This window comes from Phyllobates terribilis, unplaced genomic scaffold, assembly GCF_046119375.1.
Source record: "Phyllobates terribilis strain yellow unplaced genomic scaffold, ASM4611937v1 Scaffold_2__4_contigs__length_985480577, whole genome shotgun sequence".
NCBI lineage: Eukaryota > Metazoa > Chordata > Amphibia > Anura > Dendrobatidae > Phyllobates > Phyllobates terribilis.
The window spans coordinates 561,062,444-561,134,532 of record NW_027362762.1 but is presented as its reverse complement, the minus strand read 5'-3'; positions in this window follow the sequence as shown (position 1 = coordinate 561,134,532).

Sequence of the window (72,089 nt, the reverse complement as noted above, 5' to 3'; positions counted from 1 at the left end):
CACATATTATTCCCTCATTTAGTGGATATTTTCACAAAAAAGTGAAATTTTCAAAAATCCAGAAAATTGGCTGAAAACGACTAAATATCAAGGTCTCATTGGGCGAATCGCTCTGGAACTGAAATCGGAACGCTCACTGACATTTCCCCTATCTGAAAGTCTGATAAACGTTGGAAAAATGACTAAGTCCAAAAAAAAATTTTTTTCAACTTTTTTCAATTTTACCCCCGTGGGATATATATTCTACCCACACACATTTGGAACTCTCCTGGGTTACCCTCACACATATTATTCCCTCATTTAGTGGATATTTTCACAAAAAAGTGAAATTTTCAAAAATCAAGAAAATTGGCTGAAAACGACTAAATATCAAGGTCTCATTGGGCGAATCGCTCTGGAACTGAAATCGGAACAATCACTGACATTTGACCTATCTGAAAGTCTGATAAACGACGGAAAAATGACTATGTCCAAAAAAACAAATTTTTCAACTTTTTTCAATTTTACCCCCGTGGGATATATAATCTACCCACACACATTTGGAACTCTCCTGGGGTACCCTCACACATATTATTCCCTGATTTAGTGGATATTTTCACAAAAAAGTGAAATTTTCAAAAATCCAGAAAATTGGCTGAAAACGACTAAATATCAAGGTCTCATTGGGCGAATCGCTCTGGAACTGAAATCGGAACGCACACTGACATTTCCCCTATCTGAAAGTCTGATAAACGTTGGAAAAATGACTAAGTCCAAAAAAAAAATTTTTTTAAACTTTTTTCAATTTTACCACCGTGGGATATATATTCTACCCACACACATTTGGAACTCTCGTGGGTTACCCTCACACATATTATTCCCTCATTTAGTGGATATTTTCACAAAAAAGTGAAATTTTCAAAATTCAAGAAAATTGGCTGAAAACGACTAAATATCAAGGTCTCATTGGGTGAATCGCTCTGGAACTGAAATCGGAACGCTCACTGACATTTCCCCTATCTGAAAGTCTGATAAACGTTGGAAAAATGACTAAGTCCAAAAAAAATTTTTTTTCAACTTTTTTCAATTTTACAGCTGTGGGATATATATTCTACCCACACACATTTGGAACTCTCCTGGGGTACCCTCACACATATTATTCCCTCATTTAGTGGATATTTTCACAAAAAAGAGAAATTTTCAAATATCCAGAAAATTGGCTGAAAACGACTAAATATCAAGGTCTCATTGGGCGAATCGCTCTGGAACTGAAATCGGAACGCTCACTGACATTTCCCCTATCTGAAAGTCTGATAAACGACGGAAAAATGACTATGTCCAAAAAAACAAATTTTTCAACTTTTTTCAATTTTACCCCCGTGGGATATATATTCTACCCACACACATTTGGAACTCTCTTGGGTTACCCTCACACATATTATTCCCTCAATAAGTGGATATTTTCACAAAAAAGTAAAATTTTCAAAATTCCAGAAAATTGGCTGAAAACGACTAAATATCAAGGTCTCATTGGGCAAATCGCTCGGGAACTGAAATCGGAACGCTCACTGACATTTCCCCTATCTGAAAGTCTGATAAACGTTGGAAAAATGACTAAGTCCAAAAAAAATTTTTTTAAAATTTTTTCAATTTTACCCCCGTGGGATATATATTCTACCCACACACATTTGGAACTCTCCTGGGGTACCCTCACACATATTATTCCCTCATTTAGTGGATATTTTCACAAAAAAGTGAAATTTTCAAAAATCCAGAAAATTGGCTGAAAACGACTAAATATCAAGGTCTCATTGGGCGAATCGCTCTGGAACTGAAATCGGAACGCTCACTGACATTTCCCCTATCTGAAAGTCTGATAAACGTTGGAAAAATGACTAAGTCCAAAAAAAAATTTTTTTCAACTTTTTTCAATTTTACCCCCGTGGGATATATATTCTACCCACACACATTTGGAACTCTCCTGGGGTACCCTCACACATATTATTCCCTCATTTAGTGGATATTTTCACAAAAAAGTGAAATTTTCAAAAATCCAGAAAATTGGCTGAAAACGACTAAATATCAAGGTCTCATTGGGCGAATCGCTCTGGAACTGAAATCGGAATGCTCACTGACATTTGACCTATCTGAAAGTCTGATAAACGGTGGAAAAATGATTAAGTTCCAAAAAAAATTTTTTTCAACTTTTTTCAATTTTACCCCCGTGGGATATATATTCTACCCACACACATTTGGAACTCTCCTGGGGTACCCTCACACATATCATTCCCTCATTCAGTGGATATTTTCACAAAAAAGTAAAATTTTCAAAAATCCCGAAAATTGGCTGAAAACGACTAAATATCAAGGACTCATTGGGCAAATCGCTCTGGAACTGAAATCGGAACGCTCACTGACATTTCCCCTATCTGAAAGTCTGATAAACGCCGGAAAAATGACTAAGTCCAAAAAAAAATTTTTTTCAACTTTTTTCAATTTTACCCCCGTGGGATATATATTCTACCCACACACATTTGGAACTCTCCTGGGTTACCCTCACACATATTATTCCCTCATTTAGTGGATATTTTCACAAAAAAGTGAAATTTTCAAAAATCAAGAAAATTGGCTGAAAACGACTAAATATCAAGGTCTCATTGGGCGAATCGCTCTGGAACTGAAATCGGAACAATCACTGACATTTGACCTATCTGAAAGTCTGATAAACGACGGAAAAATGACTATGTCCAAAAAAACAAATTTTTCAACTTTTTTCAATTTTACCCCCGTGGGATATATAATCTACCCACACACATTTGGAACTCTCCTGGGGTACCCTCACACATATTATTCCCTGATTTAGTGGATATTTTCACAAAAAAGTGAAATTTTCAAAAATCCAGAAAATTGGCTGAAAACGACTAAATATCAAGGTCTCATTGGGCGAATCGCTCTGGAACTGAAATCGGAACGCACACTGACATTTCCCCTATCTGAAAGTCTGATAAACGTTGGAAAAATGACTAAGTCCAAAAAAAAAATTTTTTTAAACTTTTTTCAATTTTACCACCGTGGGATATATATTCTACCCACACACATTTGGAACTCTCGTGGGTTACCCTCACACATATTATTCCCTCATTTAGTGGATATTTTCACAAAAAAGTGAAATTTTCAAAATTCAAGAAAATTGGCTGAAAACGACTAAATATCAAGGTCTCATTGGGTGAATCGCTCTGGAACTGAAATCGGAACGCTCACTGACATTTCCCCTATCTGAAAGTCTGATAAACGTTGGAAAAATGACTAAGTCCAAAAAAAATTTTTTTTCAACTTTTTTCAATTTTACAGCTGTGGGATATATATTCTACCCACACACATTTGGAACTCTCCTGGGGTACCCTCACACATATTATTCCCTCATTTAGTGGATATTTTCACAAAAAAGAGAAATTTTCAAATATCCAGAAAATTGGCTGAAAACGACTAAATATCAAGGTCTCATTGGGCGAATCGCTCTGGAACTGAAATCGGAACGCTCACTGACATTTCCCCTATCTGAAAGTCTGATAAACGACGGAAAAATGACTATGTCCAAAAAAACAAATTTTTCAACTTTTTTCAATTTTACCCCCGTGGGATATATATTCTACCCACACACATTTGGAACTCTCTTGGGTTACCCTCACACATATTATTCCCTCAATAAGTGGATATTTTCACAAAAAAGTAAAATTTTCAAAATTCCAGAAAATTGGCTGAAAACGACTAAATATCAAGGTCTCATTGGGCAAATCGCTCGGGAACTGAAATCGGAACGCTCACTGACATTTCCCCTATCTGAAAGTCTGATAAACGTTGGAAAAATGACTAAGTCCAAAAAAAATTTTTTTAAAATTTTTTCAATTTTACCCCCGTGGGATATATATTCTACCCACACACATTTGGAACTCTCCTGGGGTACCCTCACACATATTATTCCCTCATTTAGTGGATATTTTCACAAAAAAGTGAAATTTTCAAAAATCCAGAAAATTGGCTGAAAACGACTAAATATCAAGGTCTCATTGGGCGAATCGCTCTGGAACTGAAATCGGAACGCACACTGACATTTCCCCTATCTGAAAGTCTGATAAACGCCGGAAAAATGACTAAGTCCAAAAAAAAATTTTTTTCAACTTTTTTCAATTTTACCCCCGTGGGATATATATTCTACCCACACACATTTGGAACTCTCCTGGGTTACCCTCACACATATTATTCCCTCATTTAGTGGATATTTTCACAAAAAAGTGAAATTTTCAAAAATCCAGAAAATTGGCTGAAAACGACTAAATATCAAGGTCTCATTGGGCGAATCGCTCTGGAACTGAAATCGGAACGCTCACTGACATTTCCCCTATCTGAAAGTCTGATAAACGTTGGAAAAATGACTAAGTCCAAAAAAAAATTTTTTTCAACTTTTTTCAATTTTACCCCCGTGGGATATATATTCTACCCACACACATTTGGAACTCTCCTGGGGTACCCTCACACATATTATTCCCTCATTTAGTGGATATTTTCACAAAAAAGTGAAATTTTCAAAAATCCAGAAAATTGGCTGAAAACGACTAAATATCAAGGTCTCATTGGGCGAATCGCTCTGGAACTGAAATCGGAATGCTCACTGACATTTGACCTATCTGAAAGTCTGATAAACGGCGGAAAAATGATTAAGTTCCAAAAAAAATTTTTTTCAACTTTTTTCAATTTTACCCCCGTGGGATATATATTCTACCCACACACATTTGGAACTCTCCTGGGGTACCCTCACACATATCATTCCCTCATTCAGTGGATATTTTCACAAAAAAGTAAAATTTTCAAAAATCCAGAAAATTGGCTGAAAACGACTAAATATCAAGGACTCATTGGGCAAATCGCTCTGGAACTGAAATCGGAACGCTCACTGACATTTCCCCTATCTGAAAGTCTGATAAACGCCGGAAAAATGACTAAGTCCAAAAAAAAATTTTTTTCAACTTTTTTCAATTTTACCCCCGTGGGATATATATTCTACCCACACACATTTGGAACTCTCCTGGGTTACCCTCACACATATTATTCCCTCATTTAGTGGATATTTTCACAAAAAAGTGAAATTTTCAAAAATCAAGAAAATTGGCTGAAAACGACTAAATATCAAGGTCTCATTGGGCGAATCGCTCTGGAACTGAAATCGGAACATTCACTGACATTTGACCTATCTGAAAGTCTGATAAACGACGGAAAAATGACTATGTCCAAAAAAACAAATTTTTCAACTTTTTTCAATTTTACCCCCGTGGGATATATAATCTACCCACACACATTTGGAACTCTCCTGGGGTACCCTCACACATATTATTCCCTGATTTAGTGGATATTTTCACAAAAAAGTGAAATTTTCAAAAATCCAGAAAATTGGCTGAAAACGACTAAATATCAAGGTCTCATTGGGCGAATCGCTCTGGAACTGAAATCGGAACGCACACTGACATTTCCCCTATCTGAAAGTCTGATAAACGTTGGAAAAATGACTAAGTCCAAAAAAAAATTTTTTTAAACTTTTTTCAATTTTACCCCCGTGGGATATATATTCTACCCACACACATTTGGAACTCTCGTGGGTTACCCTCACACATATTATTCCCTCATTTAGTGGATATTTTCACAAAAAAGTGAAATTTTCAAAATTCAAGAAAATTGGCTGAAAACGACTAAATATCAAGGTCTCATTGGGTGAATCGCTCTGGAACTGAAATCGGAACGCTCACTGACATTTCCCCTATCTGAAAGTCTGATAAACGTTGGAAAAATGACTAAGCCAAAAAAAAATTTTTTTTCAACTTTTTTCAATTTTACAGCTGTGGGATATATATTCTACCCACACACATTTGGAACTCTCCTGGGGTACCCTCACACATATTATTCCCTCATTTAGTGGATATTTTCACAAAAAAGTGAAATTTTCAAATATCCAGAAAATTGGCTGAAAACGACTAAATATCAAGGTCTCATTGGGCGAATCGCTCTGGAACTGAAATCGGAACGCTCACTGACATTTCCCCTATCTGAAAGTCTGATAAACGACGGAAAAATGACTATGTCCAAAAAAACAAATTTTTCAACTTTTTTCAATTTTACCCCCGTGGGATATATATTCTACCCACACACATTTGGAACTCTCTTGGGTTACCCTCACACATATTATTCCCTCAATAAGTGGATATTTTCACAAAAAAGTACAATTTTCAAAATTCCAGAAAATTGGCTGAAAACGACTAAATATCAAGGTCTCATTGGGCAAATCGCTCGGGAACTGAAATCGGAACGCTCACTGACATTTCCCCTATCTGAAAGTCTGATAAACGTTGGAAAAATGACTAAGTCCAAAAAAAATTTTTTTAAAATTTTTTCAATTTTACCCCCGTGGGATATATATTCTACCCACACACATTTGGAACTCTCCTGGGGTACCCTCACACATATTATTCCCTCATTTAGTGGATATTTTCACAAAAAAGTGAAATTTTCAAAAATCCAGAAAATTGGCTGAAAACGACTAAATATCAAGGTCTCATTGGGCGAATCGCTCTGGAACTGAAATCGGAACGCACACTGACATTTCCCCTATCTGAAAGTCTGATAAACGCCGGAAAAATGACTAAGTCCAAAAAAAAATTTTTTTCAACTTTTTTCAATTTTACCCCCGTGGGATATATATTCTACCCACACACATTTGGAACTCTCCTGGGTTACCCTCACACATATTATTCCCTCATTTAGTGGATATTTTCACAAAAAAGTGAAATTTTCAAAAATCAAGAAAATTGGCTGAAAACGACTAAATATCAAGGTCTCATTGGGCGAATCGCTCTGGAACTGAAATCGGAACATTCACTGACATTTGACCTATCTGAAAGTCTGATAAACGACGGAAAAATGACTATGTCCAAAAAAACAAATTTTTCAACTTTTTTCAATTTTACCCCCGTGGGATATATAATCTACCCACACACATTTGGAACTCTCCTGGGGTACCCTCACACATATTATTCCCTGATTTAGTGGATATTTTCACAAAAAAGTGAAATTTTCAAAAATCCAGAAAATTGGCTGAAAACGACTAAATATCAAGGTCTCATTGGGCGAATCGCTCTGGAACTGAAATCGGAACGCACACTGACATTTCCCCTATCTGAAAGTCTGATAAACGTTGGAAAAATGACTAAGTCCAAAAAAAAATTTTTTTAAACATTTTTCAATTTTACCCCCGTGGGATATATATTCTACCCACACACATTTGGAACTCTCGTGGGTTACCCTCACACATATTATTCCCTCATTTAGTGGATATTTTCACAAAAAAGTGAAATTTTCAAAATTCAAGAAAATTGGCAGAAAACGACTAAATATCAAGGTCTCATTGGGTGAATCGCTCTGGAACTGAAATCGGAACGCTCACTGACATTTCCCCTATCTGAAAGTCTGATAAACGTTGGAAAAATGACTAAGTCCAAAAAAAATTTTTTTTCAACTTTTTTCAATTTTACAGCTGTGGGATATATATTCTACCCACACACATTTGGAACTCTCCTGGGGTACCCTCACACATATTATTCCCTCATTTAGTGGATATTTTCACAAAAAAGTGAAATTTTCAAATATCCAGAAAATTGGCTGAAAACGACTAAATATCAAGGTCTCATTGGGCGAATCGCTCTGGAACTGAAATCGGAACGCTCACTGACATTTCCCCTATCTGAAAGTCTGATAAACGACGGAAAAATGACTATGTCCAAAAAAACAAATTTTTCAACTTTTTTCAATTTTACCCCCGTGGGATATATATTCTACCCACACACATTTGGAACTCTCTTGGGTTACCCTCACACATATTATTCCCTCAATAAGTGGATATTTTCACAAAAAAGTGAAAATTTCAAAATTCCAGAAAATTGGCTGAAAACGACTAAATATCAAGGTCTCATTGGGCAAATCGCTCGGGAACTGAAATCGGAACGCTCACTGACATTTCCCCTATCTGAAAGTCTGATAAACGTTGGAAAAATGACTAAGTCCAAAAAAAATTTTTTTTAAATTTTTTCAATTTTACCCCCGTGGGATATATATTCTACCCACACATTTGGAACTCTCCTGGGGTACCCTCACACATATTATTCCCTCATTTAGTGGATATTTTCACAAAAAACTGAAATTTTCAAAAATCCAGAAAATTGGCTGAAAACGACTAAATATCAAGGTCTCATTGGGCGAATCGCTCTGGAACTGAAATCGGAACGCTCACTGACATTTCCCCTATCTGAAAGTCTGATAAACGTTGGAAAAATGATTAAGTTCCAAAAAAAATTTTTTTCAACTTTTTTCAATTTTACCCCCGTGGGATATATATTCTACCCACACACATTTGGAACTCTCCTGGGGTACCCTCACACATATCATTCCCTCATTCAGTGGATATTTTCACAAAAAAGTAAAATTTTCAAAAATCCAGAAAATTGGCTGAAAACGACTAAATATCAAGGACTCATTGGGCAAATCGCTCTGGAACTGAAATCGGAACGCTCACTGACATTTCCCCTATCTGAAAGTCTGATAAACGCCGGAAAAATGACTAAGTCCAAAAAAAAATTTTTTTCAACTTTTTTCAATTTTACCCCCGTGGGATATATATTCTACCCACACACATTTGGAACTCTCCTGGGGTACCCTCACACATATTATTCCCTCATTTAGTGGATATTTTCACAAAAAAGTGAAATTTTCAAATATCCAGAAAATTGGCTGAAAACGACTAAATATCAAGGTCTCATTGGGCGAATCGCTCTGGAACTGAAATCGGAACGCTCACTGACATTTCCCCTATCTGAAAGTCTGATAAACGACGGAAAAATGACTATGTCCAAAAAAACAAATTTTTCAACTTTTTTCAATTTTACCCCCGTGGGATATATATTCTACCCACACACATTTGGAACTCTCGTGGGTTACCCTCACACATATTATTCTCTCATTTAGTGGATTTTTTCACAAAAAAGTGAAATTTTCAAAATTCAAGAAAATTGGCTGAAAACGACTAAATATCAAGGTCTCATTGGGCGAATCGCTCTGGAACTGAAATCGGAATGCTCACTGACATTTGACCTATCTGAAAGTCTGATAAACGGCGGAAAAATGATTAAATTCCAAAAAAAATTTTTTTCAACTTTTTTCAATTTTACCCCCGTGGGATATATATTCTACCCACACACATTTGGAACTCTCCTGGGGTACCCTCACACATATCATTCCCTCATTCAGTGGATATTTTCACAAAAAAGTAAAATTTTCAAAAATCCAGAAAATTGGCTGAAAACGACTAAATATCAAGGACTCATTGGGCAAATCGCTCTGGAGCTGAAATCGGAACGCTCACTGACATTTCCCCCATCTGAAAGTCTGATAAACGCCGGAAAAATGACTAAGTCCAAAAAAAAATTTTTTTCAACTTTTTTCAATTTTACCCCCGTGGGATATATATTCTACCCACACACATTTGGAACTCTCCTGGGGTACCCTCACACATATTATTCCCTCATTTAGTAGATATTTTCACAAAAAAGTGAAATTTTCAAAAATACAGAAAATTGGCTGAAAACGACTAAATATCAAGGTCTCATAGGGCGAATCGCTCTGGAACTGAAATCGGAACGCTCACTGACATTTCCCCTATCTGAAAGTCTGATAAACGTTGGAAAAATGATTAAGTTCCAAAAAAAATTTTTTTCAACTTTTTTCAATTTTACCCCCGTGGGATATATATTCTACCCACACACATTTGGAACTCTCCTGGGGTACCCTCACACATATCATTCCCTCATTCAGTGGATATTTTCACAAAAAAGTAAAATTTTCAAAAATCCAGAAAATTGGCTGAAAACGACTAAATATCAAGGACTCATTGGGCAAATCGCTCTGGAACTGAAATCGGAACGCTCACTGACATTTCCCCTATCTGAAAGTCTGATAAACGCCGGAAAAATGACTAAGTCCAAAAAAAAATTTTTTTCAACTTTTTTCAATTTTACCCCCGTGGGATATATATTCTACCCACACACATTTGGAACTCTCCTGGGGTACCCTCACACATATTATTCCCTCATTTAGTGGATATTTTCACAAAAAAGTGAAATTTTCAAATATCCAGAAAATTGGCTGAAAACGACTAAATATCAAGGTCTCATTGGGCGAATCGCTCTGGAACTGAAATCGGAACGCTCACTGACATTTCCCCTATCTGAAAGTCTGATAAACGACGGAAAAATGACTATGTCCAAAAAAACAAATTTTTCAACTTTTTTCAATTTTACCCCCGTGGGATATATATTCTACCCACACACATTTGGAACTCTCGTGGGTTACCCTCACACATATTATTCTCTCATTTAGTGGATTTTTTCACAAAAAAGTGAAATTTTCAAAATTCAAGAAAATTGGCTGAAAACGACTAAATATCAAGGTCTCATTGGGCGAATCGCTCTGGAACTGAAATCGGAATGCTCACTGACATTTGACCTATCTGAAAGTCTGATAAACGGCGGAAAAATGATTAAGTTCCAAAAAAAATTTTTTTCAACTTTTTTCAATTTTACCCCCGTGGGATATATATTCTACCCACACACATTTGGAACTCTCCTGGGGTACCCTCACACATATCATTCCCTCATTCAGTGGATATTTTCACAAAAAAGTAAAATTTTCAAAAATCCAGAAAATTGGCTGAAAACGACTAAATATCAAGGACTCATTGGGCAAATCGCTCTGGAGCTGAAATCGGAACGCTCACTGACATTTCCCCCATCTGAAAGTCTGATAAACGCCGGAAAAATGACTAAGTCCAAAAAAAAATTTTTTTCAACTTTTTTCAATTTTACCCCCGTGGGATATATATTCTACCCACACACATTTGGAACTCTCCTGGGGTACCCTCACACATATTATTCCCTCATTTAGTGGATATTTTCACAAAAAAAGTGAAATTTTCAAAAATCCAGAAAATTGGCTGAAAACGACTAAATATCAAGGTCTCATTGGGCGAATCGCTCTGGAACTGAAATCGGAACGCTCACTGACATTTCCCCTATCTGAAAGTCTGATAAACGTTGGAAAAATGACTCAGTCCAAAAAAAAATTTTTTTCAACTTTTTTCAATTTTACCCCCGTGGGATATATATTCTACCCACACACATTTGGAACTCTCCTGGGGTACCCTCACACATATTATTCCCTCATTTAGTGGATTTTTTCACAAAAAAGTGAAATTTTCAAAAATCCAGAAAATTGGCTGAAAACGACTAAATATCAAGGTCTCATTGGGCGAATCGCTGTGGAACTGAAATTGGAACGCTCACTGACATTTCCCCTATCTGAAAGTCTGATAAACGTTGGAAAAATGACTCAGTCCAAAAAAAAATTTTTTTCAACTTTTTTCAATTTTACCCCCGTGGGATATATATTCTACCCACACACATTTGGAACTCTCCTGGGGTACCCTCACACATATTATTCCCTCATTTAGTGGATATTTTCACAAAAAAGTGAAATTTTCAAAAATCCAGAAAATTGGCTGAAAACGACTAAATATCAAGGTCTCATTGGGCGAATCTCTCTGGAACTGAAATCGGAATGCTCACTGACATTTCCCCTATCTGAAAGTCTGATAAACGCCGGAAAATTGACTAAGTTCAAAAAAAAATTTTTTTCAACTTTTTTCAATTTTACCCCCGTGGGATATATATTCTACCCACACACATTTGGAACTCTCCTGGGGTACCCTCACACATATTATTCCCTCATTTAGTGGATATTTTCACAAAAAAAGTGAAATTTTCAAAAATCCAGAAAATTGGCTGAAAACGACTAAATATCAAGGTCTCATTGGGCGAATCGCTCTGGAACTGAAATCGGAACGCTCACTGACATTTCCCCTATCTGAAAGTCTGATAAACGTTGGAAAAATGACTCAGTCCAAAAAAAAATTTTTTTCAACTTTTTTCAATTTTACCCTCGTGGGATATATATTCTACCCACACACATTTGGAACTCTCCTGGGGTACCCTCACACATATTATTCCCTCATTTAGTGGATATTTTCACAAAAAAGTGAAATTTTCAAAAATCCAGAAAATTGGCTGAAAACGACTAAATATCAAGGTCTCATTGGGCGAATCGCTGTGGAACTGAAATTGGAACGCTCACTGACATTTCCCCTATCTGAAAGTCTGATAAACGTTGGAAAAATGACTCAGTCCAAAAAAAAATTTTTTTCAACTTTTTTCAATTTTACCCCCGTGGGATATATATTCTACCCACACACATTTGGAACTCTCCTGGGGTACCCTCACACATATTATTCCCTCATTTAGTGGATATTTTCACAAAAAAGTGAAATTTTCAAAAATCCAGAAAATTGGCTGAAAACGACTAAATATCAAGGTCTCATTGGGCGAATCTCTCTGGAACTGAAATCGGAATGCTCACTGACATTTCCCCTATCTGAAAGTCTGATAAACGCCGGAAAATTGACTAAGTTCAAAAAAAAATTTTTTTCAACTTTTTTCAATTTTACCCCCGTGGGATATATATTCTACCCACACACATTTGGAACTCTCCTGGGGTACCCTCACACATATTATTCCCTCATTTAGTGGATATTTTCACAAAAAAGTGAAATTTTCAAAAATCCAGAAAATTGGCTGAAAACGACTAAATATCAAGGTCTCATTGGGCGAATCGCTCTGGAACTGAAATCGGAACGCTCACTGACATTTCCCCTATCTGAAAGTCTGATAAACGGTGGAAAAATGACTAAGTCCAAAAAAAATTTTTTTTCAACTTTTTTCAATTTTACAGCCGTGGGATATATATTCTACCCACACACATTTGGAACTCTCCTGGGTTACCCTCACACATATTATTCCCTCATTTAGTGGATATTTTCACAAAAAAGTGAAATTTTCAAAAATCAAGAAAATTGGCTGAAAACGACTAAATATCAAGGTCTCATTGGGCGAATCGCTCTGGAACTGAAATCGGAACATTCACTGACATTTGACCTATCTGAAAGTCTGATAAACGACGCAAAAATGACTATGTCCAAAAAAACAAATTTTTCAACTTTTTTCAATTTTACCCCCGTGGGATATATAATCTACCCACACACATTTGGAACTCTCCTGGGGTACCCTCACACATATTATTCCCTCATTTAGTGGATATTTTCACAAAAAAGTGAAATTTTCAAAAATCCAGAAAATTTGCTGAAAACGACTAAATATCAAGGTCTCATTGGGCGAATCGCTCTGGAACTGAAATCGGAATGCTCACTGACATTTCCCCTATCTGAAAGTCTGATACACATTGGAAAAATGACTAAGTCCAAAAAAAAATTTTTTTCAACTTTTTTCAATTTTACCCCCGTGGGATATATATTCTACCCACACACATTTGGAACTCTCGTGGGTTACCCTCACACATATTATTCCCTCATTTAGTGGATATTTTCACAAAAAAGTGAAATTTTCAAAATTCAAGAAAATTGGCTGAAAACGACTAAATATCAAGGTCTCATTGGGTGAATCGCTCTGGTACTGAAATCGGAACGCTCACTGACATTTCCCCTATCTGAAAGTCTGATAAACGTTGGAAAAATGACTAAGTCCAAAAAAAATTATTTAAAATTTTTTCAATTTTACCCCCGTGGGATATATATTCTACCCTCACACATTTGGAACTCTCCTGGGTTACCCTCACACATATTATTCCCTCATTTAGTGGATATTTTCACAAAAAAGTGAAATTTTCAAAAATCCAGAAAATTTGCTGAAAACGACTAAATATCAAGGTCTCATTGGGCGAATCGCTCTGGAACTGAAATCGGAACGCTCACTGACATTTCCCCTATCTGAAAGTCTGATAAACGACGGAAAAATGACTATGTCCAAAAAAACAAATTTTTCAACTTTTTTCAATTTTACCCCCGTGGGATATATATTCTACCCACACACATTTGGAACTCTCTTGGGTTACCCTCACACATATTATTCCCTCAATAAGTGGATATTTTCACAAAAAAGTAAAATTTTCAAAATTCCAGAAAATTGGCTGAAAACGACTAAATATCAAGGTCTCATTGGGCAAATCGCTCGGGAACTGAAATCGGAACGCTCACTGACATTTCCCCTACCTGAAAGTCTGATAAACGTTGGAAAAATGACTAAGTCCAAAAAAAATTTTTTTTAAATTTTTTCAATTTTACCCCCGTGGGATATATATTCTACCCACACACATTTGGAACTCTCCTGGGGTACCCTCACACATATTATTCCCTCATTTAGTGGATATTTTCACAAAAAAGTGAAATTTTCAAAAATCCAGAAAATTTGCTGAAAACGACTAAATATCAAGGTCTCATTGGGCGAATCGCTCTGGAACTGAAATCGGAACGCTCACTGACATTTCCCCTATCTGAAAGTCTGATAAACGTTGGAAAAATGACTAAGTCCAAAAAAAAATTTTTTTCAACTTTTTTCAATTTTACCCCCGTGGGATATATATTCTACTCACACACATTTGGAACTCTCCTGGGGTACCCTCACACATATTATTCCCTCATTTAGTAGATATTTTCACAAAAAAGTGAAATTTTCAAAAATACAGAAAATTGGCTGAAAACGACTAAATATCAAGGTCTCATTGGGCGAATCGCTCTGGAACTGAAATCGGAACATTCACTGACATTTGACCTATCTGAAAGTCTGATAAACGACGGAAAAATGACTATGTCCAAAAAAACAAATTTTTCAACTTTTTTCAATTTTACCCCCGTAGGATATATAATCTACCCACACACATTTGGAACTCTCCTGGGGTACCCTCACACATATTATTCCCTCATTTAGTGGATATTTTCACAAAAAAGTGAAATTTTCAAAAATCCAGAAAATTTGCTGAAAACGACTAAATATCAAGGTCTCATTGGGCGAATCGCTCTGGAACTGAAATCGGAACGCTCACTGACATTTCCCCTATCTGAAAGTCTGATAAACAATGGAAAAATGACTAAGTCCAAAAAAAAATTTTTTTCAACTTTTTTCAATTTTACCCCCGTGGGATATATATTCTACCCACACACATTTGGAACTCTCGTGGGTTACCCTCACACATATTATTCTCTCATTTAGTGGATATTTTCACAAAAAAGTGAAATTTTCAAAATTCAAGAAAATTGGCTGAAAACGACTAAATATCAAGGTCTCATTGGGCGAATCGCTCTGGAACTGAAATCGGAATGCTCACTGACATTTGACCTATCTGAAAGTCTGATAAACGGCGGAAAAATGATTAAGTTCCAAAAAAAATTTTTTTCAACTTTTTTCAATTTTACCCCCGTGGGATATATATTCTACCCACACACATTTGGAACTCTCCTGGGGTACCCTCACACATATCATTCCCTCATTCAGTGGATATTTTCACAAAAAAGTAAAATTTTCAAAAATCCAGAAAATTGGCTGAAAACGACTAAATATCAAGGACTCATTGGGCAAATCGCTCAGGAGCTGAAATCGGAACGCTCACTGACATTTCCCCTATCTGAAAGTCTGATAAACGTCGGAAAAATGACTAAGTCCAAAAAAAAATTTTTTTCAACTTTTTTCAATTTTACCCCCGTGGGATATATATTCTACCCACACACATTTGGAACTCTCCTGGGGTACCCTCACACATATTATTCCCTCATTTAGTAGATATTTTCACAAAAAAGTGAAATTTTCAAAAATACAGAAAATTGGCTGAAAACGACTAAATATCAAGGTCTCATAGGGCGAATCGCTCTGGAACTGAAATCGGAACGCTCACTGACATTTCTCCTATCTGAAAGTCTGATAAACGTTGGAAAAATGACTCAGTCCAAAAAAAAATTTTTTTCAACTTTTTTCAATTTTACCCCCGTGGGATATATATTCTACCCACACACATTTGGAACTCTCCTGGGGTACCCTCACACATATTATTCCCTCATTTAGTGGATATTTTCACAAAAAAGTGAAATTTTCAAAAATCCAGAAAATTGGCTGAAAACGACTAAATATCAAGGTCTCATTGGGCGAATCTCTCTGGAACTGAAATCGGAATGCTCACTGACATTTCCCCTATCTGAAAGTCTGATAAACGCCGGAAAATTGACTAAGTTGAAAAAAACATTTTTTTCAACTTTTTTCAATTTTACCCCCGTGGGATATATATTCTACCCACACACATTTGGAACTCTCCTGGGGTACCCTCACACATATTATTCCCTCATTTAGTGGATATTTTCACAGAAAAGTGAAATTTTCAAAAATCCAGAAAATTGGCTGAAAACGACTAAATATCAAGGTCTCATTGGGCGAATTGCTCTGGAACTGAAATCGGAACGCTCACTGACATTTCCCCTATCTGAAAGTCTGATAAACAATGGAAAAATGACTAAGTCCAAAAAAAAATTTTTTTCAACTTTTTTCAATTTTACCCCCGTGGGATATATATTCTACCCACACACATTTGGAACTCTCGTGGGTTACCCTCACACATATTATTCTCTCATTTAGTGGATATTTTCACAAAAAAGTGAAATTTTCAAAATTCAAGAAAATTGGCTGAAAACGACTAAATATCAAGGTCTCATTGGGCGAATCACTCTGGAACTGAAATCGGAATGCTCACTGACATTTGACCTATCTGAAAGTCTGATAAACGGCTGAAAAATGATTAAGTTCCAAAAAAAATTTTTTTCAACTTTTTTCAATTTTACCCCCGTGGGATATATATTCTACCCCCACACATTTGGAACTCTCCTGGGGTACCCTCACACATATCATTCCCTCATTCAGTGGATATTTTCACAAAAAAGTAAAATTTTCAAAAATCCAGAAAATTGGCTGAAAACGACTAAATATCAAGGACTCATTGGGCAAATCGCTCTGGAACTGAAATCGGAACGCTCACTGACATTTCCCCTATCTGAAAGTCTGATAAACGTTGGAAAAATGACTAAGTCCAAAAAAAATTATTTAAAATTTTTTCAATTTTACCCCCGTGGGATATATATTCTACCCTCACACATTTGGAACTCTCCTGGGTTACCCTCACACATATTATTCCCTCATTTAGTGGATATTTTCACAAAAAAGTGAAATTTTCAAAAATCCAGAAAATTTGCTGAAAACGACTAAATATCAAGGTCTCATTGGGCGAATCGCTCTGGAACTGAAATCGGAACGCTCACTGACATTTCCCCTATCTGAAAGTCTGATAAACGCCGGAAAAATGACTAAGTCCAAAAAAAAATTTTTTTCAACTTTTTTCAATTTTACCCCCGTGGGATATATATTCTACCCACACACATTTGGAACTCTCCTGGGGTACCCTCACACATATTATTCCCTCATTTAGTGGATATTTTCACAAAAAAAGTGAAATTTTCAAAAATCCAGAAAATTGGCTGAAAACGACTAAATATCAAGGTCTCATTGGGCGAATCGCTCTGGAACTGAAATCGGAACGCTCACTGACATTTCTCCTATCTGAAAGTCTGATAAACGTTGGAAAAATGACTCAGTCCAAAAAAAAATTTTTTTCAACTTTTTTCAATTTTACCCCCGTGGGATATATATTCTACCCACACACATTTGGAACTCTCCTGGGGTACCCTCACACATATTATTCCCTCATTTAGTGGATATTTTCACAAAAAAGTGAAATTTTCAAAAATCCAGAAAATTGGCTGAAAACGACTAAATATCAAGGTCTCATTGGGCGAATCTCTCTGGAACTGAAATCGGAATGCTCACTGACATTTCCCCTATCTGAAAGTCTGATAAACGCCGGAAAATTGACTAAGTTCAAAAAAAAATTTTTTTCAACTTTTTTCAATTTTACCCCCGTGGGATATATATTCTACCCACACACATTTGGAACTCTCCTGGGGTACCCTCACACATATTATTCCCTCATTTAGTGGATATTTTCACAAAAAAGTGAAATTTTCAAAAATCCAGAAAATTGGCTGAAAACGACTAAATATCAAGGTCTCATTGGGCGAATCGCTCTGGAACTGAAATCGGAACGCTCACTGACATTTCCCCTATCTGAAAGTCTGATAAACGTTGGAAAAATGACTAAGTCCAAAAAAAAATTTTTTTCAACTTTTTTCAATTTTACCCCCGTGGGATATATATTCTACTCACACACATTTGGAACTCTCCTGGGGTACCCTCACACATATTATTCCCTCATTTAGTAGATATTTTCACAAAAAAGTGAAATTTTCAAAAATACAGAAAATTGGCTGAAAACGACTAAATATCAAGGTCTCATTGGGCGAATCGCTCTGGAACTGAAATCGGAACATTCACTGACATTTGACCTATCTGAAAGTCTGATAAACGACGGAAAAATGACTATGTCCAAAAAAACAAATTTTTCAACTTTTTTCAATTTTACCCCCGTAGGATATATAATCTACCCACACACATTTGGAACTCTCCTGGGGTACCCTCACACATATTATTCCCTCATTTAGTGGATATTTTCACAAAAAAGTGAAATTTTCAAAAATCCAGAAAATTTGCTGAAAACGACTAAATATCAAGGTCTCATTGGGCGAATCGCTCTGGAACTGAAATCGGAACGCTCACTGACATTTCCCCTATCTGAAAGTCTGATAAACAATGGAAAAATGACTAAGTCCAAAAAAAAATTTTTTTCAACTTTTTTCAATTTTACCCCCGTGGGATATATATTCTACCCACACACATTTGGAACTCTCGTGGGTTACCCTCACACATATTATTCTCTCATTTAGTGGATATTTTCACAAAAAAGTGAAATTTTCAAAATTCAAGAAAATTGGCTGAAAACGACTAAATATCAAGGTCTCATTGGGCGAATCGCTCTGGAACTGAAATCGGAATGCTCACTGACATTTGACCTATCTGAAAGTCTGATAAACGGCGGAAAAATGATTAAGTTCCAAAAAAAATTTTTTTCAACTTTTTTCAATTTTACCCCCGTGGGATATATATTCTACCCACACACATTTGGAACTCTCCTGGGGTACCCTCACACATATCATTCCCTCATTCAGTGGATATTTTCACAAAAAAGTAAAATTTTCAAAAATCCAGAAAATTGGCTGAAAACGACTAAATATCAAGGACTCATTGGGCAAATCGCTCAGGAGCTGAAATCGGAACGCTCACTGACATTTCCCCTATCTGAAAGTCTGATAAACGTCGGAAAAATGACTAAGTCCAAAAAAAAATTTTTTTCAACTTTTTTCAATTTTACCCCCGTGGGATATATATTCTACCCACACACATTTGGAACTCTCCTGGGGTACCCTCACACATATTATTCCCTCATTTAGTAGATATTTTCACAAAAAAGTGAAATTTTCAAAAATACAGAAAATTGGCTGAAAACGACTAAATATCAAGGTCTCATAGGGCGAATCGCTCTGGAACTGAAATCGGAACGCTCACTGACATTTCTCCTATCTGAAAGTCTGATAAACGTTGGAAAAATGACTCAGTCCAAAAAAAAATTTTTTTCAACTTTTTTCAATTTTACCCCCGTGGGATATATATTCTACCCACACACATTTGGAACTCTCCTGGGGTACCCTCACACATATTATTCCCTCATTTAGTGGATATTTTCACAAAAAAGTGAAATTTTCAAAAATCCAGAAAATTGGCTGAAAACGACTAAATATCAAGGTCTCATTGGGCGAATCTCTCTGGAACTGAAATCGGAATGCTCACTGACATTTCCCCTATCTGAAAGTCTGATAAACGCCGGAAAATTGACTAAGTTGAAAAAAACATTTTTTTCAACTTTTTTCAATTTTACCCCCGTGGGATATATATTCTACCCACACACATTTGGAACTCTCCTGGGGTACCCTCACACATATTATTCCCTCATTTAGTGGATATTTTCACAGAAAAGTGAAATTTTCAAAAATCCAGAAAATTGGCTGAAAACGACTAAATATCAAGGTCTCATTGGGCGAATTGCTCTGGAACTGAAATCGGAACGCTCACTGACATTTCCCCTATCTGAAAGTCTGATAAACAATGGAAAAATGACTAAGTCCAAAAAAAAATTTTTTTCAACTTTTTTCAATTTTACCCCCGTGGGATATATATTCTACCCACACACATTTGGAACTCTCGTGGGTTACCCTCACACATATTATTCTCTCATTTAGTGGATATTTTCACAAAAAAGTGAAATTTTCAAAATTCAAGAAAATTGGCTGAAAACGACTAAATATCAAGGTCTCATTGGGCGAATCACTCTGGAACTGAAATCGGAATGCTCACTGACATTTGACCTATCTGAAAGTCTGATAAACGGCTGAAAAATGATTAAGTTCCAAAAAAAATTTTTTTCAACTTTTTTCAATTTTACCCCCGTGGGATATATATTCTACCCCCACACATTTGGAACTCTCCTGGGGTACCCTCACACATATCATTCCCTCATTCAGTGGATATTTTCACAAAAAAGTAAAATTTTCAAAAATCCAGAAAATTGGCTGAAAACGACTAAATATCAAGGACTCATTGGGCAAATCGCTCTGGAACTGAAATCGGAACGCTCACTGACATTTCCCCTATCTGAAAGTCTGATAAACGTTGGAAAAATGACTAAGTCCAAAAAAAATTATTTAAAATTTTTTCAATTTTACCCCCGTGGGATATATATTCTACCCTCACACATTTGGAACTCTCCTGGGTTACCCTCACACATATTATTCCCTCATTTAGTGGATATTTTCACAAAAAAGTGAAATTTTCAAAAATCCAGAAAATTTGCTGAAAACGACTAAATATCAAGGTCTCATTGGGCGAATCGCTCTGGAACTGAAATCGGAACGCTCACTGACATTTCCCCTATCTGAAAGTCTGATAAACGCCGGAAAAATGACTAAGTCCAAAAAAAAATTTTTTTCAACTTTTTTCAATTTTACCCCCGTGGGATATATATTCTACCCACACACATTTGGAACTCTCCTGGGGTACCCTCACACATATTATTCCCTCATTTAGTGGATATTTTCACAAAAAAAGTGAAATTTTCAAAAATCCAGAAAATTGGCTGAAAACGACTAAATATCAAGGTCTCATTGGGCGAATCGCTCTGGAACTGAAATCGGAACGCTCACTGACATTTCTCCTATCTGAAAGTCTGATAAACGTTGGAAAAATGACTCAGTCCAAAAAAAAATTTTTTTCAACTTTTTTCAATTTTACCCCCGTGGGATATATATTCTACCCACACACATTTGGAACTCTCCTGGGGTACCCTCACACATATTATTCCCTCATTTAGTGGATATTTTCACAAAAAAGTGAAATTTTCAAAAATCCAGAAAATTGGCTGAAAACGACTAAATATCAAGGTCTCATTGGGCGAATCTCTCTGGAACTGAAATCGGAATGCTCACTGACATTTCCCCTATCTGAAAGTCTGATAAACGCCGGAAAATTGACTAAGTTCAAAAAAAAATTTTTTTCAACTTTTTTCAATTTTACCCCCGTGGGATATATATTCTACCCACACACATTTGGAACTCTCCTGGGGTACCCTCACACATATTATTCCCTCATTTAGTGGATATTTTCACAAAAAAGTGAAATTTTCAAAAATCCAGAAAATTGGCTGAAAACGACTAAATATCAAGGTCTCATTGGGCGAATCGCTCTGGAACTGAAATCGGAACGCTCACTGACATTTCCCCTATCTGAAAGTCTGATAAACGTTGGAAAAATGACTAAGTCCAAAAAAAATTATTTAAAATTTTTTCAATTTTACCCCCGTGGGATATATATTCTACCCTCACACATTTGGAACTCTCCTGGGTTACCCTCACACATATTATTCCCTCATTTAGTGGATATTTTCACAAAAAAGTGAAATTTTCAAAAATCCAGAAAATTTGCTGAAAACGACTAAATATCAAGGTCTCATTGGGCGAATCGCTCTGGAACTGAAATCGGAACGCTCACTGACATTTCCCCTATCTGAAAGTCTGATAAACAATGGAAAAATGACTAAGTCCAAAAAAAAATTTTTTTCAACTTTTTTCAATTTTACCCCCGTGGGATATATATTCTACCCACACACATTTGGAACTCTCGTGGGTTACCCTCACACATATTATTCTCTCATTTAGTGGATATTTTCACAAAAAAGTGAAATTTTCAAAATTCAAGAAAATTGGCTGCAAACGACTAAATATCAAGGTCTCATTGGGCGAATCACTCTGGAACTGAAATCGGAATGCTCACTGACATTTGACCTATCTGAAAGTCTGATCAACGGCTGAAAAATGATTAAGTTCCAAAAAAAATTTTTTTCAACTTTTTTCAATTTTACCCCCGTGGGATATATATTCTACCCACACACATTTGGAACTCTCCTGGGGTACCCTCACACATATCATTCCCTCATTCAGTGGATATTTTCACAAAAAAGTAAAATTTTCAAAAATCCAGAAAATTGGCTGAAAACGACTAAATATCAAGGACTCATTGGGCAAATCGCTCTGGAACTGAAATCGGAACGCTCACTGACATTTCCACTATCTGAAAGTCTGATAAACGCCGGAAAAATGACTAAGTCCAAAAAAAAATTTTTTTCAACTTTTTTCAATTTTACCCCCGTGGGATATATATTCTACCCACACACATTTGGAACTCTCCTGGGGTACCCTCACACATATTATTCCCTCATTTAGTAGATATTTTCACAAAAAAGTGAAATTTTCAAAAATACAGAAAATTGGCTGAAAACGACTAAATATCAAGGTCTCATTGGGCGAATCGCTCTGGAACTGAAATCGGAACGCTCACTGACATTTCCCCTATCTGAAAGTCTGATAAACGCCGGAAAAATGACTAAGTCCAAAAAAAAATTTTTTTCAACTTTTTTCAATTTTACCCTCGTGGGATATATATTCTACCCACACACATTTGGAACTCTCCTGGGGAACCCTCACACATATTATTCCCTCATTTAGTGGATATTTTCACAAAAAAGTGAAATTTTCAAAAATCCAGAAAATTGGCTGAAAACGACTAAATATCAAGGTCTCATTGGGCGAATCGCTCTGGAACTGAAATCGGAACGCTCACTGACATTTCCCCTATCTGAAAGTCTGATAAACGTTGGAAAAATGACTAAGTCCAAAAAAAAATTTTTTTCAACTTTTTTCAATTTTACCCCCGTGGGATATATATTCTACCCACACACATTTGGAACTCTCCTGGGGCACCCTCACACATATTATTTCCTCATTTAGTGGATATTTTCACAAAAAAGTGAAATTTTCAAAAATCCAGAAAATTGGCTGAAAACGACTAAATATCAAGGTCTCATTGGGCGAATCGCTCTGGAACTGAAATCGGAATGCTCACTGACATTTGACCTATCTGAAAGTCTGATAAACGGCGGAAAAATGATTAAGTTCCAAAAAAAATTTTTTTCAACTTTTTTCAATTTTACCCCCGTGGGATATATATTCTACCCACACACATTTGGAACTCTCCTGGGGTACCCTCACACATATCATTCCCTCATTCAGTGGATATTTTCACAAAAAAGTAAAATTTTCAAAAATCCAGAAAATTGGCTGAAAACGACTAAATATCAAGGTCTCATTGGGCGAATCGCTCTGGAACTGAAATCGGAACATTCACTGACATTTGACCTATCTGAAAGTCTGATAAACGCCGGAAAAATGACTATGTCCAAAAAAACAAATTTTTCAACTTTTTTCAATTTTACCCCCGTGGGATATATAATCTACCCACACACATTTGGAACTCTCCTGGGGTACCCTCACACATATTATTCCCTCATTTAGTGGATATTTTCACAAAAAAGTGAAATTTTCAAAATTCAAGAAAATTGGCTGAAAACGACTAAATATCAAGGTCTCATTGGGTGAATCGCTCTGGAACTGAAATCGGAACGCTCACTGACATTTCCCCTATCTGAAAGTCTGATAAACGTTGGAAAAATGACTAAATCCAAAAAAAATTATTTAAAATTTTTTCAATTTTACCCCCCGTGGGATATATATTCTACCCTCACACATTTGGAACTCTCCTGGGTTACCCTCACACATATTATTCCCTCATTTAGTGGATATTTTCACAAAAAAGTGAAATTTTCAAAAATCCAGAAAATTTGCTGAAAACGACTAAATATCAAGGTCTCATTGGGCGAATCGCTCTGGAACTGAAATCGGAACGCTCACTGACATTTCCCCTATCTGAAAGTCTGATAAACAATGGAAAAATGACTAAGTCCAAAAAAAAATTTTTTTCAACTTTTTTCAATTTTACCCCCGTGGGATATATATTCTACCCACACACATTTGGAACTCTCGTGGGTTACCCTCTCACATATTATTCTCTCATTTAGTGGATATTTTCACAAAAAAGTGAAATTTTCAAAATTCAAGAAAATTGGCTGAAAACGACTAAATATCAAGGTCTCATTGGGCGAATCGCTCTGGAACTGAAATCGGAATGCTCACTGACATTTGACCTATCTGAAAGTCTGATAAACGGCGGAAAAATGATTAAGTTCCAAAAAAAATTTTTTTCAACTTTTTTCAATTTTACCCCCGTGGGATATATATTCTACCCACACACATTTGGAACTCTCCTGGGGTACCCTCACACATATCATTCCCTCATTCAGTGGATATTTTCACAAAAAAGTAAAATTTTCAAAAATCCAGAAAATTGGCTGAAAACGACTAAATATCAAGGACTCATTGGGCAAATCGCTCTGGAGCTGAAATCGGAACGCTCACTGACATTTCCCCTATCTGAAAGTCTGATAAACGCCGGAAAAATGACTAAGTCCAAAAAAAAAATTTTTTCAACTTTTTTCAATTTTACCCCCGTGGGATATATATTCTACCCACACACATTTGGAACTCTCCTGGGGTACCCTCACACATATTATTCCCTCATTTGGTAGATATTTTCACAAAAAAGTGAAACTTTCAAAAATACAGAAAATTGGCTGAAAACGACTAAATATCAAGGTCTCATAGGGCGAATCGCTCTGGAACTGAAATCGGAACACTCACTGACATTTCCCCTATCTGAAAGTCGGATAAACGCCGGAAAAATGACTAAGTCCAAAAAAAAATTTTTTTCAACTTTTTTCAATTTTACCCCCGTGGGATATATATTCTACCCACACACATTTGGAACTCTCCTGGGGTACCCTCACACATATTATTCCCTCATTTAGTGGATATTTTCACAAAAAAAGTGAAATTTTCAAAAATCCAGAAAATTGGCTGAAAACGACTAAATATCAAGGTCTCATTGGGCGAATCGCTCTGGAACTGAAATCGGAACGCTCACTGACATTTCCCCTATCTGAAAGTCTGATAAACGTTGGAAAAATGACTCAGTCCAAAAAAAAATTTTTTTCAACTTTTTTCAATTTTACCCCCGTGGGATATATATTCTACCCACACACATTTGGAACTCTCCTGGGGTACCCTCACACATATTATTCCCTCATTTAGTGGATATTTTCACAAAAAAGTGAAATTTTCAAAAATCCAGAAAATTGGCTGAAAACGACTAAATATCAAGGTCTCATTGGGCGAATCTCTCTGGAACTGAAATCGGAATGCTCACTGACATTTCCCCTATCTGAAAGTCTGATAAACGCCGGAAAATTGACTAAGTCCAAAAAAAAATTTTTTTCAACTTTTTTCAATTTTACCCCCGTGGGATATATATTCTACCCACACACATTTGGAACTCTCCTGGGGTACCCTCACACATATTATTCCCTCATTTGGTAGATATTTTCACAAAAAAGTGAAATTTTCAAAAATACAGAAAATTGGCTGAAAACGACTAAATATCAAGGTCTCATAGGGCGAATCGCTCTGGAACTGAAATCGGAACGCTCACTGACATTTCCCCTATCTGAAAGTCTGATAAACGCCGGAAAAATGACTAAGTCCAAAAAAAAATTTTTTTCAACTTTTTTCAATTTTACAGCCGTGGGATATATATTCTACCCACACACATTTGGAACTCTCCTGGGTTACCCTCACACATATTATTCCCTCATTTAGTGGATATTTTCACAAAAAAGTGAAATTTTCAAAAATCCAGAAAATTTGCTGAAAACGACTAAATATCAAGGTCTCATTGGGCGAATCGCTCTGGAACTGAAATCGGAACGCTCACTGACATTTCCCCTATCTGAAAGTCTGATAAACAATGGAAAAATGACTAAGTCCAAAAAAAAATTTTTTTCAACTTTTTTCAATTTTACCCCCGTGGGATATATATTCTACCCACACACATTTGGAACTCTCGTGGGTTACCCTCTCACATATTATTCTCTCATTTAGTGGATATTTTCACAAAAAAGTGAAATTTTCAAAATTCAAGAAAATTGGCTGAAAACGACTAAATATCAAGGTCTCATTGGGCGAATCGCTCTGGAACTGAAATCGGAATGCTCACTGACATTTGACCTATCTGAAAGTCTGATAAACGGCGGAAAAATGATTAAGTTCCAAAAAAAATTTTTTTCAACTTTTTTCAATTTTACCCCCGTGGGATATATATTCTACCCACACACATTTGGAACTCTCCTGGGGTACCCTCACACATATCATTCCCTCATTCAGTGGATATTTTCACAAAAAAGTAAAATTTTCAAAAATCCAGAAAATTGGCTGAAAACGACTAAATATCAAGGACTCATTGGGCAAATCGCTCTGGAGCTGAAATCGGAACGCTCACTGACATTTCCCCTATCTGAAAGTCTGATAAACGCCGGAAAAATGAGTAAGTCCAAAAAAAAAATTTTTTCAACTTTTTTCAATTTTACCCCCGTGGGATATATATTCTATCCACACACATTTGGAACTCTCCTGGGGTACCCTCACACATATTATTCCCTCATTTAGTAGATATTTTCACAAAAAAGTGAAATTTTCAAAAATACAGAAAATTGGCTGAAAACGACTAAATATCAAGGTCTCATAGGGCGAATCGCTCTGGAACTGAAATCGGAACGCTCACTGACATTTCCCCTATCTGAAAGTCTGATAAACGCCGGAAAAATGACTAAGTCCAAAAAAAAATTTTTTTCAACTTTTTTCAATTTTACCCCCGTGGGATATATATTCTACCCACACACATTTGGAACTCTCCTGGGGTACCCTCACACATATTATTCCCTCATTTGGTAGATATTTTCACAAAAAAGTGAAACTTTCAAAAATACAGAAAATTGGCTGAAAACGACTAAATATCAAGGTCTCATAGGGCGAATCGCTCTGGAACTGAAATCGGAACGCTCACTGACATTTCCCCTATCTGAAAGTCGGATAAACGCCGGAAAAATGACTAAGTCCAAAAAAAAATTTTTTTCAACTTTTTTCAATTTTACCCCCGTGGGATATATATTCTACCCACACACATTTGGAACTCTCCTGGGGTACCCTCACACATATTATTCCCTCATTTAGTGGATATTTTCACAAAAAAAGTGAAATTTTCAAAAATCCAGAAAATTGGCTGAAAACGACTAAATATCAAGGTCTCATTGGGCGAATCGCTCTGGAACTGAAATCGGAACGCTCACTGACATTTCCCCTATCTGAAAGTCTGATAAACGTTGGAAAAATGACTCAGTCCAAAAAAAAATTTTTTTCAACTTTTTTCAATTTTACCCCCGTGGGATATATATTCTACCCACACACATTTGGAACTCTCCTGGGGTACCCTCACACATATTATTCCCTCATTTAGTGGATATTTTCACAAAAAAGTGAAATTTTCAAAAATCCAGAAAATTGGCTGAAAACGACTAAATATCAAGGTCTCATTGGGCGAATCTCTCTGGAACTGAAATCGGAATGCTCACTGACATTTCCCCTATCTGAAAGTCTGATAAACGCCGGAAAATTGACTAAGTCCAAAAAAAAATTTTTTTCAACTTTTTTCAATTTTACCCCCGTGGGATATATATTCTACCCACACACATTTGGAACTCTCCTGGGGTACCCTCACACATATTATTCCCTCATTTGGTAGATATTTTCACAAAAAAGTGAAATTTTCAAAAATACAGAAAATTGGCTGAAAACGACTAAATATCAAGGTCTCATAGGGCGAATCGCTCTAGAACTGAAATCGGAACGCTCACTGACATTTCCCCTATCTGAAAGTCTGATAAACGCCGGAAAATTGACTAAGTCCAAAAAAAAATTTTTTTCAACTTTTTTCAATTTTACCCCCGTGGGATATATATTCTACCCACACACATTTGGAACTCTCCTGGGTTACCCTCACACATATTATTCCCTCATTTAGTGGATATTTTCACAAAAAAGTGAAATTTTCAAAAATCCAGAAAATTTGCTGAAAACGACTAAATATCAAGGTCTCATTGGGCGAATCGCTCTGGAACTGAAATCGGAACGCTCACTGACATTTCCCCTATCTGAAAGTCTGATAAACAATGGAAAAATGACTAAGTCCAAAAAAAAATTTTTTTCAACTTTTTTCAATTTTACCCCCGTGGGATATATATTCTACCCACACACATTTGGAACTCTCGTGGGTTACCCTCTCACATATTATTCTCTCATTTAGTGGATATTTTCACAAAAAAGTGAAATTTTCAAAATTCAAGAAAATTGGCTGAAAACGACTAAATATCAAGGTCTCATTGGGCGAATCGCTCTGGAACTGAAATCGGAATGCTCACTGACATTTGACCTATCTGAAAGTCTGATAAACGGCGGAAAAATGATTAAGTTCCAAAAAAAATTTTTTTCAACTTTTTTCAATTTTACCCCCGTGGGATATATATTCTACCCACACACATTTGGAACTCTCCTGGGGTACCCTCACACATATCATTCCCTCATTCAGTGGATATTTTCACAAAAAAGTAAAATTTTCAAAAATCCAGAAAATTGGCTGAAAACGACTAAATATCAAGGACTCATTGGGCAAATCGCTCTGGAGCTGAAATCGGAACGCTCACTGACATTTCCCCTATCTGAAAGTCTGATAAACGCCGGAAAAATGACTAAGTCCAAAAAAAAATTTTTTTCAACTTTTTTCAATTTTACCCCCGTGGGATATATATTCTATCCACACACATTTGGAACTCTCCTGGGGTACCCTCACACATATTATTCCCTCATTTAGTAGATATTTTCACAAAAAAGTGAAATTTTCAAAAATACAGAAAATTGGCTGAAAACGACTAAATATCAAGGTCTCATAGGGCGAATCGCTCTGGAACTGAAATCGGAACGCTCACTGACATTTCCCCTATCTGAAAGTCTGATAAACGCCGGAAAAATGACTAAGTCCAAAAAAAAATTTTTTTCAACTTTTTTCAATTTTACCCCCGTGGGATATATATTCTACCCACACACATTTGGAACTCTCCTGGGTTACCCTCACACATATTATTCCCTCATTTAGTGGATATTTTCACAAAAAAGTGAAATTTTCAAAAATCAAGAAAATTGGCTGAAAACGACTAAATATCAAGGTCTCATTGGGCGAATCGCTCTGGAACTGAAATCGGAACATTCACTGACATTTGACCTATCTGAAAGTCTGATAAACGACGGAAAAATGACTATGTCCAAAAAAACAAATTTTTCAACTTTTTTCAATTTTACCCCCGTGGGATATATAATCTACCCACACACATTTGGAACTCTCCTGGGGTACCCTCACACATATTATTCCCTCATTTAGTGGATATTTTCACAAAAAAGTGAAATTTTCAAAAATCCAGAAAATTGGCTGAAAACGACTAAATATCAAGGTCTCATTGGGCGAATCGCTCTGGAACTGAAATCGGAACGCTCACTGACATTTCCCCTATCTGAAAGTCTGATAAACGTTGGAAAAATGACTCAGTCCAAAAAAAAATTTTTTTCAACTTTTTTCAATTTTACCCCCGTGGGATATATATTCTACCCACACACATTTGGAACTCTCCTGGGGTACCCTCACACATATTATTCCCTCATTTAGTGGATATTTTCACAAAAAAGTGAAATTTTCAAAAATCCAGAAAATTGGCTGAAAACGACTAAATATCAAGGTCTCATTGGGCGAATCTCTCTGGAACTGAAATCGGAATGCTCACTGACATTTCCCCTATCTGAAAGTCTGATAAACGCCGAAAAATTGACTAAGTCCAAAAAAAAATTTTTTTCAACTTTTTTCAATTTTACCCCCGTGGGATATATATTCTACCCACACACATTTGGAACTCTCCTGGGGTACCCTCACACATATTATTCCCTCATTTAGTGGATATTTTCACAAAAAAGTGAAATTTTCAAAAATCCAGAAAATTGGCTGAAAACGACTAAATATCAAGGTCTCATTGGGCGAATCGCTCTGGAACTGAAATCGGAACGCTCACTGACATTTCCCCTATCTGAAAGTCTGATAAACGTTGGAAAAATGACTAAGTCCAAAAAAAATTTTTTTTCAACTTTTTTCAATTTTACAGCCGTGGGATATATATTCTACCCACACACATTTGGAACTCTCCTGGGTTACCCTCACACATATTATTCCCTCATTTAGTGGATATTTTCACAAAAAAGTGAAATTTTCAAAAATCAAGAAAATTGGCTGAAAACGACTAAATATCAAGGTCTCATTGGGCGAATCGCTCTGGAACTGAAATCGGAACATTCACTGACATTTGACCTATCTGAAAGTCTGATAAACGCCGGAAAAATGACTAAGTCCAAAAAAAAATTTTTTTCAACTTTTTTCAATTTTACCCCCGTGGGATATATATTCTATCCACACACATTTGGAACTCTCCTGGGGTACCCTCACACATATTATTCCCTCATTTAGTAGATATTTTCACAAAAAAGTGAAATTTTCAAAAATACAGAAAATTGGCTGAAAACGACTAAATATCAAGGTCTCATAGGGCGAATCGCTCTGGAACTGAAATCGGAACGCTCACTGACATTTCCCCTATCTGAAAGTCTGATAAACGCCGGAAAAATGACTAAGTCCAAAAAAAAATTTTTTTCAACTTTTTTCAATTTTACCCCCGTGGGATATATATTCTACCCACACACATTTGGAACTCTCCTGGGGTACCCTCACACATATTATTCCCTCATTTAGTGGATATTTTCACAAAAAAGTGAAATTTTCAAAAATCCAGAAAATTGGCTGAAAACGACTAAATATCAAGGTCTCATTGGGCGAATCTCTCTGGAACTGAAATCGGAATGCTCACTGACATTTCCCCTATCTGAAAGTCTGATAAACGCCGGAAAATTGACTAAGTCCAAAAAAAAAATTTTTTCAACTTTTTTCAATTTTACCCCCGTGGGATATATATTCTACCCACACACATTTGGAACTCTCCTGGGGTACCCTCACACATATTATTCCCTCATTTAGTGGATATTTTCACAAAAAAGTGAAATTTTCAAAAATCCAGAAAATTGGCTGAAAACGACTAAATATCAAGGTCTCATTGGGCGAATCGCTCTGGAACTGAAATCGGAACGCTCACTGACATTTCCCCTATCTGAAAGTCTGATAAACGTTGGAAAAATGACTAAGTCCAAAAAAAATTTTTTTTCAACTTTTTTCAATTTTACAGCCGTGGGATATATATTCTACCCACACACATTTGGAACTCTCCTGGGTTACCCTCACACATATTATTCCCTCATTTAGTGGATATTTTCACAAAAAAGTGAAATTTTCAAAAATCAAGAAAATTGGCTGAAAACGACTAAATATCAAGGTCTCATTGGGCGAATCGCTCTGGAACTGAAATCGGAACATTCACTGACATTTGACCTATCTGAAAGTCTGATAAACGCCGGAAAAATGACTAAGTCCAAAAAAAAATTTTTTTCAACTTTTTTCAATTTTACCCCCGTGGGATATATATTCTATCCACACACATTTGGAACTCTCCTGGGGTACCCTCACACATATTATTCCCTCATTTAGTAGATATTTTCACAAAAAAGTGAAATTTTCAAAAATACAGAAAATTGGCTGAAAACGACTAAATATCAAGGTCTCATAGGGCGAATCGCTCTGGAACTGAAATCGGAACGCTCACTGACATTTCCCCTATCTGAAAGTCTGATAAACGCCGGAAAAATGACTAAGTCCAAAAAAAAATTTTTTTCAACTTTTTTCAATTTTACCCCCGTGGGATATATATTCTACCCACACACATTTGGAACTCTCCTGGGGTACCCTCACACATATTATTCCCTCATTTAGTGGATATTTTCACAAAAAAGTGAAATTTTCAAAAATCCAGAAAATTGGCTGAAAACGACTAAATATCAAGGTCTCATTGGGCGAATCTCTCTGGAACTGAAATCGGAATGCTCACTGACATTTCCCCTATCTGAAAGTCTGATAAACGCCGGAAAATTGACTAAGTCCAAAAAAAAAATTTTTTCAACTTTTTTCAATTTTACCCCCGTGGGATATATATTCTACCCACACACATTTGGAACTCTCCTGGGGTACCCTCACACATATTATTCCCTCATTTAGTGGATATTTTCACAAAAAAGTGAAATTTTCAAAAATCCAGAAAATTGGCTGAAAACGACTAAATATCAAGGTCTCATTGGGCGAATCGCTCTGGAACTGAAATCGGAACGCTCACTGACATTTCCCCTATCTGAAAGTCTGATAAACGTTGGAAAAATGACTAAGTCCAAAAAAAAATTTTTTTCAACTTTTTTCAATTTTACAGCCGTGGGATATATATTCTACCCACACACATTTGGAACTCTCCTGGGTTACCCTCACACATATTATTCCCTCATTTAGTGGATATTTTCACAAAAAAGTGAAATTTTCAAAAATCAAGAAAATTGGCTGAAAACGACTAAATATCAAGGTCTCATTGGGCGAATCGCTCTGGAACTGAAATTGGAACGCTCACTGACATTTCCCCTATCTGAAAGTCTGATAAACGTTGGAAAAATGACTAAGTCCAAAAAAAAATTTTTTTCAACTTTTTTCAATTTTACCCCCGTGGGATATATATTCTACCCACACACATTTGGAACTCTCGTGGGTTACCCTCACACATATTATTCCCTCATTTAGTGGATATTTTCACAAAAAAGTGAAATTTTCAAAAATCCAGAAAATTTTGCTGAAAACGACTAAATGTCAAGGAATCATTGGGCGAATCGCTCTGGAACTGAAATCGGAACGCTCACTGACATTTCCCCTATCTGAAAGTCTGATAAACGTTGGAAAAATGACTAAGTCCAAAAACAAATTTTTTTCAACTTTTTTCAATTTTACAGCCGTGGGATATATATTCTACCCACACACATTTGGAACTCTCCTGGGTTACCCTCACACATATTATTCCCTCATTTAGTGGATATTTTCACAAAAAAGTGAAATTTTCAAAAATCAAGAAAATTGGCTGAAAACGAATAAATATCAAGGTCTCATTGGGCGAATCGCTCTGGAACTGAAATCGGAACATTCACTGACATTTGACCTATCTGAAAGTCTGATAAACGACGGAAAAATGACTATGTCCAAAAAAACAAATTTTTCAACTTTTTTCAATTTTACCCCCGTGGGATATATAATCTACCCACACACATTTGGAACTCTCCTGGGGTACCCTCACACATATTATTCCCTCATTTAGTGGATATTTTCACAAAAAAGTGAAATTTTCAAAAATCCAGAAAATTGGCTGAAAACGACTAAATATCAAGGTCTCATTGGGCGAATCGCTCTGGAACTGAAATCGGAACGCTCACTGACATTTCCCCTATCTGAAAGTCTGATAAACGTTGGAAAAATGACTCAGTCCAAAAAAAAATTTTTTTCAACTTTTTTCAATTTTACCCCCGTGGGATATATATTCTACCCACACACATTTGGAACTCTCCTGGGGTACCCTCACACATATTATTCCCTCATTTAGTGGATATTTTCACAAAAAAGTGAAATTTTCAAAAATCCAGAAAATTGGCTGAAAACGACTAAATATCAAGGTCTCATTGGGCGAATCTCTCTGGAACTGAAATCGGAATGCTCACTGACATTTCCCCTATCTGAAAGTCTGATAAACGCCGAAAAATTGACTAAGTCCAAAAAAAAATTTTTTTCAACTTTTTTCAATTTTACCCCCGTGGGATATATATTCTACCCACACACATTTGGAACTCTCCTGGGGTACCCTCACACATATTATTCCCTCATTTAGTGGATATTTTCACAAAAAAGTGAAATTTTCAAAAATCCAGAAAATTGGCTGAAAACGACTAAATATCAAGGTCTCATTGGGCGAATCGCTCTGGAACTGAAATCGGAACGCTCACTGACATTTCCCCTATCTGAAAGTCTGATAAACGTTGGAAAAATGACTAAGTCCAAAAAAAATTTTTTTTCAACTTTTTTCAATTTTACAGCCGTGGGATATATATTCTACCCACACACATTTGGAACTCTCCTGGGTTACCCTCACACATATTATTCCCTCATTTAGTGGATATTTTCACAAAAAAGTGAAATTTTCAAAAATCAAGAAAATTGGCTGAAAACGACTAAATATCAAGGTCTCATTGGGCGAATCGCTCTGGAACTGAAATCGGAACATTCACTGACATTTGACCTATCTGAAAGTCTGATAAACGACGGAAAAATGACTATGTCCAAAAAAACAAATTTTTCAACTTTTTTCAATTTTACCCCCGTGGGATATATAATCTACCCACACACATTTGGAACTCTCCTGGGGTACCCTCACACATATTATTCCCTCATTTAGTGGATATTTTCACAAAAAAGTGAAATTTTCAAAAATCCAGAAAATTGGCTGAAAACGACTAAATATCAAGGTCTCATTGGGCGAATCGCTCTGGAACTGAAATCGGAACGCTCACTGACATTTCCCCTATCTGAAAGTCTGATAAACGTTGGAAAAATGACTCAGTCCAAAAAAAAATTTTTTTCAACTTTTTTCAATTTTACCCCCGTGGGATATATATTCTACCCACACACATTTGGAACTCTCCTGGGGTACCCTCACACATATTATTCCCTCATTTAGTGGATATTTTCACAAAAAAGTGAAATTTTCAAAAATCCAGAAAATTGGCTGAAAACGACTAAATATCAAGGTCTCATTGGGCGAATCTCTCTGGAACTGAAATCGGAATGCTCACTGACATTTCCCCTATCTGAAAGTCTGATAAACGCCGGAAAATTGACTAAGTCCAAAAAAAAATTTTTTTCAACTTTTTTCAATTTTACCCCCGTGGGATATATATTCTACCCACACACATTTGGAACTCTCCTGGGGTACCCTCACACATATTATTCCCTCATTTAGTGGATATTTTCACAAAAAAGTGAAATTTTCAAAAATCAAGAAAATTGGCTGAAAACGACTAAATATCAAGGTCTCATTGGGCGAATCGCTCTGGAACTGAAATCGGAACATTCACTGACATTTGACCTATCTGAAAGTCTGATAAACGACGGAAAAATGACTATGTCCAAAAAAACAAATTTTTCAACTTTTTTCAATTTTACCCCCGTGGGATATATATTCTACCCACACACATTTGGAACTCTCCTGGGGTACCCTCACACATATTATTCCCTCATTTAGTGGATATTTTCACAAAAAAGTGAAATTTTCAAAACTCCAGAAAATTGGCTGAAAACGACTAAATATCAAGGTCTCATTGGGCGAATCGCTCTGGAACTGAAATTGGAACGCTCACTGACATTTCCCCTATCTGAAAGTCTGATAAACGTTGGAAAAATGACTAAGTCCAAAAAAAAATTTTTTTCAACTTTTTTCAATTTTACCCCCGTGGGATATATATTCTACCCACACACATTTGGAACTCTCGTGGGTTACCCTCACACATATTATTCCCTCATTTAGTGGATATTTTCACAAAAAAGTGAAATTTTCAAAAATCCAGAAAATTGGCTGAAAACGACTAAATGTCAAGGAATCATTGGGCGAATCGCTCTGGAACTGAAATCGGAACGCTCACTGACATTTCCCCTATCTGAAAGTCTGATAAACGTTGGAAAAATGACTAAGTCCAAAAACAAATTTTTTTCAACTTTTTTCAATTTTACAGCCGTGGGATATATATTCTACCCACACACATTTGGAACTCTCCTGGGTTACCCTCACACATATTATTCCCTCATTTAGTGGATATTTTCACAAAAAAGTGAAATTTTCAAAAATCAAGAAAATTGGCTGAAAACGACTAAATATCAAGGTCTCATTGGGCGAATCGCTCTGGAACTGAAATCGGAACATTCACTGACATTTGACCTATCTGAAAGTCTGATAAACGACGGAAAAAAGACTATGTCCAAAAAAACAAATGTTTCAACTTTTTTCAATTTTACCCCCGTGGGATATATAATCTACCCACACACATTTGGAACTCTCCTGGGGTACCCTCACACATATTATTCCCTCATTTAGTGGATATTTTCACAAAAAAGTGAAATTTTCAAAAATCCAGAAAATTGGCTGAAAACGACTAAATATCAAGGTCTCATTGGGCGAATCGCTCTGGAACTGAAATCGGAACGCTCACTGACATTTCCCCTATCTGAAAGTCTGATAAACGCCGGAAAATTGACTAAGTCCAAAAAAAAATTTTTTTCAACTTTTTTCAATTTTACCCCCGTGGGATATATATTCTACCCACACACATTTGGAACTCTCCTGGGGTACCCTCACACATATTATTCCCTCATTTAGTGGATATTTTCACAAAAAAGTGAAATTTTCAAAAATCCAGAAAATTGGCTGAAAACGACTAAATATCAAGGTCTCATTGGGCGAATCGCTCTGGAACTGAAATCGGAACGCTCACTGACATTTCCCCTATCTGAAAGTCTGATAAACGTTGGAAAAATGACTAAGTCCAAAAAAAAATTTTTTTCAACTTTTTTCAATTTTACAGCCGTGGGATATATATTCTACCCACACACATTTGGAACTCTCCTGGGTTACCCTCACACATATTATTCCCTCATTTAGTGGATATTTTCACAAAAAAGTGAAATTTTCAAAAATCAAGAAAATTGGCTGAAAACGACTAAATATCAAGGTCTCATTGGGCGAATCGCTCTGGAACTGAAATCGGAACATTCACTGACATTTGACCTATCTGAAAGTCTGATAAACGACGGAAAAATGACTATGTCCAAAAAAACAAATTTTTCAACTTTTTTCAATTTTACCCCCGTGGGATATATAATCTACCCACACACATTTGGAACTCTCCTGGGGTACCCTCACACATATTATTCCCTCATTTAGTGGATATTTTCACAAAAAAGTGAAATTTTCAAAAATCCAGAAAATTGGCTGAAAACGACTAAATATCAAGGTCTCATTGGGCGAATCGCTCTGGAACTGAAATCGGAACGCTCACTGACATTTCCCCTATCTGAAAGTCTGATAAACGTTGGAAAAATGACTCAGTCCAAAAAAAAATTTTTTTCAACTTTTTTCAATTTTACCCCCGTGGGATATATATTCTACCCACACACATTTGGAACTCTCCTGGGGTACCCTCACACATATTATTCCCTCATTTAGTGGATATTTTCACAAAAAAGTGAAATTTTCAAAAATCCAGAAAATTGGCTGAAAACGACTAAATATCAAGGTCTCATTGGGCGAATCTCTCTGGAACTGAAATCGGAATGCTCACTGACATTTCCCCTATCTGAAAGTCTGATAAACGCCGGAAAATTGACTAAGTCCAAAAAAAAATTTTTTTCAACTTTTTTCAATTTTACCCCCGTGGGATATATATTCTACCCACACACATTTGGAACTCTCCTGGGGTACCCTCACACATATTATTCCCTCATTTAGTGGATATTTTCACAAAAAAGTGAAATTTTCAAAAATCCAGAAAATTGGCTGAAAACGACTAAATATCAAGGTCTCATTGAGCGAATCTCTCTGGAACTGAAATCGGAATGCTCACTGACATTTCCCCTATCTGAAAGTCTGATAAACGCCGGAAAATTGACTAAGTCCAAAAAAAAATTTTTTTCAACTTTTTTCAATTTTACCCCCGTGGGATATATATTCTACCCACACACATTTGGAACTCTCCTGGGGTACCCTCACACATATTATTCCCTCATTTAGTGGATATTTTCACAAAAAAGTGAAATTTTCAAAAATCCAGAAAATTGGCTGAAAACGACTAAATATCAAGGTCTCATTGGGCGAATCTCTCTGGAACTGAAATCGGAATGCTCACTGAGATTTCCCCTATCTGAAAGTCTGATAAACGCCGGAAAATTGACTAAGTCCAAAAAAAAATTTTTTTCAACTTTTTTCAATTTTACCCCCGTGGGATATATATTCTACCCACACACATTTGGAACTCTCCTGGGGTACCCTCACACATATTATTCCCTCATTTAGTGGATATTTTCACAAAAAAGTGAAATTTTCAAAAATCCAGAAAATTGGCTGAAAACGACTAAATATCAAGGTCTCATTGGGCGAATCGCTCTGGAACTGAAATCGGAACGCTCACTGACATTTCCCCTATCTGAAAGTCTGATAAACGTTGGAAAAATGACTAAGTCCAAAAAAAAATTTTTTTCAACTTTTTTCAATTTTACAGCCGTGGGATATATATTCTACCCACACACATTTGGAACTCTCCTGGGTTACCCTCACACATATTATTCCCTCATTTAGTGGATATTTTCACAAAAAAGTGAAATTTTCAAAAATCAAGAAAATTGGCTGAAAACGACTAAATATCAAGGTCTCATTGGGCGAATCGCTCTGGAACTGAAATCGGAACATTCACTGACATTTGACCTATCTGAAAGTCTGATAAACGACGGAAAAATGACTATGTCCAAAAAAACAAATTTTTCAACTTTTTTCAATTTTACCCCCGTGGGATATATATTCTACCCACACACATTTGGAACTCTCCTGGGGTACCCTCACACATATTATTCCCTCATTTAGTGGATATTTTCACAAAAAAGTGAAATTTTCAAAACTCCAGAAAATTGGCTGAAAACGACTAAATGTCAAGGAATCATTGGGCGAATCGCTCTGGAACTGAAATCGGAACGCTCACTGACATTTCCCCTATCTGAAAGTCTGATAAACGTTGGAAAAATGACTAAGTCCAAAAACAAATTTTTTTCAACTTTTTTCAATTTTACAGCCGTGGGATATATATTCTACCCACACACATTTGGAACTCTCCTGGGTTACCCTCACACATATTATTCCCTCATTTAGTGGATATTTTCACAAAAAAGTGAAATTTTCAAAAATCAAGAAAATTGGCTGAAAACGACTAAATATCAAGGTCTCATTGGGCGAATCGCTCTGGAACTGAAATCGGAACATTCACTGACATTTGACCTATCTGAAAGTCTGATAAACGACGGAAAAAAGACTATGTCCAAAAAAACAAATTTTTCAACTTTTTTCAATTTTACCCCCGTGGGATATATAATCTACCCACACACATTTGGAACTCTCCTGGGGTACCCTCACACATATTATTCCCTCATTTAGTGGATATTTTCACAAAAAAGTGAAATTTTCAAAAATCCAGAAAATTGGCTGAAAACGACTAAATATCAAGGTCTCATTGGGCGAATCGCTCTGGAACTGAAATCGGAACGCTCACTGACATTTCCCCTATCTGAAAGTCTGATAAACGTTGGAAAAATGACTAAGTCCAAAAAAAAATTTTTTTCAACTTTTTTCAATTTTACCCCCGTGGGATATATATTCTACCCACACACATTTGGAACTCTCCTGGGGTACCCTCACACATATTATTCCCTCATTTAGTAGATATTTTCACAAAAAAGTGAAATTTTCAAAAATACAGAAAATTGGCTGAAAACGACTAAATATCAAGGTCTCATAGGGCGAATCGTTCTGGAACTGAAATCGGAACGCTCACTGACATTTCCCCTATCTGAAAGTCTGATAAACGCCGGAAAAATGACTAAGTCCAAAAAAAATTTTTTTTCAACTTTTTTCAATTTTACCCCCGTGGGATATATATTCTACCCACACACATTTGGAACTCTCCTGGGGTACCCTCACACATATTATTCCCTCATTTAGTGGATATTTTCACAAAAAAAGTGAAATTTTCAAAAATCCAGAAAATTGGCTGAAAACGACTAAATATCAAGGTCTCATTGGGCGAATCGCTCTGGAACTGAAATCGGAACGCTCACTGACATTTCCCCTATCTGAAAGTCTGATAAACGTTGGAAAAATGACTAAGTCCAAAAAAAAATTTTTTTCAACTTTTTTCAATTTTACAGCCGTGGGATATATATTCTACCCACACACATTTGGAACTCTCCTGGGTTACCCTCACACATATTATTCCCTCATTTAGTGGATATTTTCACAAAAAAGTGAAATTTTCAAAAATCCAGAAAATTGGCTGAAAACGACTAAATGTCAAGGAATCATTGGGCGAATCGCTCTGGAACTGAAATCGGAACGCTCACTGACATTTCCCCTATCTGAAAGTCTGACAAACGTTGGAAAAATGACTAAGTCCAAAAACAAATTATTTTCAACTTTTTTCAATTTTACAGCCGTGGGATATATATTCTACCCACACACATTTGGAACTCTCCTGGGGTACCCTCACACATATTATTCCCTCATTTAGTGGATATTTTCACAAAAAAGTGAAATTTTCAAAAATCCAGAAAATTGGCTGAAAACGACTAAATATCAAGGTCTCATTTGACGAATCGCTCTGGAACTGAAATCGGAACGCTCACTGACATTTCCCCTATCTGAAAGTCTGATGAACGTTGGAAAAATGACTAAGTCCAAAAAAAAATTTTTTTCAACTTTTTTCAATTTTACAGCCGTGGGATATATATTCTACCCACACACATTTGGAACTCTCCTGGGTTACCCTCACACATATTATTCCCTCATTTAGTGGATATTTTCACAAAAAAGTGAAATTTTCAAAAATCAAGAAAATTGGCTGAAAACGACTAAATATCAAGGTCTCATTGGGCGAATCGCTCTGGAACTGAAATCGGAACATTCACTGACATTTGACCTATCTGAAAGTCTGATAAACGACGGAAAAATGACTATGTCCAAAAAAAAAAATTTTTCAACTTTTTTCAATTTTACCCCCGTGGGATATATATTCTACCCACACACATTTGGAACTCTCGTGGGTTACCCTCACACATATTATTCCCTCATTTAGTGGATATTTTCACAAAAAAGTGAAATTTTCAAAAATCCAGAAAATTGGCTGAAAACGACTAAATGTCAAGGAATCATTGGGCGAATCGCTCTGGAACTGAAATCGGAACGCTCACTGACATTTCCCCTATCTGAAAGTCTGATAAACGTTGGAAAAATGACTAAGTCCAAAAACAAATTTTTTTCAACTTTTTTCAATTTTACAGCCGTGGGATATATATTCTACCCACACACATTTGGAACTCTCCTGGGTTACCCTCACACATATTATTCCCTCATTTAGTGGATATTTTTGACAAAAAAGTGAAATTTTCAAAAATCAAGAAAATTGGCTGAAAACGACTAAATATCAAGGTCTCATTGGGCGAATCGCTCTGGAACTGAAATCGGAACATTCACTGACATTTGACCTATCTGAAAGTCTGATAAACGACAGAAAAATGACTATGTCCAAAAAAACAAATTTTTCAACTTTTTTCAATTTTACCCCCGTGGGATATATAATCTACCCACACACATTTGGAACTCTCCTGGGGTACCCTCACACATATTATTCCCTCATTTAGTGGATATTTTCACAAAAAAGTGAAATTTTCAAAAATCCAGAAAATTGGCTGAAAACGACTAAATATCAAGGTCTCATTGGGCGAATCGCTCTGGAACTGAAATCGGAACGCTCACTGACATTTCCCCTATCTGAAAGTCTGATAAACGTTGGAAAAATGACTAAGTCCAAAAAAAAATTTTTTTCAACTTTTTTCAATTTTACCCCCGTGGGATATATATTCTACCCACACACATTTGGAACTCTCGTGGGTTACCCTCACACATATTATTCCCTCATTTAGTGGATATTTTCACAAAAAAGTGAAATTTTCAAAATTCAAGAAAATTGGCTGAAAACGACTAAATATCAAGGTCTCATTGGGTGAATCGCTCTGGTACTGAAATCGGAACGCTCACTGACATTTCCCCTATCTGAAAGTCTGATAAACGTTGGAAAAATGACTAAGTCCAAAAAAAATTATTTAAAATTTTTTCAATTTTACCCCCGTGGGATATATATTCTACCCTCACACATTTGGAACTCTCCTGGGTTACCCTCACACATATTATTCTCTCATTTAGTGGATATTTTCACAAAAAAGTGAAATTTTCAAAAATCCAGAAAATTTGCTGAAAACGACTAAATATCAAGGTCTCATTGGGCGAATCGCTCTGGAACTGAAATCGGAACATTCACTGACATTTGACCTATCTGAAAGTCTGATAAACGACAGAAAAATGACTATGTCCAAAAAAACAAATTTTTCAACTTTTTTCAATTTTACCCCCGTGGGATATATAATCTACCCACACACATTTGGAACTCTCCTGGGGTACCCTCACACATATTATTCCCTCATTTAGTGGATATTTTCACAAAAAAGTGAAATTTTCAAAAATCCAGAAAATTGGCTGAAAACGACTAAATATCAAGGTCTCATTGGGCGAATCGCTCTGGAACTGAAATCGGAACGCTCACTGACATTTCCCCTATCTGAAAGTCTGATAAACGTTGGAAAAATGACTAAGTCCAAAAAAAAATTTTTTTCAACTTTTTTCAATTTTACCCCCGTGGGATATATATTCTACCCACACACATTTGGAACTCTCGTGGGTTACCCTCACACATATTATTCCCTCATTTAGTGGATATTTTCACAAAAAAGTGAAATTTTCAAAATTCAAGAAAATTGGCTGAAAACGACTAAATATCAAGGTCTCATTGGGTGAATCGCTCTGGTACTGAAATCGGAACGCTCACTGACATTTCCCCTATCTGAAAGTCTGATAAACGTTGGAAAAATGACTAAGTCCAAAAAAAATTATTTAAAATTTTTTCAATTTTACCCCCGTGGGATATATATTCTACCCTCACACATTTGGAACTCTCCTGGGTTACCCTCACACATATTATTCTCTCATTTAGTGGATATTTTCACAAAAAAGTGAAATTTTCAAAAATCCAGAAAATTTGCTGAAAACGACTAAATATCAAGGTCTCATTGGGCGAATCGCTCTGGAACTGAAATCGGAACGCTCACTGACATTTCCCCTATCTGAAAGTCTGATAAACAATGGAAAAATGACTAAGTCCAAAAAAAAATTTTTTTCAACTTTTTTCAATTTTACAGCCGTGGGATATATATTCTACCCACACACATTTGGAACTCTCGTGGGTTACCCTCACACATATTATTCTCTCATTTAGTGGATATTTTCACAAAAAAGTGAAATTTTCAAAATTCAAGAAAATTGTCTGAAAACGACTAAATATCAAGGTCTCATTGGGCGAATCACTCTGGAACTGAAATCGGAATGCTCACTGACATTTGACCTATCTGAAAGTCTGATAAACGGCGGAAAAATGATTAAGTTCCAAAAAAAATTTTTTTCAACTTTTTTCAATTTTACCCCCGTGGGATATATATTCTACCCACACACATTTGGAACTCTCCTGGGGTACCCTCACACATATCATTCCCTCATTCAGTGGATATTTTCACTAAAAAGTAAAATTTTCAAAAATCCAGAAAATTGGCTGAAAACGACTAAATATCAAGGACTCATTGGGCAAATCGCTCTGGAACTGAAATCGGAACGCTCACTGACATTTCCCCTATTTGAAAGTCTGATAAACGCCGGAAAAATGACTAAGTCCAAAAAAAAATTTTTTTCAACTTTTTTCAATTTTACCCCCGTGGGATATATATTCTACCCACACACATTTGGAACTCTCCTGGGGTACCCTCACACATATTATTCCCTCATTTAGTAGATATTTTCACAAAAAAGTGAAATTTTCAAAAATACAGAAAATTGGCTGAAAACGACTAAATATCAAGGTCTCATTGGGCGAATCGCTCTGGAACTGAAATCGGAACGCTCACTGACATTTCCCCTATCTGAAAGTCTGATAAACGCTGGAAAAATGACTAAGTCCAAAAAAAAATTTTTTTCAACTTTTTTCAATTTTACCCCCGTGGGATATATATTCTACCCACACACATTTGGAACTCTCCTGGGGTACCCTCACACATATTATTCCCTCATTTAGTGGATATTTTCACAAAAAAGTGAAATTTTCAAAAATCCTGAAAATTGGCTGAAAACGACTAAATATCAAGGTCTCATTGGGCGAATCTCTCTGGAACTGAAATCGGAATGCTCACTGACATTTCCCCTATCTGAAAGTCTGATAAACGCCGGAAAAATGACTAAGTCCAAAAAAAAATTTTTTTCAACTTTTTTCAATTTTACCCCCGTGGGATATATATTCTACCCACACACATTTGGAACTCTCCTGGGGTACCCTCACACATATTATTCCCTCATTTAGTGGATATTTTCACAAAAAAGTGAAATTTTCAAAAATCCAGAAAATTGGCTGAAAACGACTAAATATCAAGGTCTCATAGGGCGAATCGCTCTGGAACTGAAATCGGAACGCTCACTGACATTTCCCCTATCTGAAAGTCTGATAAACGTTGGAAAAATGACTAAGTCCAAAAACAAATTTTTTTCAACTTTTTTCAATTTTACAGCCGTGGGATATATATTCTACCCACACACATTTGGAACTCTCCTGGGTTACCCTCACACATATTATTCCCTCATTTAGTGGATATTTTCACAAAAAAGTGAAATTTTCAAAAATCAAGAAAATTGGCTGAAAACGACTAAATATCAAGGTCTCATTGGGCGAATCGCTCTGGAACTGAAATCGGAACATTCACTGACATTTGACCTATCTGAAAGTCTGATAAACGACGGAAAAATGACTATGTCCAAAAAAACAAATTTTTCAACTTTTTTCAATTTTACCCCCGTGGGATATATAATCTACCCACACACATTTGGAACTCTCCTGGGGTACCCTCACACATATTATTCCCTCATTTAGTGGATATTTTCACAAAAAAGTGAAATTTTCAAAAATCCAGAAAATTGGCTGAAAACGACTAAATATCAAGGTCTCATTGGGCGAATCGCTCTGGAACTGAAATCGGAACGCTCACTGACATTTCCCCTATCTGAAAGTCTGATAAACGTTGGAAAAATGACTAAGTCCAAAAAAAAATTTTTTTCAACTTTTTTCAATTTTACCCCCGTGGGATATATATTCTACCCACACACATTTGGAACTCTCGTGGGTTACCCTCACACATATTATTCCCTCATTTAGTGGATATTTTCACAAAAAAGTGAAATTTTCAAAATTCAAGAAAATTGGCTGAAAACGACTAAATATCAAGGTCTCATTGGGTGAATCGCTCTGGTACTGAAATCGGAACGCTCACTGACATTTCCCCTATCTGAAAGTCTGATAAACGTTGGAAAAATGACTAAGTCCAAAAAAAATTATTTAAATTTTTTTCAATTTTACCCCCGTGGGATATATATTCTACCCTCACAAAAAAGTGAAATTTTGAAAAATCCAGAAAATTGGCTGAAAACGACAAAATATCAAGGTCTCATTGGGCGAATCGCTCTGGAACTGAAATTGGAACGCTCACTGACATTTCCCCTATCTGAAAGTCTGATAAACGTTGGAAAAATGACTAAGTCCAAAAAAACAAATTTTTCAACTTTTTTCAATTTTACCCCCGTGGGATATATAATCTACCCACACACATTTGGAACTCTCCTGGGGTACCCTCACACATATTATTCCCTCATTTAGTGGATATTTTCACAAAAAAGTGAAATTTTCAAAAATCCAGAAAATTGGCTGAAAACGACTAAATATCAAGGTCTCATTGGGCGAATCGCTCTGGAACTGAAATCGGAACGCTCACTGACATTTCCCCTATCTGAAAGTCTGATAAACGTTGGAAAAATGACTAAGTCCAAAAAAAAATTTTTTTCAACTTTTTTCAATTTTACCCCCGTGGGATATATATTCTACCCACACACATTTGGAACTCTCGTGGGTTACCCTCACACATATTATTCCCTCATTTAGTGGATATTTTCACAAAAAAGTGAAATTTTCAAAATTCAAGAAAATTGGCTGAAAACGACTAAATATCAAGGTCTCATTGGGTGAATCGCTCTGGTACTGAAATCGGAATGCTCACTGACATTTCCCCCATCTGAAAGTCTGATAAACGTTGGAAAAATGACTAAGTCCAAAAAAAATTATTTAAATTTTTTTCAATTTTACCCCCGTGGGATATATATTCTACCCTCACACATTTGGAACGTTCCTGGGTTACCCTCACACATATTATTCCCTCATTTAGTGGATATTTTCACAAAAAAGTGAAATTTTCAAAAATCCAGAAAATTTGCTGAAAACGACTAAATATCAAGGTCTCATTGGGCGAATCGCTCTGGAACTGAAATCGGAACGCTCACTGACATTTCCCCTATCTGAAAGTCTGATAAACAATGGAAAAATGACTAAGTCCAAAAAAAAATTTTTTTCAACTTTTTTCAATTTTACAGCCGTGGGATATATATTCTACCCACACACATTTGGAACTCTCGTGGGTTACCCTCACACATATTATTCTCTCATTTAGTGGATATTTTCACAAAAAAGTGAAATTTTCAAAATTCAAGAAAATTGTCTGAAAACGACTAAATATCAAGGTCTCATTGGGCGAATCACTCTGGAACTGAAATCGGAATGCTCACTGACATTTGACCTATCTGAAAGTCTGATAAACGGCGGAAAAATGATTAAGTTCCAAAAAAAATTTTTTTCAACTTTTTTCAATTTTACCCCCGTGGGATATATATTCTACCCACACACATTTGGAACTCTCCTGGGGTACCCTCACACATATCATTCCCTCATTCAGTGGATATTTTCACAAAAAAGTAAAATTTTCAAAAATCCAGAAAATTGGCTGAAAACGACTAAATATCAAGGACTCATTGGGCAAATCGCTCTGGAACTGAAATCGGAACGCTCACTGACATTTCCCCTATCTGAAAGTCTGATAAACGCCGGAAAAATGACTAAGTCCAAAAAAAAATTTTTTTCAACTTTTTTCAATTTTACCCCCGTGGGATATATATTCTACCCACACACATTTGGAACTCTCCTGGGGTACCCTCACACATATTATTCCCTCATTTAGTAGATATTTTCACAAAAAAGTGAAATTTTCAAAAATCAAGAAAATTGGCTGAAAACGACTAAATATCAAGGTCTCATTGGGCGAATCGCTCTGGAACTGAAATCGGAACGCTCACTGACATTTCCCCTATCTGAAAGTCTGATAAACGCTGGAAAAATGACTAAGTCCAAAAAAAAATTTTTTTCAACTTTTTTCAATATTACCCCCGTGGGATATATATTCTACCCACACACATTTGGAACTCTCCTGGGGTACCCTCACACATATTATTCCCTCATTTAGTGGATATTTTCACAAAAAAGTGAAATTTTCAAAAATCCTGAAAATTGGCTGAAAACGACTAAATATCAAGGTCTCATTGGGCGAATCTCTCTGGAACTGAAATCGGAATGCTCACTGACATTTCCCCTATCTGAAAGTCTGATAAACGCCGGAAAAATGACTAAGTCCAAAAAAAAATTTTTTTCAACTTTTTTCAATTTTACCCCCGTGGGATATATATTCTACCCACACACATTTGGAACTCTCCTGGGGTACCCTCACACATATTATTCCCTCATTTAGTGGATATTTTCACAAAAAAGTGAAATTTTCAAAAATCCAGAAAATTGGCTGAAAACGACTAACTATCATGGCCTCATTGGGCGAATCGCTCTGGAACTGAAATCGGAACGCTCACTGACATTTCCCCTATCTGAAAGTCTGATAAACAATGGAAAAATGACTAAGTCCAAAAAAAAATTTTTTTCAACTTTTTTCAATTTTACCCCCGTGGGATATATATTTTACCCACACACATTTGGAACTCTCGTGGGTTACCCTCACACATATTATTCCCTCATTTAGTGGATATTTTCACAAAAAAGTGAAATTTTCAAAATTCAAGAAAATTGGCTGAAAACGACTAAATATCAAGGTCTCATTGGGTGAATCGCTCTGGAACTGAAATCGGAACGCTCACTGACATTTCCCCTATCTGAAAGTCTGATAAACGTTGGAAAAATGACTAAGTCCAAAAAAAATTATTTAAAATTTTTTCAATTTTACCCCCGTGGGATATATATTCTACCCTCACACATTTGGAACTCTCCTGGGTTACCCTCACACATATTATTCCCTCATTTAGTGGATATTTTCACAAAAAAGTGAAATTTTCAAAAATCCAGAAAATTTGCTGAAAACGACTAAATATCAAGGTCTCATTGGGCGAATCGCTCTGGAACTGAAATCGGAACGCTCACTGACATTTCCCCTATCTGAAAGTCTGATAAACAATGGAAAAATGACTAAGTCCAAAAAAAAATTTTTTTCAACTTTTTTCAATTTTACCCCCGTGGGATATATATTCTACCCACACACATTTGGAACTCTCGTGGGTTACCCACACACATATTATTCTCTCATTTAGTGGATATTTTCACAAAAAAGTGAAATTTTCAAAATTCAAGAAAATTGGCTGAAAACGACTAAATATCAAGGTCTCATTGGGCGAATCGCTCTGGAACTGAAATCGGAATGCTCACTGACATTTGACCTATCTGAAAGTCTGATAAACGGCTGAAAAATGATTAAGTTCAAAAAAAAATTTTTTTCAACTTTTTTCAATTTTACCCCCGTGGGATATATATTCTACCCACACACATTTGGAACTCTCCTGGGGTACCCTCACACATATTATTCCCTCATTTAGTGGATATTTTCACAAAAAAGTGAAATTTTCCAAAATCCAGAAAATTGGCTGAAAACGACTAAATATCAAGGTCTCATTGGGCGAATCTCTCTGGAACTGAAATCGGAATGCTCACTGACATTTCCCCTATCTGAAAGTCTGATGAACGTTGGAAAAATGACTAAGTCCAAAAAAAAATTTTTTTCAACTTTTTTCAATTTTACAGCCGTGGGATATATATTCTACCCACACACATTTGGAACTCTCCTGGGTTACCCTCACACATATTATTCCCTCATTTAGTGGATATTTTCACAAAAAAGTGAAATTTTCAAAAATCAAGAAAATTGGCTGAAAACGACTAAATATCAAGGTCTCATTGGGCGAATCGCTCTGGAACTGAAATCGGAACATTCACTGACATTTGACCTATCTGAAAGTCTGATAAACGGCGGAAAAATGACTATGTCCAAAAAAAAAAATTTTTCAACTTTTTTCAATTTTACCCCCGTGGGATATATATTCTACCCACACACATTTGGAACTCTCGTGGGTTACCCTCACACATATTATTCCCTCATTTAGTGGATATTTTCACAAAAAAGTGAAATTTTCAAAAATCCAGAAAATTGGCTGAAAACGACTAAATGTCAAGGAATCATTGGGCGAATCGCTCTGGAACTGAAATCGGAACGCTCACTGACATTTCCCCTATCTGAAAGTCTGATAAACGTTGGAAAAATGACTAAGTCCAAAAACAAATTTTTTTCAACTTTTTTCAATTTTACAGCCGTGGGATATATATTCTACCCACACACATTTGGAACTCTCCTGGGTTACCCTCACACATATTATTCCCTCATTTAGTGGATATTTTTGACAAAAAAGTGAAATTTTCAAAAATCAAGAAAATTGGCTGAAAACGACTAAATATCAAGGTCTCATTGGGCGAATCGCTCTGGAACTGAAATCGGAACATTCACTGACATTTGACCTATCTGAAAGTCTGATAAACGACGGAAAAATGACTATGTCCAAAAAAACAAATTTTTCAACTTTTTTCAATTTTACCCCCGTGGGATATATAATCTACCCACACACATTTGGAACTCTCCTGGGGTACCCTCACACATATTATTCCCTCATTTAGTGGATATTTTCACAAAAAAGTGAAATTTTCAAAAATTCAGAAAATTGGCTGAAAACGACTAAATATCAAGGTTTCATTGGGCGAATCGCTCTGGAACTGAAATCGGAACGCTCACTGACATTTCCCCTATCTGAAAGTCTGATAAACGTTGGAAAAATGACTAAGTCCAAAAAAAAATTTTTTTCAACTTTTTTCAATTTTACCCCCGTGGGATATATATTCTACCCACACACATTTGGAACTCTCGTGGGTTACCCTCACACATATTATTCCCTCATTTAGTGGATATTTTCACAAAAAAGTGAAATTTTCAAAATTCAAGAAAATTGGCTGAAAACGACTAAATATCAAGGTCTCATTGGGCGAATCGCTCTGGAACTGAAATCGGAACGCTCACTGACATTTCCCCTATCTGAAAGTCTGATAAACAATGGAAAAATGACTAAGTCCAAAAAAAAATTTTTTTCAACTTTTTTCAATTTTACAGCCGTGGGATATATATTCTACCCACACACATTTGGAACTCTCGTGGGTTACCCTCACACATATTATTCTCTCATTTAGTGGATATTTTCACAAAAAAGTGAAATTTTCAAAATTCAAGAAAATTGTCTGAAAACGACTAAATATCAAGGTCTCATTGGGCGAATCACTCTGGAACTGAAATCGGAATGCTCACTGACATTTGACCTATCTGAAAGTCTGATAAACGGCGGAAAAATGATTAAGTTCCAAAAAAAATTTTTTTCAACTTTTTTCAATTTTACCCCCGTGGGATATATATTCTACCCACACACATTTGGAACTCTCCTGGGGTACCCTCACACATATCATTCCCTCATTCAGTGGATATTTTCACAAAAAAGTAAAGTTTTCAAAAATCCAGAAAATTGGCTGAAAACGACTAAATATCAAGGACTCATTGGGCAAATCGCTCTGGAACTGAAATCGGAACGCTCACTGACATTTCCCCTATCTGAAAGTCTGATAAACGCCGGAAAAATGACTAAGTCCAAAAAAAAATTTTTTTCAACTTTTTTCAATTTTACCCCCGTGGGATATATATTCTACCCACACACATTTGGAACTCTCCTGGGGTACCCTCACACATATTATTCCCTCATTTAGTAGATATTTTCACAAAAAAGTGAAATTTTCAAAAATACAGAAAATTGGCTGAAAACGACTAAATATCAAGGTCTCATTGGGCGAATCTCTCTGGAACTGAAATCGGAATGCTCACTGACATTTCCCCTATCTGAAAGTCTGATAAACGCCGGAAAAATGACTAAGTCCAAAAAAAAATTTTTTTCAACTTTTTTCAATTTTACCCCCGTGGGATATATATTCTACCCACACACATTTGGAACTCTCCTGGGGTACCCTCACACATATTATTCCCTCATTTAGTAGATATTTTCACAAAAAAGTGAAATTTTCAAAAATACAGAAAATTGGCTGAAAACGACTAAATATCAAGGTCTCATTGGGCGAATCGCTCTGGAACTGAAATCGGAACATTCACTGACATTTGACCTATCTGAAAGTCTGATAAACGACGGAAAAATGACTATGTCCAAAAAAACAAATTTTTCAACTTTTTTCAATTTTACCCCCGTGGGATATATAATCTACCCACACACATTTGGAACTCTCCTGGGGTACCCTCACACATATTATTCCCTCATTTAGTGGATATTTTCACAAAAAAGTGAAATTTTCAAAAATCCAGAAAATTGGCTGAAAACGACTAAATATCAAGGTCTCATTGGGCGAATCGCTCTGGAACTGAAATCGGAACGCTCACTGACATTTCCCCTATCTGAAAGTCTGATAAACGTTGGAAAAATGACTAAGTCCAAAAAAAAATTTTTTTCAACTTTTTTCAATTTTACCCCCGTGGGATATATATTCTACCCACACACATTTGGAACTCTCCTGGGGTACCCTCACACATATTATTCCCTCATTTAGTAGATATTTTCACAAAAAAGTGAAATTTTCAAAAATACAGAAAATTGGCTGAAAACGACTAAATATCAAGGTCTCATAGGGCGAATCGTTCTGGAACTGAAATCGGAACGCTCACTGACATTTCCCCTATCTGAAAGTCTGATAAACGTTGGAAAAATGACTAAGTCCAAAAAAAAATTTTTTTCAACTTTTTTCAATTTTACAGCCGTGGGATATATATTCTACCCACACACATTTGGAACTCTCCTGGGTTACCCTCACACATATTATTCCCTCATTTAGTGGATATTTTCACAAAAAAGTGAAATTTTCAAAAATCAAGAAAATTGGCTGAAAACGACTAAATATCAAGGTCTCATTGGGCGAATCGCTCTGGAACTGAAATCGGAACATTCACTGACATTTGACCTATCTGAAAGTCTGATAAACGACGGAAAAATGACTATGTCCAAAAAAACAAATTTTTCAACTTTTTTCAATTTTACCCCCGTGGGATATATATTCTACCCACACACATTTGGAACTCTCCTGGGGTACCCTCACACATATTATTCCCTCATTTAGTGGATATTTTCACAAAAAAGTGAAATTTTCAAAAATCCAGAAAATTGGCTGAAAACGACAAAATATCAAGGTCTCATTGGGCGAATCGCTCTGGAACTGAAATTGGAACGCTCACTGACATTTCCCCTATCTGAAAGTCTGATAAACGTTGGAAAAATGACTAAGTCCAAAAAAAAATTTTTTTCAACTTTTTTCAATTTTACCCCCGTGGGATATATATTCTACCCACACACATTTGGAACTCTCGTGGGTTACCCTCACACATATTATTCCCTCATTTAGTGGATATTTTCACAAAAAAGTGAAATTTTCAAAAATCCAGAAAATTGGCTGAAAACGACTAAATATCAAGGTCTCATTGGGCGAATCGCTCTGGAACTGAAATCGGAACGCTCACTGACATTTCCCCTATCTGAAAGTCTGATAAACGTTGGAAAAATGACTAAGTCCAAAAAAAAATTTTTTTCAACTTTTTTCAATTTTACCCCCGTGGGATATATATTCTACCCACACACATTTGGAACTCTCCTGGGGTACCCTCACACATATTATTCCCTCATTTAGTAGATATTTTCACAAAAAAGTGAAATTTTCAAAAATACAGAAAATTGGCTGAAAACGACTAAATATCAAGGTCTCATAGGGCGAATCGTTCTGGAACTGAAATCGGAACGCTCACTGACATTTCCCCTATCTGAAAGTCTGATAAACGTTGGAAAAATGACTAAGTCCAAAAAAAAATTTTTTTCAACTTTTTTCAATTTTACAGTTGTGGGATATATATTCTACCCACACACATTTGGAACTCTCCTGGGTTACCCTCACACATATTATTCCCTCATTTAGTGGATATTTTCACAAAAAAGTGAAATTTTCAAAAATCAAGAAAATTGGCTGAAAACGACTAAATATCAAGGTCTCATTGGGCGAATCGCTCTGGAACTGAAATCGGAACATTCACTGACATTTGACCTATCTGAAAGTCTGATAAACGACGGAAAAATGACTATGTCCAAAAAAACAAATTTTTCAACTTTTTTCAATTTTACCCCCGTGGGATATATATTCTACCCACACACATTTGGAACTCTCCTGGGGTACCCTCACACATATTATTCCCTCATTTAGTGGATATTTTCACAAAAAAGTGAAATTTTCAAAAATCCAGAAAATTGGCTGAAAACGACAAAATATCAAGGTCTCATTGGGCGAATCGCTCTGGAACTGAAATTGGAACGCTCACTGACATTTCCCCTATCTGAAAGTCTGATAAACGTTGGAAAAATGACTAAGTCCAAAAAAAAATTTTTTTCAACTTTTTTCAATTTTACCCCCGTGGGATATATATTCTACCCACACACATTTGGAACTCTCGTGGGTTACCCTCACACATATTATTCCCTCATTTAGTGGATATTTTCACAAAAAAGTGAAATTTTCAAAAATCCAGAAAATTGGCTGAAAACGACTAAATATCAAGGAATCATTGGGCGAATCGCTCTGGAACTGAAATCGGAACATTCACTGACATTTGACCTATCTGAAAGTCTGATAAACGACGGAAAAATGACTAAGTCCAAAAAAAAATTTTTTTCAACTTTTTTCAATTTTACCCCCGTGGGATATATATTCTACCCACACACATTTGGAACTCTCCTGGGGTACCCTCACACATATTATTCCCTCATTTAGTAGATATTTTCACAAAAAAGTGAAATTTTCAAAAATACAGAAAATTGGCTGAAAACGACTAAATATCAAGGTCTCATTGGGCGAATCTCTCTGGAACTGAAATCGGAATGCTCACTGACATTTCCCCTATCTGAAAGTCTGATAAACGCCGGAAAAATGACTAAGTCCAAAAAAAAATTTTTTTCAACTTTTTTCAATTTTACCCCCGTGGGATATATATTCTACCCACACACATTTGGAACTCTCCTGGGGTACCCTCACACATATTATTCCCTCATTTAGTAGATATTTTCACAAAAAAGTGAAATTTTCAAAAATACAGAAAATTGGCTGAAAACGACTAAATATCAAGGTCTCATTGGGCGAATCGCTCTGGAACTGAAATCGGAACATTCACTGACATTTGACCTATCTGAAAGTCTGATAAACGACGGAAAAATGACTATGTCCAAAAAAACAAATTTTTCAACTTTTTTCAATTTTACCCCCGTGGGATATATAATCTACCCACACACATTTGGAACTCTCCTGGGGTACCCTCACACATATTATTCCCTCATTTAGTGGATATTTTCACAAAAAAGTGAAATTTTCAAAAATCCAGAAAATTGGCTGAAAACGACTAAATATCAAGGTCTCATTGGGCGAATCGCTCTGGAACTGAAATCGGAACGCTCACTGACATTTCCCCTATCTGAAAGTCTGATAAACGTTGGAAAAATGACTAAGTCCAAAAAAAAATTTTTTTCAACTTTTTTCAATTTTACCCCCGTGGGATATATATTCTACCCACACACATTTGGAACTCTCCTGGGGTACCCTCACACATATTATTCCCTCATTTAGTAGATATTTTCACAAAAAAGTGAAATTTTCAAAAATACAGAAAATTGGCTGAAAACGACTAAATATCAAGGTCTCATAGGGCGAATCGTTCTGGAACTGAAATCGGAACGCTCACTGACATTTCCCCTATCTGAAAGTCTGATAAACGTTGGAAAAATGACTAAGTCCAAAAAAAAATTTTTTTCAACTTTTTTCAATTTTACAGCCGTGGGATATATATTCTACCCACACACATTTGGAACTCTCCTGGGTTACCCTCACACATATTATTCCCTCATTTAGTGGATATTTTCACAAAAAAGTGAAATTTTCAAAAATCAAGAAAATTGGCTGAAAACGACTAAATATCAAGGTCTCATTGGGCGAATCGCTCTGGAACTGAAATCGGAACATTCACTGACATTTGACCTATCTGAAAGTCTGATAAACGACGGAAAAATGACTATGTCCAAAAAAACAAATTTTTCAACTTTTTTCAATTTTACCCCCGTGGGATATATATTCTACCCACACACATTTGGAACTCTCCTGGGGTACCCTCACACATATTATTCCCTCATTTAGTGGATATTTTCACAAAAAAGTGAAATTTTCAAAAATCCAGAAAATTGGCTGAAAACGACAAAATATCAAGGTCTCATTGGGCGAATCGCTCTGGAACTGAAATTGGAACGCTCACTGACATTTCCCCTATCTGAAAGTCTGATAAACGTTGGAAAAATGACTAAGTCCAAAAAAAAATTTTTTTCAACTTTTTTCAATTTTACCCCCGTGGGATATATATTCTACCCACACACATTTGGAACTCTCGTGGGTTACCCTCACACATATTATTCCCTCATTTAGTGGATATTTTCACAAAAAAGTGAAATTTTCAAAAATCCAGAAAATTGGCTGAAAACGACTAAATATCAAGGAATCATTGGGCGAATCGCTCTGGAACTGAAATCGGAACATTCACTGACATTTGACCTATCTGAAAGTCTGATAAACGACGGAAAAATGACTATGTCCAAAAAAACAAATTTTTCAACTTTTTTCAATTTTACCCCCGTGGGATATATAATCTACCCACACACATTTGGAACTCTCCTGGGGTACCCTCACACATATTATTCCCTCATTTAGTGGATATTTTCACAAAAAAGTGAAATTTTCAAAAATCCAGAAAATTGGCTGAAAACGACTAAATATCAAGGTCTCATTGGGCGAATCGCTCTGGAACTGAAATCGGAACGCTCACTGACATTTCCCCTATCTGAAAGTCTGATAAACGTTGGAAAAATGACTAAGTCCAAAAAAAAATTTTTTTCAACTTTTTTCAATTTTACCCCCGTGGGATATATATTCTACCCACACACATTTGGAACTCTCGTGGGTTACCCTCACACATATTATTCCCTCATTTAGTGGATATTTTCACAAAAAAGTGAAATTTTCAAAATTCAAGAAAATTGGCTGAAAACGACTAAATATCAAGGTCTCATTGGGTGAATCGCTCTGGTACTGAAATCGGAACGCTCACTGACATTTCCCCTATCTGAAAGTCTGATAAACGTTGGAAAAATGACTAAGTCCAAAAAAAATTATTTAAATTTTTTTCAATTTTACCCCCGTGGGATATATATTCTACCCTCACACATTTGGAACTCTCCTGGGTTACCCTCACACATATTATTCCCTCATTTAGTGGATATTTTCACAAAAAAGTGAAATTTTCAAAAATCCAGAAAATTTGCTGAAAACGACTAAATATCAAGGTCTCATTGGGCGAATCGCTCTGGAACTGAAATCGGAACGCTCACTGACATTTCCCCTATCTGAAAGTCTGATAAACAATGGAAAAATGACTAAGTCCAAAAAAAAATTTTTTTCAACTTTTTTCAATTTTACAGCCGTGGGATATATATTCTACCCACACACATTTGGAACTCTCGTGGGTTACCCTCACACATATTATTCTCTCATTTAGTGGATATTTTCACAAAAAAGTGAAATTTTCAAAATTCAAGAAAATTGTCTGAAAACGACTAAATATCAAGGTCTCATTGGGCGAATCACTCTGGAACTGAAATCGGAATGCTCACTGACATTTGACCTATCTGAAAGTCTGATAAACGGCGGAAAAATGATTAAGTTCCAAAAAAAATTTTTTTCAACTTTTTTCAATTTTACCCCCGTGGGATATATATTCTACCCACACACATTTGGAACTCTCCTGGGGTACCCTCACACATATCATTCCCTCATTCAGTGGATATTTTCACAAAAAAGTAAAATTTTCAAAAATCCAGAAAATTGGCTGAAAACGACTAAATATCAAGGACTCATTGGGCAAATCGCTCTGGAACTGAAATCGGAACGCTCACTGACATTTCCCCTATCTGAAAGTCTGATAAACGCCGGAAAAATGACTAAGTCCAAAAAAAAATTTTTTTCAACTTTTTTCAATTTTACCCCCGTGGGATATATATTCTACCCACACACATTTGGAACTCTCCTGGGGTACCCTCACACATATTATTCCCTCATTTAGTAGATATTTTCACAAAAAAGTGAAATTTTCAAAAATACAGAAAATTGGCTGAAAACGACTAAATATCAAGGTCTCATTGGGCGAATCGCTCTGGAACTGAAATCGGAACGCTCACTGACATTTCCCCTATCTGAAAGTCTGATAAACGCTGGAAAAATGACTAAGTCCAAAAAAAAATTTTTTTCAACTTTTTTCAATATTACCCCCGTGGGATATATATTCTACCCACACACATTTGGAACTCTCCTGGGGTACCCTCACACATATTATTCCCTCATTTAGTGGATATTTTCACAAAAAAGTGAAATTTTCAAAAATCCTGAAAATTGGCTGAAAACGACTAAATATCAAGGTCTCATTGGGCGAATCTCTCTGGAACTGAAATCGGAATGCTCACTGACATTTCCCCTATCTGAAAGTCTGATAAACGCCGGAAAAATGACTAAGTCCAAAAAAAAATTTTTTTCAACTTTTTTCAATTTTACCCCCGTGGGATATATATTCTACCCACACACATTTGGAACTCTCCTGGGGTACCCTCACACATATTATTCCCTCATTTAGTGGATATTTTCACAAAAAAGTGAAATTTTCAAAAATCCAGAAAATTGGCTGAAAACGACTAACTATCATGGCCTCATTGGGCGAATCGCTCTGGAACTGAAATCGGAACGCTCACTGACATTTCCCCTATCTGAAAGTCTGATAAACAATGGAAAAATGACTAAGTCCAAAAAAAAATTTTTTTCAACTTTTTTCAATTTTACCCCCGTGGGATATATATTCTACCCACACACATTTGGAACTCTCGTGGGTTACCCTCACACATATTATTCTCTCATTTAGTGGATATTTTTACAAAAAAGTGAAATTTTCAAAATTCAAGAAAATTGGCTGAAAACGACTAAATATCAAGGTCTCATTGGGCGAATCGCTCTGGAACTGAAATCGGAACGCTCACTGACATTTCCCCTATCTGAAAGTCTGATAAACGTTGGAAAAATGACAGTCCAAAAAAAAATTTTTTTCAACTTTTTTCAATTTTACCCCCGTGGGATATATATTTTACCCACACACATTTGGAACTCTCGTGGGTTACCCTCACACATATTATTCCCTCATTTAGTGGATATTTTCACAAAAAAGTGAAATTTTCAAAATTCAAGAAAATTGGCTGAAAACGACTAAGTATCAAGGTCTCATTGGGTGAATCGCTCTGGAACTGAAATCGGAACGCTCACTGACATTTCCCCTATCTGAAAGTCTGATAAACGTTGGAAAAATGACTAAGTCCAAAAAAAATTATTTAAAATTTTTTCAATTTTACCCCCGTGGGATATATATTCTACCCTCACACATTTGGAACTCTCCTGGGTTACCCTCACACATATTATTCCCTCATTTAGTGGATATTTTCACAAAAAAGTGAAATTTTCAAAAATCCAGAAAATTTGCTGAAAACGACTAAATATCAAGGTCTCATTGGGCGAATCGCTCTGGAACTGAAATCGGAACGCTCACTGACATTTCCCCTATCTGAAAGTCTGATAAACAATGGAAAAATGACTAAGTCCAAAAAAAAATTTTTTTCAACTTTTTTCAATTTTACCCCCGTGGGATATATATTCTACCCACACACATTTGGAACTCTCGTGGGTTACCCACACACATATTATTCTCTCATTTAGTGGATATTTTCACAAAAAAGTGAAATTTTCAAAATTCAAGAAAATTGGCTGAAAACGACTAAATATCAAGGTCTCATTGGGCGAATCGCTCTGGAACTGAAATCGGAACGCTCACTGACATTTCCCCTATCTGAAAGTCTGATAAACGTTGGAAAAATGACAGTCCAAAAAAAAATTTTTTTCAACTTTTTTCAATTTTACCCCCGTGGGATATATATTTTACCCACACACATTTGGAACTCTCGTGGGTTACCCTCACACATATTATTCCCTCATTTAGTGGATATTTTCACAAAAAAGTGAAATTTTCAAAATTCAAGAAAATTGGCTGAAAACGACTAAATATCAAGGTCTCATTGGGTGAATCGCTCTGGAACTGAAATCGGAACGCTCACTGACATTTCCCCTATCTGAAAGTCTGATAAACGTTGGAAAAATGACTAAGTCCAAAAAAAATTAATTAAAATTTTTTCAATTTTACCCCCGTGGGATATATATTCTACCCTCACACATTTGGAACTCTCCTGGGTTACCCTCACACATATTATTCCCTCATTTAGTGGATATTTTCACAAAAAAGTGAAATTTTCAAAAATCCAGAAAATTTGCTGAAAACGACTAAATATCAAGGTCTCATTGGGCGAATCGCTCTGGAACTGAAATCGGAACGCTCACTGACATTTCCCCTATCTGAAAGTCTGATAAACAATGGAAAAATGACTAAGTCCAAAAAAAAATTTTTTTCAACTTTTTTCAATTTTACCCCCGTGGGATATATATTCTACCCACACACATTTGGAACTCTCGTGGGTTACCCACACACATATTATTCTCTCATTTAGTGGATATTTTCACAAAAAAGTGAAATTTTCAAAATTCAAGAAAATTGGCTGAAAACGACTAAATATCAAGGTCTCATTGGGCGAATCGCTCTGGAACTGAAATCGGAACGCTCACTGACATTTCCCCTATCTGAAAGTCTGATAAACGTTGGAAAAATGACTAAGTCCAAAAAAAAATTTTTTTCAACTTTTTTCAATTTTACCCCCGTGGGATATATATTCTACCCACACACATTTGGAACTCTCCTGGGGTACCCTCACACATATTATTCCCTCATTTAGTGGATATTTTCACAAAAAAGTGAAATTTTCAAAAATCCAGAAAATTGGCTGAAAACGACTAAATATCAAGGTCTCATTGGGCGAATCGCTCTGGAACTGAAATCGGAACGCTCACTGACATTTCCCCTATCTGAAAGTCTGATAAACGTTGGAAAAATGACTAAGTCCAAAAAAAAATTTTTTTCAACTTTTTTCAATTTTACCCCCGTGGGATATATATTCTACCCACACACATTTGGAACTCTCCTGGGGTACCCTCACACATATTATTCCCTCATTTAGTGGATATTTTCACAAAAAAGTGAAATTTTCAAAAATCCAGAAAATTGGCTGAAAACGACTAAATATCAAGGTCTCATTGGGCGAATCTCTCTGGAACTGAAATCGGAATGCTCACTGACATTTCCCCTATCTGAAAGTCTGATAAACGCCGGAAAAATGACTAAGTCCAAAAAAAAATTTTTTTCAACTTTTTTCAATTTTACCCCCGTGGGATATATATTCTACCCACACACATTTGGAACTCTCCTGGGGTACCCTCACACATATTATTCCCTCATTTAGTGGATATTTTCACAAAAAAGTGAAATTTTCAAAAATCCAGAAAATTGGCTGAAAACGACTAAATATCAAGGCCTCATTGGGCGAATCGCTCTGGAACTGAAATCGGAACGCTCACTGACATTTCCCCTATCTGAAAGTCTGATAAACAATGGAAAAATGACTAAGTCCAAAAAAAAATTTTTTTCAACTTTTTTCAATTTTACCCCCGTGGGATATATATTCTACCCACACACATTTGGAACTCTCGTGGGTTACCCTCACACATATTATTCTCTCATTTAGTGGATATTTTTACAAAAAAGTGAAATTTTCAAAATTCAAGAAAATTGGCTGAAAACGACTAAATATCAAGGTCTCATTGGGCGAATCGCTCTGGAACTGAAATCGGAACGCTCACTGACATTTCCCCTATCTGAAAGTCTGATAAACGTTGGAAAAATGACTAAGTCCAAAAAAAAATTTTTTTCAACTTTTTTCAATTTTACCCCCGTGGGATATATATTCTACCCACACACATTTGGAACTCTCCTGGGGTACCGTCACACATATCATTCCCTCATTCAGTGGATATTTTCACAAAAAAGTAAAATTTTCAAAAATCCAGAAAATTGGCTGAAAACGACTAAATATCAAGGACTCATTGGGCAAATCGCTCTGGAACTGAAATCGGAATGCTAACTGACATTTCCCCTATCTGAAAGTCTGATAAACGCCGGAAAAATGACTAAGTCCAAAAAAAAATTTTTTTCAACTTTTTTCAATTTTACCCCCGTGGGATATATATTCTACCCACACACATTTGGAACTCTCCTGGGGTACCCTCACACATATTATTCCCTCATTTAGTGGATATTTTCACAAAAAAGTGAAATTTTCAAAAATCCAGAAAATTGGCTGAAAACGACTAAATATCATGGCCTCATTGGGCGAATCGCTCTGGAACTGAAATCGGAACGCTCACTGACATTTCCCCTATCTGAAAGTCTGATAAACAATGGAAAAATGACTAAGTCCAAAAAAAAATTTTTTTAAACTTTTTTCAATTTTACCCCCGTGGGATATATATTCTACCCACACACATTTGGAACTCTCGTGGGTTACCCTCACACATATTATTCTCTCATTTAGTGGATATTTTTACAAAAAAGTGAAATTTTCAAAATTCAAGAAAATTGGCTGAAAACGACTAAATATCAAGGTCTCATTGGGCGAATCGCTCTGGAACTGAAATCGGAACGCTCACTGACATTTCCCCTATCTGAAAGTCTGATAAACGTTGGAAAAATGACAGTCCAAAAAAAAATTTTTTTCAACTTTTTTCAATTTTACCTCCGTGGGATATATATTTTACCCACACACATTTGGAACTCTCGTGGGTTACCCTCACACATATTATTCCCTCATTTAGTGGATATTTTCACAAAAAAGTGAAATTTTCAAAATTCAAGAAAATTGGCTGAAAACGACTAAATATCAAGGTCTCATTGGGTGAATCGCTCTGGAACTGAAATCGGAACGCTCACTGACATTTCCCCTATCTGAAAGTCTGATAAACGTTGGAAAAATGACTAAGTCCAAAAAAAATTATTTAAAATTTTTTAAATTTTACCCCCGTGGGATATATATTCTACCCTCACACATTTGGAACTCTCCTGGGTTACCCTCACACATATTATTCCCTCATTTAGTGGATATTTTCACAAAAAAGTGAAATTTTCAAAAATCCAGAAAATTTGCTGAAAACGACTAAATATCAAGGTCTCATTGGGCGAATCGCTCTGGAACTGAAATCGGAACGCTCACTGACATTTCCCCTATCTGAAAGTCTGATAAACAATGGAAAAATGACTAAGTCCAAAAAAAAATTTTTTTCAACTTTTTTCAATTTTACCCCCGTGGGATATATATTCTACCCACACACATTTGGAACTCTCGTGGGTTACCCTCACACATATTATTCTCTCATTTAGTGGATATTTTCACAAAAAAGTGAAATTTTCAAAATTCAAGAAAATTGGCTGAAAACGACTAAATATCAAGGTCTCATTGGGCGAATCGCTCTGGAACTGAAATCGGAATGCTCACTGACATTTGACCTATCTGAAAGTCTGATAAACGGCTGAAAAATGATTAAGTTCAAAAAAAAATTTTTTTCAATTTTTTCAATTTTACCCCCGTGGGATATATATTCTACCCACACACATTTGGAACTCTCCTGGGGTACCCTCACACATATTATTCCCTCATTTAGTGGATATTTTCACAAAAAAGTGAAATTTTCAAAAATCCAGAAAATTGGCTGAAAACGACTAAATATCAAGGTCTCATTGGGCGAATCGCTCTGGAACTGAAATCGGAATGCTCACTGACATTTCCCCTATCTGAAAGTCTGATAAACGTTGGAAAAATGACTAAGTCCAAAAAAAAATTTTTTTCAACTTTTTTCAATTTTACCCCCGTGGGATATATATTCTACCCACACACATTTGGAACTCTCCTGGGGTACCCTCACACATATTATTCCCTCATTTAGTGGATATTTTCACAAAAAAGTGAAATTTTCAAAAATCCAGAAAATTGGCTGAAAACGACTAAATATCAAGGTCTCATTGGGCGAATCTCTCTGGAACTGAAATCGGAATGCTCACTGACATTTCCCCTATCTGAAAGTCTGATAAACGCCGGAAAAATGACTAAGTCCAAAAAAAAATTTTTTTCAACTTTTTTCAATTTTACCCCCGTGGGATATATATTCTACCCACACACATTTGGAACTCTCCTGGGGTACCCTCACACATATTATTCCCTCATTTAGTGGATATTTTCACAAAAAAGTGAAATTTTCAAAAATCCAGAAAATTGGCTGAAAACGACTAAATATCAAGGCCTCATTGGGCGAATCGCTCTGGAACTGAAATCGGAACGCTCACTGACATTTCCCCTATCTGAAAGTCTGATAAACAATGGAAAAATGACTAAGTCCAAAAAAAAATTTTTTTCAACTTTTTTCAATTTTACCCCCGTGGGATATATATTCTACCCACACACATTTGGAACTCTCGTGGGTTACCCTCACACATATTATTCTCTCATTTAGTGGATATTTTTACAAAAAAGTGAAATTTTCAAAATTCAAGAAAATTGGCTGAAAACGACTAAATATCAAGGTCTCATTGGGCGAATCGCTCTGGAACTGAAATCGGAACGCTCACTGACATTTCCCCTATCTGAAAGTCTGATAAACGTTGGAAAAATGACTAAGTCCAAAAAAAAATTTTTTTCAACTTTTTTCAATTTTACCCCCGTGGGATATATATTTTACCCACACACATTTGGAACTCTCGTGGGTTACCCTCACACATATTATTCCCTCATTTAGTGGATATTTTCACAAAAAAGTGAAATTTTCAAAATTCAAGAAAATTGGCTGAAAACGACTAAATATCAAGGTCTCATTGGGTGAATCGCTCTGGAACTGAAATCGGAATGCTCACTGACATTTTCCCTATCTGAAAGTCTGATAAACGTTGGAAAAATGACTAAGTCCAAAAAAAATTATTTAAAATTTTTTCAATTTTACCCCCGTGGGATATATATTCTACCCACACACATTTGGAACTCTCCTGGGGTACCGTCACACATATCATTCCCTCATTCAGTGGATATTTTCACAAAAAAGTAAAATTTTCAAAAATCCAGAAAATTGGCTGAAAACGACTAAATATCAAGGACTCATTGGGCAAATCGCTCTGGAACTGAAATCGGAACGCTCACTGACATTTCCCCTATCTGAAAGTCTGATAAACGTTGGAAAAATGACTAAGTCCAAAAAAAAAAATTTTTTCAACTTTTTTCAATTTTACCCCCGTGGGATATATATTCTACCCACACACATTTGGAACTCTCGTGGGTTACCCTCACACATATTATTCCCTCATTTAGTGGATATTTTCACAAAAAAGTGAAATTTTCAAAAATACAGAAAATTGGCTGAAAACGACTAAATATCAAGGAATCATTGGGCGAATCGCTCTGGAACTGAAATCGGAACGCTCACTGACATTTCCCCTATCTGAAAGTCTGATAAACGTTGGAAAAATGACTAAGTCCAAAAAAAAATTTTTTTCAACTTTTTTCAATTTTACCCCCGTGGGATATATATTCTACCCACACACATTTGGAACTCTCCTGGGGTACCCTCACACATATTATTCCCTCATTTAGTGGATATTTTCACAAAAAAGTGAAATTTTCAAAAATCCAGAAAATTGGCTGAAAACGACTATATATCAAGGTCTCATTGGGCGAATCGCTCTGGAACTGAAATCGGAACGCTCACTGACATTTCCCCTATCTGAAAGTCTGATAAACATTGGAAAAATGACTAAGTCCAAAAAAAAAATTTTTTTAACTTTTTTCAATTTTACCCCCGTGGGATATATATTTTACCCACACACATTTGGAACTCTCGTGGGTTACCCTCACACATATTATTCCCTCATTTAGTGGATATTTTCACAAAAAAGTGAAATTTTCAAAATTCAAGAAAATTGGCTGAAAACGACTAAATATCAAGGTCTCATTGGGTGAATCGCTCTGGAACTGAAATCGGAACGCTCACTGACATTTCCCCTATCTGAAAGTCTGATAAACGTTGGAAAAATGACTAAGTCCAAAAAAAAATTTTTTTCAACTTTTTTCAATTTTACCCCCGTGGGATATATATTTTACCCACACACATTTGGAACTCTCGTGGGTTACCCTCACACATATTATTCCCTCATTTAGTGGATATTTTCACAAAAAAGTGAAATTTTCAAAATTCAAGAAAATTGGCTGAAAACGACTAAATATCAAGGTCTCATTGGGTGAATCGCTCTGGAACTGAAATCGGAATGCTCACTGACATTTTCCCTATCTGAAAGTCTGATAAACGTTGGAAAAATGACTAAGTCCAAAAAAAATTATTTAAAATTTTTTCAATTTTACCCCCGTGGGATATATATTCTACCCACACACATTTGGAACTCTCCTGGGGTACCGTCACACATATCATTCCCTCATTCAGTGGATATTTTCACAAAAAAGTAAAATTTTCAAAAATCCAGAAAATTGGCTGAAAACGACTAAATATCAAGGACTCATTGGGCAAATCGCTCTGGAACTGAAATCGGAACGCTCACTGACATTTCCCCTATCTGAAAGTCTGATAAACGTTGGAAAAATGACTAAGTCCAAAAAAAAAAATTTTTTCAACTTTTTTCAATTTTACCCCCGTGGGATATATATTCTACCCACACACATTTGGAACTCTCGTGGGTTACCCTCACACATATTATTCCCTCATTTAGTGGATATTTTCACAAAAAAGTGAAATTTTCAAAAATCCAGAAAATTTGCTGAAAACGACTAAATATCAAGGTCTCATTGGGCGAATCGCTCTGGAACTGAAATCGGAACGCTCACTGACATTTGACCTATCTGAAAGTCTGATAAACGGCTGAAAAATGATTAAGTTCAAAAAAAAATTTTTTTCAACTTTTTTCAATTTTACCCCCGTGGGATATATATTCTACCCACACACATTTGGAACTCTCCTGGGGTACCCTCACACATATTATTCCCTCATTTAGTGGATATTTTCACAAAAAAGTAAAATTTTCAAAAATCCAGAAAATTGGCTGAAAACGACTAAATATCAAGGACTCATTGGGCAAATCGCTCTGGAACTGAAATCGGAACGCTCACTGACATTTCCCCTATCTGAAAGTCTGATAAACGCCGGAAAAATGACTAAGTCCAAAAAAAAATTATTTTCAACTTTTTTCAATTTTACCCCCGTGGGATATATATTCTACCCACACACATTTGGAACTCTCCTGGGGTACCCTCACACATATTATTCCCTCATTTAGTGGATATTTTCACAAAAAAGTGAAATTTTCAAAAATCCAGAAAATTGGCTGAAAACGACTAAATATCAAGGTCTCATTGGGCGAATCGCTCTGGAACTGAAATCGGAATGCTCACTGACATTTGACCTATCTGAAAGTCTGATAAACGGCTGAAAAATGATTAAGTTCAAAAAAAAATTTTTTTCAACTTTTTTCAATTTTACCCCCGTGGGATATATATTCTACCCACACACATTTGGAACTCTCCTGGGGTACCCTCACACATATTATTCCCTCATTTAGTGGATATTTTCACAAAAAAGTAAAATTTTCAAAAATCCAGAAAATTGGCTGAAAACGACTAAATATCAAGGACTCATTGGGCAAATCGCTCTGGAACTGAAATCGGAACGCTCACTGACATTTCCCCTATCTGAAAGTCTGATAAACGCCGGAAAAATGACTAAGTCCAAAAAAAAATTATTTTCAACTTTTTTCAATTTTACCCCCGTGGGATATATATTCTACCCACACACATTTGGAACTCTCCTGGGGTACCCTCACACATATTATTCCCTCATTTAGTGGATATTTTCACAAAAAAGTGAAATTTTCAAAAATCCAGAAAATTGGCTGAAAACGACTAAATATCAAGGCCTCATTGGGCGAATCGCTCTGGAACTGAAATCGGAACGCTCACTGACATTTCCCCTATCTGAAAGTCTGATAAACAATGGAAAAATGACTAAGTCCAAAAAAAAATTTTTTTCAACTTTTTTCAATTTTACCCCCGTGGGATATATATTTTACCCACACACATTTGGAACTCTCGTGGGTTACCCTCACACATATTATTCCCTCATTTAGTGGATATTTTCACAAAAAAGTGAAATTTTCAAAATTCAAGAAAATTGGCTGAAAACGACTAAATATCAAGGTCTCATTGGGTGAATCGCTCTGGAACTGAAATCGGAACGCTCACTGACATTTCCCCTATCTGAAAGTCTGATAAACGTTGGAAAAATGACTAAGTCCAAAAAAAATTATTTAAAATTTTTTCAATTTTACCCCCGTGGGATATATATTCTACCCACACACATTTGGAACTCTCGTGGGTTACCCTCACACATATTATTCTCTCATTTAGTGGATATTTTCACAAAAAAGTGAAATTTTCAAAATTCAAGAAAATTGGCTGAAAACGACTAAATATCAAGGTCTCATTGGGCGAATCGCTCTGGAACTGAAATCGGAATGCTCACTGACATTTGACCTATCTGAAAGTCTGATAAACGGCTGAAAAATGATTAAGTTCAAAAAAAAATTTTTTTCAACTTTTTTCAATTTTACCCCCGTGGGATATATATTCTACCCACACACATTTGGAACTCTCCTGGGGTACCTTCACACATATCATTCCCTCATTCAGTGGATATTTTCACAAAAAAGTAAAATTTTCAAAAATCCAGAAAATTGGCTGAAAACGACTAAATATCAAGGACTCATTGGGCAAATCGCTCTGGAACTGAAATCGGAACGCTCACTGACATTTCCCCTATCTGAAAGTCTGATAAACGCCGGAAAAATGACTAAGTCCAAAAAAAAATTAATTTCAACTTTTTTCAATTTTACCCCCGTGGGATATATATTCTACCCACACACATTTGGAACTCTCGTGGGTTACCCTCACACATATTATTCCCTCATTTAGTGGATATTTTCACAAAAAAGTGAAATTTTCAAAAATACAGAAAATTGGCTGAAAACGACTAAATATCAAGGAATCATTGGGCGAATCGCTCTGGAACTGAAATCGGAACGCTCACTGACATTTCCCCTATCTGAAAGTCTGATAAACGTTGGAAAAATGACTAAGTCCAAAAAAAAATTTTTTTCAACTTTTTTCAATTTTACCCCCGTGGGATATATATTCTACCCACACACATTTGGAACTCTCCTGGGGTACCCTCACACATATTATTCCCTCATTTAGTGGATATTTTCACAAAAAAGTGAAATTTTCAAAAATCCAGAAAATTGGCTGAAAACGACTAAATATCAAGGTCTCATTGGGCGAATCTCTCTGGAACTGAAATCGGAATGCTCACTGACATTTCCCCTATCTGAAAGTCTGATAAACGCCGGAAAAATGACTAAGTCCAAAAAAAAATTTTTTTCAACTTTTTTCAATTTTACCCCCGTGGGATATATATTCTACCCACACACATTTGGAACTCTCCTGGGGTACCCTCACACATATTATTCCCTCATTTAGTGGATATTTTCACAAAAAAGTGAAATTTTCAAAAATCCAGAAAATTGGCTGAAAACGACTAAATATCAAGGCCTCATTGGGCGAATCGCTCTGGAACTGAAATCGGAACGCTCACTGACATTTCCCCTATCTGAAAGTCTGATAAACGTTGGAAAAATGACTAAGTCCAAAAAAAATTATTTAAAATTTTTTCAATTTTACCCCCGTGGGATATATATTCTACCCACACACATTTGGAACTCTCGTGGGTTACCCTCACACATATTATTCTCTCATTTAGTGGATATTTTCACAAAAAAGTGAAATTTTCAAAATTCAAGAAAATTGGCTGAAAACGACTAAATATCAAGGTCTCATTGGGCGAATCGCTCTGGAACTGAAATCGGAATGCTCACTGACATTTGACCTATCTGAAAGTCTGATAAACGGCTGAAAAATGATTAAGTTCAAAAAAAAATTTTTTTCAACTTTTTTCAATTTTACCCCCGTGGGATATATATTCTACCCACACACATTTGGAACTCTCCTGGGGTACCTTCACACATATCATTCCCTCATTCAGTGGATATTTTCACAAAAAAGTAAAATTTTCAAAAATCCAGAAAATTGGCTGAAAACGACTAAATATCAAGGACTCATTGGGCAAATCGCTCTGGAACTGAAATCGGAACGCTCACTGACATTTCCCCTATCTGAAAGTCTGATAAACGCCGGAAAAATGACTAAGTCCAAAAAAAAATTAATTTCAACTTTTTTCAATTTTACCCCCGTGGGATATATATTCTACCCACACACATTTGGAACTCTCGTGGGTTACCCTCACACATATTATTCCCTCATTTAGTGGATATTTTCACAAAAAAGTGAAATTTTCAAAAATACAGAAAATTGGCTGAAAACGACTAAATATCAAGGAATCATTGGGCGAATCGCTCTGGAACTGAAATCGGAACGCTCACTGACATTTCCCCTATCTGAAAGTCTGATAAACGTTGGAAAAATGACTAAGTCCAAAAAAAAATGTTTTTCAACTTTTTTCAATTTTACCCCCGTGGGATATATATTCTACCCACACACATTTGGAACTCTCCTGGGGTACCCTCACACATATTATTCCCTCATTTAGTGGATATTTTCACAAAAAAGTGAAATTTTCAAAATTCAAGAAAATTGGCTGAAAACGATTAAATATCAAGGTCTCATTGGGCGAATCGCTCTGGAACTGAAATCGGAATGCTCACTGACATTTGACCTATCTGAAAGTCTGATAAACGGCTGAAAAATGATTAAGTTCAAAAAAATATTTTTTTCAACTTTTTTCAATTTTACCCCCGTGGGATATATATTCTACCCACACACATTTGGAACTCTCGTGGGTTACCCTCACACATATTATTCTCTCATTTAGTGGATATTTTCACAAAAAAGTGAAATTTTCAAAATTCAAGAAAATTGGCTGAAAACGACTAAATATCAAGGTCTCATTGGGCGAATCGCTCTGGAACTGAAATCGGAATGCTCACTGACATTTGACCTATCTGAAAGTCTGATAAACGGCTGAAAAATGATTAAGTTCAAAAAAAAATTTTTTTCAACTTTTTTCAATTTTACCCCCGTGGGATATATATTCTACCCACACACATTTGGAACTCTCCTGGGGTACCTTCACACATATCATTCCCTCATTCAGTGGATATTTTCACAAAAAAGTAAAATTTTCAAAAATCCAGAAAATTGGCTGAAAACGACTAAATATCAAGGACTCATTGGGCAAATCGCTCTGGAACTGAAATCGGAACGCTCACTGACATTTCCCCTATCTGAAAGTCTGATAAACGCCGGAAAAATGACTAAGTCCAAAAAAAAATTAATTTCAACTTTTTTCAATTTTACCCCCGTGGGATATATATTCTACCCACACACATTTGGAACTCTCGTGGGTTACCCTCACACATATTATTCCCTCATTTAGTGGATATTTTCACAAAAAAGTGAAATTTTCAAAAATACAGAAAATTGGCTGAAAACGACTAAATATCAAGGAATCATTGGGCGAATCGCTCTGGAACTGAAATCGGAACGCTCACTGACATTTCCCCTATCTGAAAGTCTGATAAACGTTGGAAAAATGACTAAGTCCAAAAAAAAATTTTTTTCAACTTTTTTCAATTTTACCCCCGTGGGATATATATTCTACCCACACACATTTGGAACTCTCCTGGGGTACCCTCACACATATTATTCCCTCATTTAGTGGATATTTTCACAAAAAAGTGAAATTTTCAAAATTCAAGAAAATTGGCTGAAAACGATTAAATATCAAGGTCTCATTGGGCGAATCGCTCTGGAACTGAAATCGGAATGCTCACTGACATTTGACCTATCTGAAAGTCTGATAAACGGCTGAAAAATGATTAAGTTCAAAAAAATATTTTTTTCAACTTTTTTCAATTTTACCCCCGTGGGATATATATTCTACCCACACACATTTGGAACTCTCGTGGGTTACC